The 72,089-nt window shown below is 42.7% G+C and overlaps 1 protein-coding gene and 1 long non-coding RNA gene across 3 annotated transcripts; one reads left to right on the top strand and one right to left on the bottom strand.

Moving 5' to 3' along the window:
* Positions 1 to 31,298: 31,298 nt before the first annotated feature.
* Positions 31,299 to 37,394, bottom strand: FOXF2 (forkhead box F2). The gene is made up of 2 exons (XM_019419918.2): positions 35,824 to 37,394; positions 31,299 to 32,227 (listed from the first exon to the last, which is right to left on the bottom strand). Exons 1-2 carry the CDS (start codon positions 37,007 to 37,009, stop codon positions 32,061 to 32,063), a joined length of 1,353 nt encoding a protein of 450 aa, XP_019275463.2. The 5' UTR covers positions 37,010 to 37,394; the 3' UTR covers positions 31,299 to 32,060.
* Positions 37,395 to 37,469: 75 nt separating this feature from the next.
* Positions 37,470 to 46,123, top strand: LOC109249487 (uncharacterized). Of its 2 annotated transcripts, none has more exons than XR_008423068.1 (2): positions 37,470 to 38,157; positions 42,053 to 46,123. It is a non-coding gene; the product is annotated as an uncharacterized LOC109249487 (long non-coding RNA). The 2 variants fall into 2 exon arrangements; XR_002072603.2 differs by having other exon boundaries at positions 37,470 to 38,152.
* The last annotated feature ends 25,966 nt before the right edge of the window (positions 46,124 to 72,089 follow it).

Genomic DNA, 72,089 nt, shown 5'->3' on the forward strand with positions numbered 1-72,089 from the left:
CTTAAGAGCAAAGTGGAGACAGCATGAGATCCTGATTTTTGCCTCAAATATTTGACTTGGAAAACTGAAATAATCCTTTCTGGACCACCTCTGAAAATACTGGACTTTTAAGGTAGAGAGTTGAACTGTTTGGATCAATGCAAAAATCTCCTGGTAGAGACTTTTAGGAAATGTTTACTTGAGAGAAACTTTGTGTCATATAATCTTTGTCCATGAGATGGCGCTGTTGTGCCACAAAAGGAAACTTCCCTTTTGCCTATAGCTATGAAAACCCTAAAAAAAAAAAAAAAAAAAAAGTGTTCTCACTTAAAGAAGAGAGATCCCAGTAAGATGATTAAGTTCTTGGGATCTAATGTACAGCGCGGTCATTATAGTTAACAATTCTGTGTAATATACTTGGAAGCTATTAAAGGAGTAGATCTTAAATGTTCCCCTCCACAAAAAGAAATGGTAAGTATTTGACGTGATAAAGGTATTAACTAACACTACTACGGCAATAATTTCACAGTATATAAGTGTATCAAATCGACATATTGTACACCTTAAACTTACACAATGTTATATGTTAATTATATCTCATTAAAGCTGGAGAAAAAAGAGAGGTCACCCTCCCCCATCCCACAACACCCTTATTTTTCCATAAAGTCAGAAGACTGCTTCCTTTGTCTTTTAACCTTGTATTTTGAGCAGTTAAAACTCTTCCAATGTTTATACTGTACACATTACCTTGAATCCAGTTGTTTGCAAAGTGTGTGTTCCTACCAGTTTCTCAATGCCTTATCTGGGGCTGTTTTGTTTTTGAGGCTAACCTTGTCTATCTTCCCTTATGAAAATACTTCTGGAATGATGGAGAGGGGACAAAGGTGTTGCCACAGTATCTAGAGCTGCAGACTTCCACTGCACCTGAGTGCCCATTTGGCTGACAGCAGAGAGGGCTGTCCTCATGTCCAAGGCAGAAGCAAAAAATACTGATCCTTTCATGGCTGGGCTCTGAGAAGGAGGTTCATTCCCTTTCCTGCTCCACAGATAAACTCCTTTTCTTTCTTTTTTTCTTATTGTGGTAAAATATATTTGACATAAAACTACCATTTTAACCATTTTTAAGTGTACAGTTCAGTGATATTAACTATAGTCACATTGTTGTGCAACCATCACTTCTAATCACCTCCAGAACTTTTTCATCTTCCCAAACTGAAACTCTACCCATTAAACACTAATTCTTCATACTCCTTTCTCCTAACTCTGTGTAACCATCATTCTACTTCCTGTGTCTATGAATTTGACTACCCTAGATACCTAATTATAAGTGAAATCGTATAATAATGTGGCTTTTTGTGCCTGGCTTATTTCACTTTGACATAATGTCTTCAAGATACATCCATGTTGCAGCATGTGTCCAAATTTCCTTCTTTTTTTAAAAAAAAATTTTTTTAATGTTAACTTATTTTGAGGGAGAGAGAGACAGACTGCAAGCAGGGGATGGGCAGAGAGAGAGGGAGACACAGAATCCAAAGCAGGCTCCAGGCTCTGAGCTGTCAGCACAGAGCCCATGCGGGGCTCGAGCTCACCAACCGCGAGATCACGACCTGAGCTGAAGTTGGACGCCTACTGACTGAGCTACCCAGGCACCCCAAATTTCTTTCTTTTTAAAGGCTGTATGTGTATGCCACATACTTTCTTCTGTCATGGACACTTCATGGTCTTTCCACCTTTTGGCTGTTGTGCCTGATGCTGCTGTGGACTTGGGTGGAATTGGTGGATCATATGGGTAATTCTGTTTTTAACTTTTTGGGTAATCACCATGCAGTTTTTCCACAGCTGCCGCACCATTTTACATTCCCACAAGCAATACATGAGAGTACCAATTTCTCCACATCCTCACCAACACTTAGAACATTCTTTTTTTAAAAAAAATTTTTTAACATTAATTTATTATTGAGAGACAGAGAGAGACAAAGCATGAGCATGGGAGGGGCAGAAAGAGGGGGAGACAGAATCTGAAGGAGGCTCCAGGCTCTGAGCTATCAGCACAGAGCCCAACACTGGGCTTGAACTCTCAAACCGCGAGATCATGACCTGAGCCGAAGTCGAACACTTAACCGACAGAGCCACCCAGGCATCCCTCAGATCATTCTTTTAAGCACTGCTGTTTTTTTTTTTTTCCTAACCTAACATGGAAGAATTAGTTACTTAACAGTTCCTTATTCAGAACAGTGATATGTATTTCTTAATAGAATAACTCCAGACATTTGTATTTTCCAGACACTTTGCAGATTATTTCTTTTAATCAGTTCTCTTTCCATTGCCCTCTTTACAAGATGGTCATTTTAAGTAAAACTACATTAACATTTTTCTTGTTTCTTGAAAATACTATAGAGTTGTTTAGATTTGTTTGTGAAAGCAGATGATATGTATAAAGTAATAACTTCAAAATGTTATCTTACTGATTTTTGTAGGTAATGGTGAGATAGGAATAACAGTTTCAATTTTTTCTGCCAAAGGGAAGGAAGTCCAGAAAGGTTAAGGCATGTGATCTCATAGCTGGAGGCAGCAGAGATGGAGTCTGAACTCATGCTTGGCCAACTCCAAAGTCCCAACCCAGTATGTATGGTTGACATTTAAGATGCAGACATTTATCCCAAACTTCCATTTCTTAAATTTTAGTAAGTACCAAATATGAATCACAGAATATTGACATAGATAGTGTTTCATCTATAGTATCAAAAAAAGCCATGGTCTGAATTTTTACTTTACTTTAGTTCCCCCCCACACCCCCATTGCTAGGATTCTATGGGGGAGAAATAGCATTTCTGAAAGAATGTTTTGTGCAGTGGTCAAGTGTAGAGTCAACCAGCTGTTCACTTTAAGATTCATGAACCCTCCTCACATGGGGGACTTCTAGTCCAGAACAAGTACTCTACCAATGTGCTTGGCTGGGCCCATCTTCCTGTGTATATGCTCAAGGCACAGCCATTTGCTTTCCACATGCGCTATCTGGTTGTTTATATTTGAGTACTTGGAGATGGTATAAGTGACACATTCTTTAAAAATAAGACACATGCTGGCATAAAGTCTTCCTGTTTTGTCCATAAGAATAGAGTGCTAAGTACTGGGTATTATAACACACTTTTTTAAAGCCCCCAAGTCAAAATCTATAATTTTAAAGAATGTCTTCTTTTATCTGTGCATATATATTTATATCATATATATACACATATATGTAGCACATATAAAAGATGTTTCAGTGAATTGTGTGTGACTGTGAACATGTTAGTTAGAATTTTTTACTCAAGTAAATGGTCTTGGCTCTCAGCTTCTCCATAGCTCACTCCTGAAATGCTGTGTGTCCATGGTCAAGACTCTGTGCTCTGGTAAAGACATGCTGAGAAAGGCATGGTCAGTAGGAGTATAAGCACCTTCCTACACTCACTATGATACATGATGGAAAAAGGAATTTTTTTTACATAACAAGCTCTCCCTTTACCTGGAAAGAATGTCTGAGCTAATTTTCCTTAAAGTTTTCTTCAGAGACTTTTCTTAAATGCATAAAGAGCTTGGAATTTTGCCCATTGCATTCACTAACTGTGCAACTTTAGATTTGCCTAAACTTTATGTGTTTTAAGCTAAGAGACATGAGGTGATGATTACATGAAATTGTGTGTGCAAAGTCTTTGATGATAAAGTGTACTTAATATTCTATCTGGTGGACAAGGATATTACTATCCTGAGAGAGTGGGTCATAGCAGTGCAGTGTGATTGTCCATGATCAACAGGCAGAGCCAGATTTGGGAACATATTCTTTAATTCCTGAAGTGTTATTACTTAGGTGAGAAAGAAATGGATAGATTCTCTTGTCTCCCTCCCAATGACAGTTTCCAGAGGGTCCTTGCTGAAGGGTTGTGGGGAATCATCTCCCAGTGGGTTTTGCGAGGAAGAGCTATGTAGTGCAGGTGGGGGCCTGACGCATTCTTCCTACTGTTCACAAATAGCGAATCCATTTTTGGGTCGGTTCCATGCAAAAAACAACAGTCAATCTTATGTACTGAGATTGATGTAAACAAGGGTATTTTGTTCTTGGCCAAGTGGACAGTGAACAACACTTCATTGTAGTACTCTCTAGCAAACGTTTTTAACAATAGGTATGAAGGTTTCAAGACAGTTTTTCTACAGATTTATTACACAGGCATTTAAAGGTAGAATCAAATTAAACAATTAAATCTAAGATAGCTATGTAGTTCAGATTAAAATGCTTTATAGAGTGGAGCTGGCTAATGGAAACACAGTGGAGTTATCTTATTCTTATATTAAAGAACTCTATTTTGCCTTAATTGTGTAGTAGAACTAGTGTTCTGGCCAAAGAGAAAAGCCAATATTATACCTAAAACCATTTGAAGAAACACAATCCCTAAAACAATAACAACAATTACTCATATACAATTAAAACTTTAAGTGTTTTTTTCATGTTTACAAAAAGTAGACATTTGAGCAGGTAAGGAAAATGAGGGAATCAGATGGGCTAATAGATATCAACTCTGTTTAGTTGCAAGGATTCAGGATTACACATTATCTGGTTTCCCCAGGCAGTGCAAGGGACCATGGCCACAGAATCTCTAACAAGGCGATATACTCTCACATCTATTACAATTGACAAAACTTTATCTCACACATAACAATCTTATAAGGAAGGGAAGGCACTCAGGAAAGAACATCTCTTCAACTCAGATCTACCTTCGTCAAAGTCCCTTTTCCCTCTTCTTCACTAATGATGATAATGTACATAAAAGGGTTTTTGAAGACTGCAAACATGAAAATACAGCTTAAATTCTTTCTATGTGATTCCATGGTCTTTGTTTCCTCCTTGCCTCCCCGGATTTGGTGGACCTAACTCCAGCTATTACGCAGTGAAATGCCTTCCTTGTGCACTATACCTTCATTGATGATTTCTGAAATATGACAGTCAAAATTTTGTATTCTAACCCAGAAGCTCTTTCTGGACTTTCAAAACCATTAATGATGATTGCCAATACTTGTATAGCATGTCGTAAGTACTTTAATGTATTAATTTATTAATCTGTACAGCTACCCATGAGGCAGGTAGTCCTACCAACCCACTTTGTAGATGAGGATGCTGAGGCACAGTGAGGTTAAGTTATATTCTCAAGGTCACGTGGCTGGTAAGTACCAGAACCAGGAATCAAACCAGTATTCACACTCTAAGGCCCAGGTTCTCAACCACTATTCTTTACCATCTTTATTTTTTTTATTTTTTTAATTATTTTTTTAAGTTTACTTATTTATTTTGAGAGAGAAAGAAAGAGAGAGTACAAGGGAGGGGCAGAGAGAGAGGGACAGAGAATCTCAAGCCTATAGAGTGGCTCAGTTTCATGAATGGTGAGATCATGACCTGAGCCAAAATCAGTAGTTGGACACTCAACAGACTTAGCCACCCAGGCGCCCCTCTTTACCACCTTTAAATTAAAACTAAATTAAAATTCTAAACTCCATTTCCATATTCTAGTTTGGGTTAGACCAATCTAAATTTAATCCCGCCACCTGTGGGCACAACCACTAGATGGCAGTCAAGACACTAGGTCTGTTTTCCTCCCTCTAGGCTGTGCTAAAGCAGGTCAATCAAGTACCAGTGAGTCTTGTCTGCTAGGAAGCAGCCACCTTTCCAGAAATCACACAGCCCCGATGTCTGTCTTAGCAGTGAGGATGTCTCCAGACTTCCAACTCAAACATTCAGAATTACTTCCGTGTCACAGCTTAGGGCACCAAGCTCAGGGGAAAAATAGCAAAATGCTAGATGTCGAAACCTCAAAAGTAAAGAGTGGATTTAGGAAAATAGCAGTTCTTCAAGGAACCCCAGCCAGAGTGCCTTTTTGATCCATGAAAGGCTGGAAAAAAAGGGCCTGGGTAGAATCTGCAATAAGAAAACACATGGCAATGATTGATCCCTAGGTGAAAAAGATGACATGAATTCAGATCACACTGGTACATTTTATTTTTTTAGTTTTGTTCCATCTTATTATTTTTTTTAAAATTTTTATTTAAATTCTAGTTAGTTAACATAAAGTGAAATATTGGTTTCAGGAGTAGAATTAAGTGATTCATCCACATCTTCTTTATCCATTTATTAGTTGATGACATTTGGGCTCTCTTCACAGTTTGGCTATTGTAGATAATGCTGCTATAAACATCCAGGTGTATGTACCCCTTCAAATCAGTATTTTTGTAACCTTTGAGAAAATACCTAGTAGTGCAATTGCTGGGTTGTAGAGAGTAGCTCTATTTTTAACTTTTTGAGGAACTTCCATACTGTTTTCTAGAGTGCACCAGTTTGCATTCCCACCAACAATGTAAGAGGGTTCCCCTTTCTCTGCATCCTCGCCAACATCTGTTGCTTCCTGAGTTAATTTTAGCCATTCTGACAGGTGTGATCATACTGGTACATTTAATCTACCCCCAAAAGGCTGTTCTTAAAGATCTCTCAAACAGTAGTTCCACCACTTCCAACAAATAACTGTCCAACATCTGACATACCTCCTGTGGTAGATTGCAGCCCCTCTCATTCTCCTACCTCCTGAATTTGGGCTGGCTCTGAGACCTGCTTTGATGATAGATTGTAACACAAGTGATGTTGTGCAAGTTTCAAAACCTAAGTCATTGGGCGCCCTGCACTTCCACCGTTACCCTCTTGGAATGTTCCTGCCACCATAGAGGACAACCTGACTTAGACAAAGCAAGTCATGAGAACCCAGGTGGAGAAGACGTTTAGCATAAGGCCCTAGGCCAAGGAGTGAGGCCAATAGACCTGCCCTGGCCAAGATACCAGGTGAGTGCAGCCTCCTAAGAGCCCAGACAACCTCCAGAATTATGAAACATAATATATTATTGCTATAAACCATTTCATTTGCTGCAGCTTGTTACCTGTCATGATGACTGATGCACTTTCCTAAAAAGAAACTCTGCTTGGTGTATTTAAAAGGTAAAGTAGTTTCCCTGCCCCTCAAAACCAACATGACTTAAGTAAGCCTCCCTCTTTGCCTCACTCCCTCACCCCACCAGTCCCCTGGTCCTACATCCTTTCCTAGAATACATAAACCCTCACCCTTCACCTAAGGCAAGCATGTCCTTGTTCAGGGTTTTGCACTGACTGCTGCTTCCTCTGGAATGTCCTGCTCCTGGGCTGGCTCCCTCATCCTTCCCACTTCCCTGCTCTCAGTCACTTTGCCTAAGAAGCCCAACCTGCTTCCACCTGAAATGTCTGGACTCCTTCCTCGTATGTATCCCCTTGTCTCTTCCTCTTCCTGCACTTTCTTTTTCTGCATAGTATTCATTGCCACGTGACATATTTATTGCTTTATTTCTTTCTCTGTTTCCCCTCCTGCCCACCCCTCTCTGCCATTAAAATGTAAGCTCCATGAGTGCAGGAATTTTATCTTTGTTGACTTTGGTGTCCAGTGTCTGGCCATAATAAAAATAAAGCTAAAACCTACAAAGCACGTTCCAAGAGGGTAACGGTGGAAGTGCAGGGCGCCCAATGACCTAGGTTTTGAAACTTGCACAACATCATTTGTGTTACAATCTGTCATCAAAGCAGGTCTCAGAGCCAGCCCAAATTCAGAAGGTAGGAGAATGAGAGGGGCTGCAATCTACCACAGGAAGTATGTCAGACGTTGGACAGCCAGGCACGATTTAAGGGCTTTACTTAGTCCACACACACACACACACACACACCACATACACATGCGCGCGCACACACACGCAACTTATGAAGCAAGTGCTATTCTACCCATTTTATAGATGAGGGAACTGAATCATGGGCAGGTTCTACAGTACCTTCCCAGTGACAGAGATGGAAATTAAACCCAGGCAGACTGGCTCATAGTAGGTACTGTTTAATAAATAAATGAATGAATGAATTTCCTAATTGTCCTGCTGCATCAGGGGTACCTCAGTTTGGGAGGATTCTTTCCGGTAGCCCTTCTTTCTTCATCTATAAAAATTAAATTGCTTTTAGCCTCCTGATATGGCAACTTTTTTCCTTTGGCCTTTAAAAAAAAAAATAGAATTCAGACAATGTTGTAGAGTACAATATGCAAAAGTCAATTGTATTGCCACAAACTAGCAATTAATCTGAAAATGAGATTAATAAAAGTTTAATTTACAAGAGCATCCCAAGCAATACAATACTTAGAAATAAATTTAACAAATGAAATGCAAGACTTGTATCTGAAAACTATAATATATTGTTGAAAGAAATTGAAAAAGATCTAAATCTGGAAAGACACTCCACGTTCATGGTTGAAAGACTGAATATTGTTAAGGTGGCAATACTCTCCAAGTTGAACTACAGATTAAATGCAATCCTTATCAAAATACCAGCCAGCTTTGTTACAGAAATTGACAAGCTGATCCTAAAATTCATATGGAAATGCAAGGCCTGACTTAGGATGGTTAAATGGTCTTGAAAAACAAGAACAAAGTTGCAGGATTCACATTTCCTGATTTCAAAACTTAGTAGAAAGCTATAATAATCAAGGCAGTGTTGTAATAGTATAAGGACAACCATGTAGATCAATGGAACAGAGCTGAGAATCCAGAAATCAACTCTTACATTTGTGGCAATTGATTTTCAACAAAGGCGCCAAGACAATTTGATGAGGGAAAGAATAGCCTTTTCACTGAATGGTGCAAAAGATTGAGGTTAAACCCCTTACTTCACACCATATACAAAAATAAAGTCAAAATGGATCAAAGAACTAAATATAAGAGCTAAAATGATAAAATCTTTAGAAGACTTTCATCTTTGGGTTAGGCAAACCCATTTTAGACATGACACCAAAAGCACAAGTGAGAAATGGTAAAATATATAAATTAGCCTTAATTAAAATTTAAAACTTTTGTGCTGCAAATGATAACTTCAAGAAAGTGGATAGACAACCCACGATTAGGAGAAACTATTTTCAAACCATGTATTTGATAAGGATCTTATAGCCAAAATATATAAAAAAATAACTTAATAATAAGAGTACCCAATTCGAAATTGACAAAGGACCTGAACTGGCGCTTGCTAAAGAAGATATACCAATATCCAATAAGCACATGAAAAGATGTTCAACATCATCAGCCATTAGGGAAATTCAGGTCAAAAGCACAATGAAAAAAATACTAAATATACTCTTCACACAAAAAAAATTATTCAAAGAACACAACTTTGAAGCTAAACATGGCACATAAATATGTACAGAGGAAAATGTATTAGACTGAGCATTCTTGTTCCTTCATGCATTTTGATCAATTATTTTAAGAAAACATTCTCATCATTAGCTGTTACACTCCTAACCTGAGTTTCTAATAAAATGCTATATTAAAAAAAAAAGCACAATGAGATACTATTTCACACCTCATAGGATGGCTATAACCAATATGCAGATACAAGTGTTAACAAGGATGTGGAAAAATTGGAACCTCATGCACTTCTGGTAAGATTGTAACATGGTGCGGCCTCTTTTGAAAACCTTTTGGCCGTTCCCTAAAATGTTAACCATAGACTAACCACATGACCCAGAAATTCCAGTCCTAAGATATACCCAAGAGAAATAAGATGTGTGCTGACAAAAAATCCTGTATGTGAATAATCATAGCAGCATTATTCATATTAGCAAATAACCCAAATGTCCAACAACTGATGAATGAATAAATAAGTATAGTACATCCACATAATGAAATATTATTCAGCAATAAAGGAATGAATTGACGATACACATTGAAACATAGACAAATCTTGAAAATATTATGCTAAGAGAAGGCAGACACAAAATTCTTTATATCGTATGATTCCACTTACATGAAATGGTCCAGAATAGACAAATACATAGAGACAGAAACTAGACTAGTGACTGCCTAGGGCGGGAGTGGGAGTTTTTGGGTGGAATGAGGAGTCACTGCTAATAGATACAAGGTTTCTATTTGAGGTGATAACAGTGCTCCAAGATTGATTACGGTGATGGTTGCACACCACTGTGATATACTAAAAGCCTTTGAGTTGCATACTTTGTGTGGTAGGTGAATTATATCTTCATAAAGCTCTTAATTTCATTTCAATTAGCTTGTACTTTGCACCAGCCTCCTGGCTCTGTGATGGTCATTTTCACACATTTAAATACTACACTCATAATCTCCCCCAAAAGGGCAATGATCATCCCCATTTTGAAGATAAGGAAGCTGAGGGTTAGTGTGCTGTGCCCAGAGTCATGCAGCTGCTGTATGGTGAAGCAGAGAATCAGACCCTTGTCTTTAATCTTCCATTTTGAAGTAGCCTGAGTGTGGGGTCTGGACTCTATCTGTCTGATATGACCCCTATTACAACACTGGGTTCATCAGTTGTGCTCTTGAGCTTCAGCTTTCTCATCCGTAAAACAGGAGTAATGATAGTAGTGCTTATTTCAGATGATTCTTGTGTGGCCTGAAACAATAAATACTGTCAAGTGCCTTCCCTAGCATATGGCAAATAATCACCAGATATTATCTTTTGATAGCCTAAATATGGTGACTATTGTTGTGATACTATCTGTTATATCCTCCATATACTTCACTATTTATGTTGTGATATGTGGGTATGTATACCTGGAAACTATGTCCGATGGACTGTTAGTTAACATTGAAGTGTCCTAATCAGTAGTCCACACTTGAAGGATCCCAATCAAGAATCTACACTCCAGGGCAGAGGTGGGTGAACTACAACTCATTTTTGTAATTAATGTTTTATTGGAACACAGCCATGTCATTCATTTACATATCATGTAAGGCTGCTTTTCTTTTCCAGTGTCAGAGTTGGGTAGTTGTGACAGAGACCATACGTCTTGCAAAGCTGAAATACTTACTATTGGGCCTTTTACAGAAAAAGTTTGCCAACCCTTACTCTAGAAGCAGGCAAGCCCTTCAAATGATAACATTTGAATCTGTACTCAAGAGCTTATTATTTAGAAAAAATAAGTTAAAATTAATAATCCTGGGTAAATGAGTGGTGATCAAGATATGTGTTAACTGGAAGAACTATAAGACATGAAGCAAAGGACTATGAGTATAAGGTGAACCCAGAGGTTGACACTTCGAGGGAGCACCTTTGTTGTAGCCTCTGGGTGGCTCTGTGTCCCCATGCCCCCACACTTATGGAGGGTTCTGTTTCTTGATCACACCAGAAAGTGGGCTGACCTGCAGTCAGGGTGCTGTCATCTTGGTCTCAAAGTACACCTTCCATATAGAGTGTTTACTCAGTGTCCTAAAGGGAAGACAGTGGGAACCTCACCAAGCTTATAGCAAATTCAAAGAGACTTGCTCATAAGTGTTGTGTGGGGAGAGAATTTGGTAGAAATTGGCTTAAAGCAGTTTGACATAATGGCCTGAGTAGTTACTAGGCACCTAGTGCTGTAGGGGAGCATCTTTAAAATGTAAGATATGTTCTCTGCAATCAACTTGCTAACCAGGCTAGCTGAGACCAAAGTGACATGGGAGAAATAAATAGGGAGCATTCACATGCTAACCTGTGTGATGCACGACACATAGAAAATGAAACTTAACTGCCACATGGACACTTGGGTCTGGTGAAGGAAATATCCAAGAGGAACTATCCATGCAAGGATGGAGGTAGAGATGAACATGAGGAAAGAGAGGTGACTGGTGAGCAAAGAGTGAGAAGTGACAATAATGATGTAGACAGCACAAGGATATGGAGAGTGAAACTGTGGAGGCCCCCAAAGAAGGCAGAGGTGCTGGATCCTTGAACATCAGAGACCATTGTGGGGAATAGACAGGGTAGGTGATATTGGAAGAAGCCCTAGAAGGCTGTCCTTAGGGCTGACAGGGATAAGAAAGAACAATGAACAAGATGACGATCCCTTTTCTGAAAAGCAAACCCTTCAAATGGCCCTGCTGCAACTCCAGTCCCCAAATCCCATCTGGTACTGGATTCTTACTTAGCCTTACAGACATTTCAGAGAAGCACTAGGTCAAGCCTCCAGCATAGCTTTGCTTTTGGATTTTCTTTTTTTTTTCTTAAAAAAAATTTTTTTTTATCATTTAGCTTTTCATGTGTTTGTATCTGTTCTCCCTTGATGACACAGCAGCAGGACATGGCCTGGAAGCCTAATTCTACCACAGACTTGCTCTGTGGCCATGCACAGATCATCAACTTCTCTGAGCCTCACTTAGCTCATCTATAAAAACCAGCAGCTAACATCTGCCCCTGGGTGGAAGCAGTATCAGCTAGACTTGGCGCTCTGTAATGATCATTTAGGTGTTTTTAGAAAAGCCAAATGATGACTCTGGACTGGGAGAATGAGTAATGGTGGTGCAGAGCTGGAAGCTGAGTGTTTGAGAAGGAAAGCTGGATTTTGAGTGAAGACACCATCCTTTGTGCCTTGGATGAGGTTTCCTGAGCGTAGCCGAGGTAAGACCTGGGTAGAATGCCTTCAGACAGCCCTCTCCCTGCTCTAGTGGTTGACTTGGGCTTTGCATAGAGGGGAGGTTTGGAAGGCATTTCACGGTGGTGACTTTCTCATCGCGATGCACCCCGTCCTCCTCAGTGCTGGGAAGCCTGATCCTGATTAGACTTCTCACGGGTGGTCCATCTTCCAAGGCCTCAGGGCTCCTTTCTCTTTGGTGGTGGATGATATTGGCAGGCTTGGTTTTTTCCAACCATGAGAAGCCACATGGGGTAGAAATTTGAGAGTGGCTTTTCTTCACTGTATAGTCAGCATCAACGGCCTTCCTGTTTACGGCAATGAACCCCCAAAACTGCGTGTCCCTGCAGATCCTGGCTGCCTCTCTGACCTGGCCAATGAGAACGTGTAGGCCATGCCATTCCTGAGCATCCCCTCACCCACATGCACTCCCTGAGGCCAACTGATGAAAGTGGCCGGATTATTGTTGTTTCATGCACATTAATGAAATTTCCTCCTGTAAAAACATTCAACAAATATGTGAGGCACTATAACATGGTGAAAAGAGAGTGGGCTTCAAAGTCTCATAGACTTGGGTGCAATTCCAGGCTGCACCACTGAGAATGGAGATAATAGCTCTGTGTCCTGAGGCAAGTTACTTGCCCATTCTGAAGCTTGTTTCCTTACCTATAAAATCTACCTGATGGGACCAATGGAAAGATGAATGAATATGTATATGAAACACCTACTATTGGATCTAGCACATATAAATGTTAGAGAATAGTAGCTACTATGGAGACAAAAATTATTATCTATATAAATGTGACAACTTGTGAATTGTTCATTTTTTTCTTGCCTGGTAGACACTTTTTATCACCGGTATGGGCCAAGGTCTTTTATGACTCCACATAAGCCTGGGATTTTAACAAATCTTGGCATTTGCATGAGGTTGTTTGAGCCATACTCCCCCATTTTATTCTGGAACTTGAGATACTTTCTTGGGATTTAAAGAAATTTCTGTTCTTAAAGCCATTGAAATAGGCTCTTGTTTTCTGATATTGAGTTTTATTTTTTTAAATATAACTTATTGCCAAATTAGTTTCCATACAACACCCAGGGCTCATCCCAACAAGTGCCCTCCTCAATGCCCATCACCCACTTTCCCCTCTCCCCCACCCCCCATCAACCCTCAGTTTGTTCTCAGTATCTGATATTGAGGGTTTTTTTATTTTTTTAATGTTTATTTATTTTTGAAGAAGAGAGAGACAGTGTGAGTGGGGGAAGGGCAGAGAGAAAGGGAGACACAGGATCCGAAGCAGGCTCCAGGCTCTGAGCTGTCAGCACAGAGCCCTACACGGGGCTGGAGCTCACAAACCACGAGATCATGACCTGAGCCGAAGTCGGACGCTTAACCAACTGAGCCACCCAGGTGCCCCTCTGATACTGAGTTTTAAAGCCAGGAAGAAATTTAGATATCACCTTGGGTGGATATCTACCCAAGATATCTATCTTACTTGGCAAGATATCACCTTGCCCAATTTCTGCTTTTGAGGAGGAGAGGCCCAGAAATGTTAAATGAGTGGCCAGTGAAAGGTGAGCAGGAAACCACAATCATTGCTAAACTTATTTAGCATTTACTATGTGCCAGGATATATTTGAAACATTTGACTTGAATGATCTTATTTAATCTTCACAAAGCATGTTTTACAAACATTGTACTGATGAGGGAATAAGGACAGTCGAGTCTTTGGTTTTCCCACTGCAAACACAGCTTCCATGCAGCTTCATGGAAAGAACTTACACACTGTAGATATGTGCATGTGAATCACTGAAGGCAACTGTCAGTGTTTTATACTCAGTCTTCTTATTCCACCAGCTGGGCTGTGGGTCTTGAGAAGGAGCACCAAAAAGTGGTAATTTGCATGTTTTCTGGCCGCCTTGCTAGAACCGTATTGTGATTGGCAATCAAACAGCTGAGGGAGGAAGCATAGCTAGATTCTTATTTAAGTTCACTGTTGCCTGTGAAAACCACACAGCCTGATTCTCACCTCCATTCATAAAATAGATGGAAGGGAATTGTAGAAAGAACTTTGAATTTTAGTCCTTCTCACGCCTGGAGTTAGCCTTAGGGCACTTTGCTGGTCTCACACTCTGTAACACCTCATGGGCAATCCTTACTCAAAGCCTGCACAGCAGGAAACAAAAATAAATCTTTATTTGGTGAAACTCCTGTTTTATAGTCAAGGGTTGGTTGTCTGTATGTCTTCAATAGCAAATCATTTTTGGTGATGGTGGGTCATAAGCTCAAGAGGAAATTGCCTCAGAAGAACAAATACTTAATAAATCGTCTGGGGGGTGGATCAAGGTTTCCTCATCTTAGAGTGAGTCTAGGGGTGGGGGATGGTCTCCTTCAGGGAATAGCAGTAAAATGCCAGTCTACATTTGGGTTTACCAGAGCCAGCAGCAAGAGTGACTCTGCCTCCTCACCCTCAATGTACAAGTTATTGCTATGAATAATAATCATCCCTGATAGCGTCTGATTAGGGTATCCTAGTTCTGTCTCACATGGTAGTGAATTACTTGTTTCAAAGGTATAATGGTATAATTTTAATGACAGCATCTAAGTAATTCAAATAACACTTTTCACCTTCATACTTTCAAGGTTTCCCCCCTAAAGAACTGTTATGCCTTTAATAGCTTCAAGCAAGAATTCTGGGTTGTGGATCAGGTACAAATCACAGCCCCAATAGTTGGTTGTCATTTTTCCCCCATTGATTTTCAGATTGCTTACACAAGGCAGAACACATGGGCATTACTACTTCTTTACAATTCTATGGGCATTTAGATACTTGTATTTGTTATACGTCTCCTCTACCAGGCCATGTGCTTTATGAGGGCAAGGACTACGACAATTTTGTTTATCTTTATATTCCCGGGGTCTAGGATGCTGAAAGAGTAATCAGTAAATAAACATTAGCACTTGAGTGTACTCAACTTATGAATAAATAAACTCATATTTCCAGGTTATGGTGGATACCCTCTATTGTGGGTGCTTGAAGTGGCCAATCTTTTTCCCCTTACTGTAAAGATGGAAATCTCTTTACAGAAGTGCGTGTGCAATACTCCACAGTTACATCCACTTATGATGTGGACTACAAATTAATTCATTTGGATTCAGCATTGAAAACGAACTATTACATATTTTTAATAATTTAATAATCCTTCAGAAATATTCCTTCCACATGTGTTGGCACCAGGAACCCTGGCCCTAGGGTGTTATAGTGACTTCATTGCTTGTCCAAGAATCTGCCCAGTTTCATCCTCAATTGATACACACTTATATTACTGGTAGATTTCTCTCAGTAAAGATGAGTTCTAATTTATATGCGTGCAAATGTGGTGGACCAAGACATGTTTTACTGATAAAAATAAGGACTTTCACCAACATCCTTCTTTTGCTTCATTAATATTTCAATATTTTCTCAAGTTCAGAGGCCTATGTCCCTTAAATATTATGGAGAATATTCTTTCAAATGTGTTCTAATTATTACAATTGCAAAAATATATAAACTCACATGGAGTTTCTTCTGTTCACCTTTTGTTTAGATGCAAAATTATGTACCAAAGGTTTCAAACTGGTAACCTGTTACTTGAATTTTAACCTGCAGATGTGTTTTGCTTAACTGGCACAGTGCTTAAAACATACGAGTCAATATTTAAAATTTGAGATATTTTACATAATAATCTGGGTTTGTGGAAAACCAACATACCTTGTCTCTCCACAAATGGCTCCAGCTGAGTATGGCTTTTCAAAGGTCATGCCTGCTGCAGTTTGTGGATCCATTTCTGCCCTCCTCACTCCCTCTGTGTCTATTGTTTACATTTCTGGAAATGTGGGATTATAGATTATTTGTTTTCTTTTTTCAAATGTTAATAATGTTTCATTTTTTTGTTACAGCAATGAATGAAAAACAATAGCTTTTGAGGAACTTAGGTTATCGGTTTAAGAATTAATCTGTGTACATTCTTCTTAGTCAAATGGTGCTTCCAGAATTGGTAAAAACTTTAAAACGGAAAAGTAGGAAGAGAAACGAAATGATAGCAATTTAGATTGCCAAAGGCTTTCTTGATCATCTCTTTGTTAGCTAGTTGAGTTATTCTGTGTTTGACTTGTGGTTTCTAGTATTGCCAGATGTAGGAATGCCCTGGAGTGAAGAGGCGGGGAAGCAGCCACGTTACAAACATCTCCTTTTTCATCTGGGGGAGGATGAGCCGTCACTATGCTGGACTCCGTTCGAGTCCTCTGTGGGTTTGTTTTGCCAGAGCTGCATCTGTGTCTGAGATAGATGTGAAATCATGTGAAATGACGATAAACTAGCTGCCATCGAAATGATGTTAAAATCCATGATAAACTCAGGGAACTCTGGGAGAATCATTTCATGAAGAGTCCCTAAAAATTGCTATTATTTGAGGTTTTTATATGTTCAAAGTCACTATGCTTCATGCACAAGAAGTGCTCTGACTAAAAAGCTTCTGAACAATGAAGGAAATTATGAAGAAAACAAAAAGGCAACCTACTGAAGGATAGAATATATTTGCAAATAATATATCTGATAAAGGATTAACATTAAAAATCTGTTGAAAACTCATATGACTCATTATTTAAAAACTCAAATGAGAGAGGCCCAAATGAAAACCATAATGAGATATCACCTCACACCTGTCAGAATGGCTATTATCAAAAAGACAAAAATAACAAACGCTGGTAAGGATGTGGTGAAAAGGGAACCCTCAGACACTGTTGGTGGGAATGTAAACTGGTGCAGCCACTATGGAAAATGGTATGGAGTTTCCTTAAAAAATTAAAAATAGAACTACCATATGATCCAGAAATTCCACTACTGGGTATTTATCCAAAGAAAGTGAAAACATTAATTTGAAAAGACATATGCACCTCTATGTTCATTGCAGCATTATTTACAATAGCCAAGATATGGAAGCAACTTAAGTGTTCATCTATAGATTAAGGGATAAAGAAGATGTGCTAAACACATGCACACACATACACACACACACAGAGGAATATTACTTAGCCATAAAAAATAATGAAATTTTGCATAAAGGTGAAATAAGTCTGACAGAGAAAGACAAATACCATATGATTTCACTTATATGTGGAATCTAAAAAGCAAAATGAATGAACAAAAATCCCCAAACAGAAACAGACTCAAATACAAAAAACAAAGTGGTGGTTGCTAGAGTCGGGGGTAGAAGATGGGCAAAATAAGTGAAGGGGATTAAGCTATATAATCTTCCAGCTATAAAATATATGAGGATGTATAAAAGATATGGGGATGTAAAGTATAGCATAGGGAATATAGTCAATAATACTGTAAAACTTTTTTACAGTGACAGATGGTAACTAGACTTATAATGGTGATCATTTCATAAGGTAATGTAAATATAAAATCATTATGTTGTACACTTGAAAGTAATAAAAAATTGCATGTCAATTATACTTTTAAAAAGTGCCCTGTGGTTTTGCTGAAGTATCCCATCCTTTCTCCTGCTATATAGCGTGGATCCTTTCCTGTTGGCATCCATATTCATGTGAAGCCTCACATTCATGTATTGTATAAATTTGTAGCAAAACAAGGAATGTTTCTTTAGGTAATTTTATTGAGAAGACACTTGTTTGGGCAATGAGATCTTCAGTGATAGGAACTAACATCAATAACCCAAACACACAGAACATTTAATTAGGAGGATACAATGTGGCTTCAAAAAAGCATGCTCTCCTTAAAGATCTATAACTCTTCCGGGGTGCCTGGGTCACTCAGTCGGTTGAGCCTCTGACCCTTGATTTCAGCTCAGGTCATGATCTCATGGTTCGTGAGATTAAGCTCCCACAGAGGCTCTGCACTGACAGCGCAGACCCTGTTTGGTATTCTCTCTCTTCCAATCTCTGCACCTCGCTTTCTCTCTCCAAATAAATAAATAAACAACAACAACAACAACAACAACAAAGATCTGTAACACTTCTTAAAAAGTGTTGAATCAGTTTTAAGGTTTGATTGACTTTTTTATACCAATAGACCAGTGTTTCTCAGCTTCTGTCAATCTGTATGATATGTTGAGGCAAACGATTCCTTGTTGTGGTAAAGTCCTGAGTACACAGGATGTTTTGAAGCATCCCTGGCCTCTACTCACTAGACAACATTAGCAAATACCCTCCCCCGCACTGTGACAATGAAAACTATCTTCAAAGATGGTCAACTGTCCCCTGGGTCCCCAAATTGTACCACTGCTGTAGACCTTCTGAAATCTTTGGATTTTGCCAGAAGGGTTCAAAGTTTTGTCTTCAAAGATCTCAGAAGGGACTTCTAAGTTGGGAAAAGTGTGTCCCTTTGCTGGATGCCAAAAGGCAATGGGCAACTTTCAAAACCAAAGCACAGAGCCAGGTTTCCTCTTCTGTCCCTCTAATATCTTGTTGTATGACCTCAGATGGGTCACTTCATCAGTGTTAACCTCATGTCCTTTTATTAAAATAACAGGAGGTCTGTTTCATAAAGCTAACTGGGGACTAAACGAGGTAATAAATATAAACTGACTGCTATATTATAGGTACTTGGGCTCTTTTTTTTAAGTTTATTTATTTTGAGAGGAGAGCAGGAAAGGGTGGGGAAGGGGCAGAGAGCGGGGGACAGGGGATCCAAAGTGGGCTCTGTGCTGACAGCAGAGAGCCCTATGTGGGGCTCAAACTCACGAACCATGAGATCATGACCTGAGCCAAAGTTGGTCACTCAACCAACTGAGCCACCCAGGTTGGCTCTTTTCATACTGCCCCTTACACACACCCCAGTCAGCAACTGCACAGGAACGTCTGTTTTCTCTAAAGCACAACAGTTAGAACAACAGCATCTTGTCTCCACTTGGAGGCAGTCAACTTGCCTGGGACCTTGGCTACTTGGTCCACCCTGGAGAGCTTTTCTCTCCTCAGTCCTGGGTAGATTTGTTTGTTATTTTCTAAGAGGGTAGAGTGAGGAATGTTGTCCCGGCTCACCTGAATGGTAACTGTGATGACTCAGAGCTCCTCCCAGCAGCTGCTGGGCACAGAGAGGGGGCTTGTTGTTACACCCCCCACACCCTCCTGAGATTGCCATTTTATAATGCAGTTTGAGGGTTTCTGCATCTACATATAAACAAAGTGTATTTACTTTTCTGATTCTTGTAAGAAAACCCAAAGCCACAAGATCGTGTTTGAAGTTCCAAAACCGATGACTTGAGGTTTCCCTCCCATAGCGCATTCCCCTTGGACCACATGGACACAAGCGGCTACACAGATTGCTGCACTATTCTGGTCTGGTCCCTGAGGATGGGAGCCAGCATCCCAAGGGGACACAGCAGGCTGCAAATGTCCTTGTACTTCCTCTGTTAGTTCTGGAAACCTCACTAAACTTTTAGAGGTGGAAGCACTTTTGTGATCTGCCTTCACCTGCAGTAGGTTACACCAGCGGTTGGAATTCCTTGGCTTCCTGCTCCTCTCTTCTCTTTCTAGATTTTGAATCTTGCTTGGGTAACAGTTCAGGCAGAAAAACTTTTACTCATTTCTACACACTAAAAAAGTGATTTGTGAGTGCATGTGTGTGTGTTTAAGGAGATTCGCAGCTTTTTTCAGCAAGACCTCTAAGGTCTTATCAGTAAGTGCATAAGAATATAAAGGAAATAACCAACTGGAAGTTGGAAAAATTCTTACTTAGTTTCAGTACATATTGAAATTATTATGAGGACGTTAAGTTCATTCACATATATATGCTTGTATATGTGTAGACTATCTCTGAGACACACAGAGATGGAAGACCTCTGCCATGCAGGGGCAGTGAAAAGAGGGAGGTTTAGTTTTCTGTTTCTAGCTAGTGGCCTATTGAATGTCTATGATGTGCGTTTGGTCATTAAAGAATAAAATAAAATTTAGAACATAAAATAACAAATAAAAACACTAAAAAGTGAAGCAAATGCATTCCAAGATACGGAGGGAGAAAAAGAGAGAAAGGTTTAGGCGGCTTGCAGAGATATATTTAACAGAAGAGAGGAAGTCGGGGGCGAGGGAAGGCACGTAGGGCCAGCATGAAAGAGGCATACCAAGGAGAGTTCTAGAGTCATTGGCGGGAGAGGGGGGGGTGGTGAGAGAGTGGGGGTCGAGTTCAGAAAGTTTTCTGTGACCAGAGCTAAGAATGAGATGTGATCACTTATGTGATTTGAAGTTCATAGATTAGAAGCAAATGGGTGTTTACAGGATGCCCAGAAGGAACAGAAAGTGCCCTTAACAACTTTCCCAGTAAATACATTAGAGAAAATGAAATAGCTGTTTGTTCTAACGTCCCTCATCGTGGGCTTCAGCCTAACACCCAAGTGCCACTCACAAGGGCAACTCTACGTGAGTCAGAAGTTCTTTCCTAAATCCTCAGTTCTCTGCTGGGCTGGTGCACTTAGGATGGAATGTAGAAAAGATGGACTGCATATCTTTGGGTAATCTCTCATGAATGTTATTTCTTAAAAACTAGCTTTTGATAAGACTTGAACAGCAGAGATTAAGGTTTGATTCTCTGACAAGAACCTGCGTGCAGACTCTAAATTGCCCATGAGGGGCAGATCCATATACTTGGACGATCAGCCTCAGGCCATGTTGACTCTGCACAGAGCAACATAAAGTGATTGGATTTTCCCTCATGTGGAGTGGTACAAAGTAAAAAGTGTTCAGTTTTTTAACCTGTCAAAGACAGACCTCAGAAAACTCCTGACAACATGAAAAAAACCATGCTGTGCTTTTTATCCCTGAAAGGCAGGCAATGCGCCTGGTGCAGGAAGCTTCAATGGTGAGCTGTGTGTTTATACAATCAAATCTCCTTTTACCACAAGTCCTTGCCTCCATCAATATTTTGACTGAGCAAAGCCCACTCCATATCAGTTAATCAGTATCATATCCTGCTTTCCCACGTTCTTCTGTCAATCTAGCTGTGTTCCAAAGATGGGCGTTAGTGTAAATCACAGATCGAGCACTATTATGGTCCCAGAATCCTAGTAAGAGGCAGGCATTTTGCTGTTAAGTCCACACTCCCCATAGGCTGTGAAGTAGTGACAATCACTGCTGCCTTTAGAGCACACAGGGTGCCAAGAGCTTTGAAGGTGCTTACGTGCCAAAGGGAAGCTGAAGAATTCAATCAATCTTTGTAGCCATTTACTGCTTCATATATTACAAAGCAGAATAGATTATGTCTTAATTACACGCTTTTCATTCTAAAAGGCTATGTTCGTCTGTGGTGGCCACTAGCAGTTAAATCTATGGAAAACATGTGTCTCATTGCGGAGGTTAATAATGTGTTGGCGATTTTTCCAGGAGCCGAGAACGTTTCTGTAATCATGGACAATTGCTACATTGGCTTTAGAAGAGTGACGGACTGAGTCACTTGACTGTAAACAGGTTGTGGGGAATGTCTGGACTGTCTTGAGTTTCTCATGGTGCTCCGAATGGGAGTGGAGGGAGGGGGCCCCCGGGATTCAGTCCCAGGTCAGGGGCAGAGGAGCTGGGGTCCCTGCAGGGCTGCGGCCAGAGTGCAGGGCTCTCCCACAGGCCCTGACGTTTCCCCTCTCCGAGGAAATGCAGCAGACATTTAAATATTTCCAAACCAAACAAGACACCCTGAAGGATTCTCCTCCTGTGGCCCCATCATCTGCCTCAGGCCGGATTTGAAAATATCAAACAAGGCAGTGACAGAGGCAGCTCTGGGGCTCGGCTAGGAAGAGGACTGGCAGGAAGACAGGACAACAAAGCTTGCCGCCCACCCCGCGCTGGGCTTCTGCCCTGAGATGCAGGGGCTGCTTTTAAAAACTGCAAAGGCAAGAATGCAGGGTGGTCTTCAAGTCAGTTGGATGAAGGTCCCAATCTCCCACCCTTCCTCCAGGGTCCAAAATAACAAGCTGGGGTGGCCTTGAGAATTTGAACATGCCTATCAGTTCTTTTCTCCCTACATTTGCTTTCAGGCTTTCTATACCTTTTTCTTACAATATCCCTGTGCCCTGGTTCCTTCTAAAAAGCGTCTTCAAGCTCTCTCCTGTCCCCAACAGTTAAATCAGGTTTCACATTTTCATCAGGGCCTTGATGTTAAAGGAAATAAAAGTCCTAGAACCAAACCTTCTGTTTCTCTTGTAGTTGACTCTTGTTCCATGAGAATAGAGCCTGCTTTGAAATTCTGGAAAGCCTCATCTAAAGTCAGCACCAAATTTGGAGGGAAAAAAATGAAAGTTGTAACTTTGGTCTTGTTCTGCATATAATTGTTAATAGAATCATGGTTTCTTTCTTTCTTTTGTAATCTTGTTTTCCAAATTAAAATCCCTCAGTGACTCAGCCTCCGCTATGGTCTGAGAAACAAAGAGCCATCAGGAGAGGGGAGGATGGGGAAACTGCAATCCCAGCAAGTGCTGAGCTTCCCTCCTGCTCCCCAGGCTCCCCCTGAGGACAGATCTTGTGTCCCCCAAGCCTGCAGGGGACTTTTAGTTCACTGGAGGACAGGTTGGTGGCAATGATCTCGTGGGAATAGAGTTTGGATCCTTATGTCAGAGTCAGTCTGGATCAGAGTCATCCTAGATGTTGAGAGCTGGCTTTCCTCTTCTCCATGCTTTCCTGAAGTCCCTTTTCAGACTGGCACACACCTTCCAACTCACCTCTTAACAGGACTAAGAGTGCTGCTTTTTCTTGGGCAGAACCAGCTTATACCCAGGGTGGGAAGTTGGTCTGAGGGCAGATCAGGCTGCTCACTGTGGGATCCCAGAGAACCATGCAACCACCAATGGTGTGAGGTATGGGGGCTGTGCAGATGGTTCTCACCTGGGCCCTTAGGAAAAAGGGTAGGAGTCCTGGAAGCCCCACTGCCTTTGCCTGGCCTCATCAGGGGTCTGTTCCTTCATGTGGGATGAGGATGGGGATGTCTGCTATAGTGTGGGCTGTGCCTTGTGCAACTTATGAGCTTCTTGGACAAATACCCTGACATCTCATGCATTGCTATGGTCGGCATTGTGGACACCCTGGAATACTGGACATGCCTTTCCTTAAGCAAAGCCTCCTCAACTGCAGCTGTAATTCCTTCCTTTCCCTAATGCCCAATTCAGATGTGTGCAGGCAGATGGGTTCAGTTGGGGTTTCAGCCCTCCTAGTTACTAGCTCTGTGCTGGTGAATGAGTTTGCTCATCTAGGAAATGGGTTTAGTAATGCAAACCCTGTAAGACTACTTTAAAGATTGATAGATTATACATGCTGGTCAGCAGAGAATCTGAGTATCCAGTAACCCAGCAGAGCTGCTTCTCCTAACACTGAATGATCATAATACTGTGTTCATAATACTACCTCTTCTCCAGTTAAAAAAGGGAAAAAATCTTTTTTCCTGATCTTCTTTCTCTTTTGGGAGGTATGATCTTTGTAGGGCCCATTTCTGAGCACTTTGGAGGCTTTGCCCAAGAAAATGCAGACTAGCCAGGGGCTAAGGCTCTCTTACATGCTGGCTATCGAGTATTTTCTAGCTGAAGGAAACAAAATCTAGCTTCCGGGCCACTCAACACTCAAGGCAGTAGATGGAGAGAAGGCCTGCTTCAGTGGCCCAGCTATCATGAGCATTCTTCAGAGAGCTTGCTTATTCTAAGTTGTCTTGGGCAGTGGAGAAGGCCCTGGTTTTGGAACCTTAATAAGTCAAGTGTATTTGTGTTCAGCTGTGAGCTTGGTTTATATTTATTATGGGCTGAAAATTGTGTTCCCCAAAAAAAGACATGTTAGAGTCCTAACTCCTAGTGACCTTATTTGGAGATAGGGTCTTTACAGAGGTAGTCAAGTTAAAGTGAGGTCATTAGGGTGGGTGCCAATCCAAAATGACTGGTGTACTTATAAAAGGGAGTTTTGGGTACAGAGACAGACACACAAGGAAGATGACATGAAGACACAGGGCAGAGATGGTCATCTACAAGCCAAGGAGAGAGGCTTCAGAAGAACCCAACCCTGCTCACACCTTGATTTTGGACTTTTGGCTTCTGAGACTGAGAGAAAGAAACAACGACCTCCTATTTCTTAATTCACCCAATTTTTGGTATTTTGTTATGGTAGCCTTAGTAAAATTATACTTATAATACTTAAAACTGTCCTGTGCTCAATTCCTCCGTCTGCATACACTGATAACAGCAACATTTCTTCTCCATTTAGGACTTAGTTGGGACACGGTTTATACATAAAGTGACATCAGGCCTTTTGCAGCTTTCCCATGCCCTGCTGACTGAGGAACTATATCTTCACCACCTACATTATGCCAGGAACTAACTGCTTTGTAGCCTTTTAATCATCCCATCAATATTTAAGGTTGGTATCAGTACCCACCTTGCCCAGTTTAGGAAACTGAGCCACCACAAACTGAAGTAATACAGTAAGTGGCAGGGTTAAGATTTTGGAGAACTCAGCTCTGCCTGCCGCTGACATCTCTGCTCTTCATATACCCCTATGCTCAGTGAACAGGGTATGCTGTTTGGAAAGACATTTTCTTTAGTGTATGTACTCTCTGTGGGAGATGTTTTCAGGTCATGATAAAGAACAGGGTTTTGCCCCTACAGCTTGGAGTGGACTGTTCATGGGCATTCATTTGTCTATATCTCTGCTAGTGAAGACCCAAAGCTGGTGTGCCGTCTTTCATGTGTTCCTGGCTCAGACATTCATTGATTGATTCACATCTAGTTGAGGACTTCCTGCTGGTCACCTGTCTGGTTCCTCTGGAGACTTGAGACTTGCCTGTAAAGAAGGTACCATCCAAAAGGAAGAGGGTATCTCTCTTGCTCACCACACCAGTTCTTATCATTGTAAGGATACATCCAGTGTTCAGAGGCTGACAGAATCAGAGCCCACTGGGACCTCACCACTTGGAGGAAAAACTAAAGCACCCTTCAAGCACCATGCCATAAATAACTATATGTTGTTGTGCTGCTGCTCCGGGAAGCTGCTGCTCCTTGGACAACATTGTACTATGCCTGGTTCGAACCTTGTTTATGACTGGGGTGAGGCTCAGTTTGGTCTTTGAAAACAAAAGTCACCATTTAATTTAACATAGCCTGTTCTTTACACTTCTGGAATTAAAGGAGGAGAAAGTCCTGACATTAGCAAAAAGAAACCTCAGAAGGTGAATATTACATAGTTGTAGTCAACTCGGAGACTTGGAAAGATGGCAGGTGTGATAAAATGTCAACCTTTCCTTACTTGGAGTTAAATCACAACTGAATAGAAGATTGTGTGTCTGTGTTCATGTGTCTGTGTGTCTGTGTCCCCTGTGTTTGTGTGCATGTCTGCCCATGTGTGTTTTCTTTAAGCAATGGCTCTGATGCACTTGACCTTGTCCCCAGTCACAGAGAGGGGTATCTCCTATCTGACACTATGGCTGGACTACTAGTCTTAGTGCACAGGGGCTAGGGACTGCACATCATTACCTTCACTATCACCATCCAATTACAATATTGACAACTGCCCTGTAGGAAGCCCTGAGCAGGTGAAACCCTGTTTTATCACCTAGATGTCCTAATTGCAGTGACATGCTGAGTGATGCTGTGATTCTGCACAGCCCCAGTTGGCCAGTTCCAGTATCCCTGAGAGAGGGGTGAGGGCTCTAACATTCCTTGCTTGTCCTTTCACGTGTCTCCTTCCCAACTCATTGCCTTCCCCCAACTCAACTTTTCTTCTGGAAAAGAACCTTAGTAAGTGATTACTGTGAAGTTACACCTCATGGCTGTGCTGGCCTGTGCTTTCCTTCCCTGTAGGTCTTCCCTGAACACAAAGGAAGAGTCTGAGGCCAGACCTGCCATTCAGCCCAGTGTGCAGGAAGATAGAGTAGGGCTTCACCTGGGGAGTTTTCAAGGCTCCTGACACTTCAGTCCCACCCAGAGATTCTATGTGACTGTGTGGGACAAGTTGGGGCATCTGATTTGCCAAAGCTGTAGGACACACGCTTTATAGACAGAGGAGCCAGTGTAGACACCAGCTAAATGGCTGGGCTGGCCTTTTCTCATCTGCAAACCAACAAGATTGTGTTGATAACACCTTCCGCAAAGGATTTCTGTAATATGTAAACAAGGTAATCTTCAATTGTGGTTGTCAATCTTGGCCAGAAGAGTAAAAGCACCATGGGGAAATTTTAAGAACACTGCGGCTCAGGTCCCCCTCCCTAGGAGCCAACTCAGCTGGCTGGGTGGGTGATGGAATGGCCATGAGTGGTTTTCAAAGCTCTCTGTGTCCCTCTACCAGGCACTTGGGCTGTGACCCACTGTGGAGTGTACAAATGCTTCCTCAAGTAATTGCTGAACTCCCAACATGGGAGCATGTCAGCTGATTTGATATCTTGGGAATCCCTATTCAGACACTAAGTACTGGCCTAGTTACCTAGTAACTAGTGTTTCAATCCATTAAAGTGATTCTTTCCTAATAGCAGCTTCTCTCCTTCATCTTGAAGACTAGCCATTGGCGTACATCATCCTGTGGCTCATCCACTCATGATTTACTGATGCCTCAGTCTGCTTAGTGCTGAGGTGAACAGATTAAGGGGAGCCTGGATGACATGAGTTCATGTAGATAGAGCAGAGCATGAGGCTCTGCACACTGAATTGCCCCCCAGAGAAGGGGATGCACACCAGCTGCCTCATTACCCACTGCCAGATGCTGTTCCTGGGCCTTGCCTCCATCTCCTCAATAATAAAAAACAAAGCAAAGATGACAAAGACAGCCTCATGGGCCATGAGAGGGGCACCGTGGAGAAGTGCTTAGGAAATGGGAATGAAATGTCCTAGATAAAGTCCAAATGACAACAGCCAGAGCATCCAGTGATGGGGGATTAATTATTTTCCCTGTAGATGAGGGATTGCGTTCAGGTAGTGACACATGAAAAGCAACCCCAGTGATCACCAGGAGAGGGAGGGGGAGGAGGTTTTCCTCTACCCACACTCTGGGGCCAAACCTTATCTAATTCAAAGCAGTTTGTGATGCTGGAGGTGCTCTGCCAGTTCTTGGAGGTGGCATGGTACAGTCTGGGGGCCCAAGCCACCGACTGGCTCTGGCCGAGGCTCCCTGGGTCTCTTTCTATCTGTAAGACAGCAACTCGCAAGCTGGGAAAATAAGATGTGTTCTATTTGGGGGATGGGGGGGATGTTGTTGAGGACATAGCCTCCACACTGCTCTCAGACCTTCTCTCTCTCTTTCCTGCACACACTATGCCAAGTGGACTGGTGAATCGACACTGGGCTGGACAAGTCCCCCAGGAACTGGAGAACTGAATATTTATCAGTTGGATTTCTGTGGACTCAGGGCACCCTGAACTCCAAAAGCACTTCCAGGACTTTCATTTTTTCCCAAATGATCTTGACACCCATGTGCCGTGGCCCTTTCTGGCCCAATGTCTACATCTGTGGTGTTTTTCCTTGCTCAGATAGTGTTTCATAGAGGCAGGTTTGGTAAAATATATTTCCGTTCTGATAAAATATATTAAAATATATTTCCATTCTAAATAAGTTGGTGCCTGTTTTGAATTAATCCCCATTATGAACAGTAATTAGGTATATATGAATCCAGAAGACAGTTTTTCCTTTAGGAAGGAGGTGCTGATTCCATTTAATTCCATACAGTGGCATATATATACTATGCACCTGAAAAATTTTCCCTGAAATCAGATTTCTACTTTCTAAAATGTAAATCAAGATTATTACCCTAAATTCTCTAGAAGTTGCTGCAGCAGTTCAGAAAACTTGAGCGTGCACAACTAGAGAATTCACTTACTTCCTCAGAATCCAGGCAGAAGCCAAGCAAAACAAGTACATGGGCCTTTCAGTCAATGTCTTGGCATTGCACACTTGGAGAGATAATAGTTGCCTCTGAGGATGGCAGTCTAGCTTCAAAGCTGCTTTGCTAGCTTTGGGACAGGGATTCATGAAATATTTTTCAGAGACTCCTCCTTTCCAGATCTCTCTCTCTCTCTTTTCTGTCTATCTCCTTCCCTTCCTCTATCCCTCCCTCTCGTTCTTTCCCCCTTCTCTGTCCTTCTTCCCCCACCCCATTTCTTACCCCCCTATTTTCTCCCTCCCTCTCCCTCCATCTGTCTGTCTCTCTCCTTCTGTCTCTCTCTTCTCTCTGCCCACCTATGGTTCTGCCTGACCCATCTGTATCTAGGAATCACTACTTCTATATATGGAAATCACAGCTTCCTTTCTTTGCCTTTTCTGTGTTCCTTAAAAGATTTTATAACTAATAAAGGATTTCCTTTCCTACTTGCTCCAATCACCACCTCCTTCCATTTGGAGAATTTCAACATCCTGGTGTGTGTAAGTACCTAAACTTACTGCTCTACTGAAGCAGGTAGACTTTAGTGTTTCCACCTGACTTTTCTCTGCAAAGTTTACTAGAATATAATAAGAGGCCTCAGTGCTTTGGATAAAAATGGGCAGGTTTCTATTTTCAAAATTAGGCTTTGCACTTCCCCAGTAATCAATCACAGAGGTATTTGGGTGTACAAACTATTTTTAAAAAATCCTTTTAGATCTTTGCTTAACAATTAATGGACTAGCTTCAATACCTACCCATCTGAACCTATAAAATATCTGTAAGTGAGACTACCTTCCTAGACCTGTGGTTTTCTAAGTGTGGTCTCTAGACCAACATCATCAGTATCACCTGGGAACTTATTAGGAGTATAAACTTTTGAGCCCCTCCCCAGACAGACTGAGTCAGAACCTGGGGGGTGGGCCCAGCAGTCTGTGTCTATCAACCCCTCCAAGTGAAGATTGCCATTGTGCCTGTGTTTGCAACATTGATTCCAGGTTTTTACATGTGATGTCGGGTTTAAAAGAAGTGAAATGAGGGCAGGCTGGCTAGCTCAGTGGATACAGCATGCAACTCTTGATCTCAGGGTCATGAGTTCAAGCCCCACATTAGGTGTAGAGCTTACTTAAAAAAAAAAAAAAAAAGCGAAATGAACCGAAATCAGAAAACGGAAGTGTAACCCTGCTAGCCATGACCTAGTACACATCTGTAAATAGGAGCAACATCTCCACACTATAGGGATGTGGAAAAGCACAAAATGGGTCAAGTTCTTCCACAGCTTGAAACAACCATGAATAATTGCGTGCCTGGGTCTCCTTGTGCCACTAGGGGGCGCGCTAGCCTTTCCAAAGCAGTCACCCCGGAGAGACTCAGCGTTTTTGTCTTTGAGGTCTTGTCATTCTCTGTATAAACAAGTTACGTTCAAGTGTTTAGGATATAAATTACGACCATGCCGGCTGCCTTGGAAGGAATGTAAACACAGCACTGTGGTCGGAGCAAACTCTGAAACTGACTTCATAATTTATAGCAGGCCCTTGTGTAGTTCAGTATAAAAAGGGAAAAAAAGCCCTATTTAACTGCAAATATGATAATGGAGACACAAAAGACATGTTTAAATCACTGATTAATTTTGGAAAATATAGAAAGGAAACCTAAGGATTAGGAAGACGGTTAAGACTTTTGAAAACAAGATGTTTTACTAATGAGACTGTCTTTGGACTTAAATTTGCTTGGAATACAAAAACCTTCTGTGTGAGATATCTACTGAGTAGTATTAAGTGCCTGGTGACTGGGAGAAAGACCTTTTAGGGCATGAGAAACAAAGGTGAGTTTTCGAAAGCAAAAGCAAAAACAAAACTAAGAGCAAAACACCAGACCCAAGTTGGGAAGGAAAATCCGCAGCTTGATCATGGGTTGAGAACCTCTCTGATACGGCTCAGATTGACTGTTACTGAAACTGCCCATGACTTTGAAGGACTGGTCAGAGGAGGATGGGCTGACAAGAAGCAAGTCCTGCTGCCTAGTTGGCCTATTTTCTCTCTTTTTAATCCAGAGATTTACCAGCCCTGCCTTTAGCATTCATGGTTGGGGAACCTTGGGACATGGAGCAAGGGAAAGGGGCTCTGAAGGAATCCCTGAAGGAGATCCCTTGTTAAAAGAAAGGGGGGAGCATAGGGGACAAGGGAGGAAGGGGAGAGATGTGTGGGGGTTGAGAGTGCTTCTGGTAAGCAGGGTTGGCCAGGCTCTGAATTGGGAGTGGGGACAGACAGCAGTCACAGAACACCTTTTTTTGAGGATGAGTACCTGCTTCTGTTACTCTCCAAAGAAATTAAAAGATCGAATACTCACAGAACGCCCATTACCTCTCCACAGCCATCTGCCTCTGGATACTTTAGGATCTGACCACCACCCACAATAAAATGTAATCAACAAAACTGTGACTTGAAAAGGGGAAGCTGGTCCTATTCTTTGGATACCACTCCTTTCTTGCCTCCACTGAGCTCACAGGAGCCCAGGCTCAGCCCAGCCCTAGATGGTGACTTTCCACTCTGCCCCATCACTGCCTGCTGGTGGGGAAGAGCAAAGAGCAAAAGGCAAAACTCTCCTTGGCCACAGGAAAGAGAACAAAAGGGGCATGAAACTTGGTTTCCTCAAATCAGACTCTTGCTTTTCATTATCTTGCCTGGTTTTCTCTTAAGTTCCTTTTACCTTCTGGTTTTTGTTTAGCCAGAAAGAGCTAGGGTGAAGGAAAGAAAGAACAGAAGAAGTTCCTTCTTCTCTTTCTCTCCTGAGAAGACCCACAATCAGAACCTGGCCTGTGTTACTCAAGGCACAGACCCCACACCACGTCAATTATACAACTTGGAAAAAAAAAAAAAACCCACAGTGTAGAGTTGCATTGCTGGCTGGCAGAGGAGAGAACCTGGTGATCCCAGGACACCAGTGGAGGAAATAGATCCCTAAAACAGCTATTTGTTATATATATTTTATTGAAAAAAATTTTACATCAAAATAGTTTGGCAAACTGTAAAAGTATACATAAGTGCAAATATATCCTTCTTTTAAAATACAAGCAAAGTGTGAGTATACACGAAAATCATAAAAATATCTTTAAAATATGGTGGTAGAAAACAACCTTGTAAAAAAACGTTGTATTGTCACAATACTGAAAACCACTTTCTTAAACTAGACACATTGTTTCTAAATACTTTCTTAATAATGTTCTTTGGCACCTGTATCCAAACAGTGTTTGGCGAAACAGAACTCTCTTACTTGGCTAGGCAACAAGATGAGGCTTTCTTGAAGTCTTGTGCTTAGCACTGCCTTTTTGAAAAGCACAAAAATTTTCATAGACAAAGAAAAACACACACACACAACTTGCGTTTTTCAGACCCTGATTACAGAAGGTAATGAAGATCCCAGAGTTACATGTTTATGTTTTTCATGTGGTAACTTTTTACCATCTCTGCTAAGAAGTTGAGTTCTCAGTTGGCTCTCCCCCTCACTGGGAGCCTGCACATATTCATATGAGGGGCATTACTTTACCAGGGGCTGTCCTTCTACCAATGGTAGACAAGTATCCGTGAACAGCGCTGGCCTGGGGATTCTGGCTAAGTGACTGGTGTGCTACTTACAGCTAGCGCCGTGCATATTGTGGGAGTCCACCTCAGTTACTTCTGCCCTGTGGAGGAAGAGAGCCGAGAGCGGCCTTGGCATGGCCTCCTTCCCTCCATTCACATGACACAGGGCTTAATATCCTGGCAGACGCTCTGGTGGTGGTGATGGTGATAATATGGCCCGCTTGCAGAGGGATGGAAAGAAGAAATGCCATTAAAGTTGAGGACAAAATCTTTTCTGTCGCACACTGGGGTAGAGTGATGCTGGTATCGAGGCAGTCCCACTGAAAGACGAAAGAAAAGAAAAACTCTTCACAAACAGTCTGAGGATGGGACATATCACTTTTTAAATTTTAACTTAACTCATGCCTTATTTTGATTCAGGGTGAGAAAGGGGTTGATGTGTCCTTTTGTCTATTGTAACAAAACTGGTAGAGCAAACCCAATCTCCAGAAGTTTCTCAAAGTTTCAAACTGAGTCCGAGGAGGACTCTGCCATCACTATGTTTTGTTTTGATGTTACCCGCAAAGAGCACGGTCTTCCTCTCAACCGAGTTGTAGAGTGTCTGAATTCCCCTATTATTCCTGGAGTCTCACCACAGCTTTAATCGCAGGGGGGGGGGGGGCACCAACACGGGAACCATTTGGCCCAGGCTCTCTGATGGGGTCCTTAAACGCAGGGCTCCTGGACATTGCTGCCAAAGCCCCAGCTGCAGAGGCCAAGTCCCCTGCCCCAGAAACGCCACTGTCGCTCCCACTTCTAGTTTCAAGCCTCCTGTCTTATTTCCCAACTAAGTGGCCCAGTCAGAGTAGCAGGTCACAGCAGGGATTATTCTTTGTCCCAAAAGGAGGTGACAGAAAACAACCCCTTTGCAAGACAAAGGGCCTGGAAGGAAAGTGCAGGTCATCGTAGGTCCTGAAAGTCGCAGGCTTCCTCTAGAGAAGCCCGACTCCAGGGAGCAGATAATGTCCTTCCATAAGCGCTCAGCTGCAGACCCAGACGTCCGGCAGCGCGGGCAGCCCCTGACAGAGTTCCGGGATGGCAGAGGACCGAGACGGCTCTCAGTCCTCTCCACTGGGGCCGCTCCTCTGCCGAGGCCCTGAGCCCGGCCGTTGGGCGCCAACCCACTGCCGACTTTTGCTTTTGTTTTCTCGGCGCCTCCTGGCCCCGGGGCGCACTGGCCCGCGGTGTCGCAGCGCGCCGGGGCCCAGACTTCTCCCGGATCGGGTCTGTTTCCGCACCGGGCTGGATTAGACCACTTAACCCGCGTCTTTCCTAGATACCCGTGCCTTATGGCACCATAAAGCACACGTTGGTGCCGGGCCGGATTCGATTTTCAAGTGCGTTAAAACCGTTTTCGCCCGCCCGCAGCGTTCGCGCCCTGCTCTCACCGCCTTGGCCTGGCAGCATCCCAGGGTTTACGGAGCCACCAGGCTAAGTGGTCCCTGACTTGGGCTACGTTTGTTGCCCGGTAACATCTATTGTCGCCAACGGCGCGCCGCACTGCTCTCGTAAAGCAGCAATAGGTCCTTGCGCTCCGGTGTGTGCTTGTTGTTCTCTACACACAGGTGCCTTCACCCATCACGTTACAGCACTTCTCGGTGCCACTTCTATGATCTCAAAATAGCGGGACCCAGAGCTAAAGTCATACCTTAAGACCGAAGGCCGTCGTCAGCTCTTTGATGTGATCAGTGAGGGATAAAAGCCCTAGCTCCATCTTGAAAGGCTCACAGTACTTAACGAGGACTGCGGGGCCTCCCTGAGCACGCGGACCTTGGCCTCCCTGTCTGGAGTGGGACCGCGGTCCCCGGTGGGTGTGCCGTGTGTGTGTGTGTGTGTGTGTGTGTGTGTGTGCGTGTGCGCGCGCGCGCGCGTGTGCGTCTGCTGGGGGAGATCTTCTTGGCCCACAGTCTCGGCCCTGCTGGGCCTCCCGGCTCCTCGCTAGGCCCTAGTCTCTCGGTGGCCCGCGGCCCCGCGGGCGGCGCACTCCTAACCAGGCGTCCTCGAACCCAGCCTGCTCCTGCTGAGCCCCTATCTCCTGTCGACTAGAGGTTGCCAACTAGGGCGGGGGGGGGGGGGGCGACAGAAGAAAGGGACCGGACCCAGAAGACAAGGGAAGGAGCAAAGCGTCCCGGTAGGCTTTGGCCCAATCCATGGCCTCCCCAGCATCCCTAAGCTCTCCCCCAAAGGTCGTGCAAGACTCTCCGGGAAGGTCGCTGCGGGAGGCCGGCGTGCTTTGGTTCGCCGTTTTCGTTCTCCAAGTGTCCTGTTTCCGGATCCCCGAATTTCTGGGACTTGTGCGTGTGCCCCGATGTACTAGGTGGGGCGAAGGTGGTCTCAAAGAAGAATCCTAAGTCTCTTTCTTTTGAGTTCTTTTGTTTTTAATTTTTAGTGTAGTCTCACTGCAGCTGCGAAACCTCAGAATCTGGGTTTAAAGTGAGTAGAGCCTGTGTGGAGAGGGAGAACAGGGAAAGCAAGGAGGGCAGCGGGCAGGGCGGGAGAGAAGTGGGCAGGAGAGTGGGGGAGTGGGCGCCGTCCTGGGGTGAGCAGTGATTGACAGCCAGTCCCAGGGGATTAAAAAAAGAGAGAGAGGGAAAGGTCGTCTGTATTGGTTACTTGTTGAAATTCCCATAAAAATTGAACAAGACTCTGCTCTCAGTGGGTTAAGTCAGGCTAAAATCCTCTCCCGTGTGGTCCTGCCGAGACTGTCTTTGTTTAGTTAACCTCTGAGACCCGCATTTAAAAGGCCTATTTGGGAAATTTCACTGTCCAGGGAACCATCTTTTTGCCCATTTCTGGGCTTTCCGTGTCCCTTGAAGCTCTTGTGGTACACTGATTCACAAACATGTATATGTATGCATCATCCTGTGACATATTTTTAAATGGGGCGAAAGGTAAGTGTGAGCTAGAGCACCATTTGATGGGCAAATTAGCCTGATTTTAATCCGCAGGCTGTGGATGCTTCAGAGGGGTTAGTTAATGTGAGAGTTTATCTCCACTGTCCCCGTAAATATGGCTAAATATTCAAATTACCTCCTCCACCCCATCTCTCCCCCTCCTACCTTTCATCGCCTTTGGCAAGTCAATAAATTTTCATAATCTTCAACCAACATAATTTACACCAGCAACACAAGTGAAGTCCAAGAGGCAAATATTTCTTGGGGAGGGGGGCACAATGTGGCCTCAGATCCTTCTGACCTAGGAAAGACTGGCCTCACCAAGGTTGGTGCTCTGTGTTGGGAGGTAAGGGGCTCCTCAACAGGCTGTTGCCCCTCCCCACTAGAAACACCTCCCTTCTGTGAAAGATCCTGCCCTCCCCCCCCTCCCCCCCCCCCCCCCCCCCCCGCTTTCTTCTCTGCCCTTCCCTCATTTCCCCTCCTCTCGACTCCTGCCCAGTTGCAACCCCTCCCCACCCACACCCTCAAGATACAGAACATCTCCCTTTCTGACGTTTACTTTGGGAGGAAAGCACAGCAAAACAAACTAAACACAGTCACACACAAAGGGAAGCAGATACAGCTCTTTGGCCAGGCTCCCCCAAGAACATTCTTTCTCTCTAAGCTAAGTCGGTCCTGAGACTTGAGACCTGCAGTCCATAGGGTCACCCAGAGACGCTAGGGAGGCAGGCGACTTTGCACCATCCTCTTGGCAGTGCAAATTCTGGAGTCCCAGCTCTTGGCCAAAGCTATGAGAGAAGGCAGTATGACCTCAATCTCTCCCCCTGATGGATAAGGTTCCCGTTCCCCTCAGCACCCGCTCCTCCCAGTGCCTTCAGACCCCTAGGTTTCGGCGACTCCCTGGAAGTTGCAGTAGCCTGGGAGCCCGAAAGCTTAGATAGAGGCGACGCCTCCAGCGGGCCGCTACCGGCTCACTGCGTTACCTGAGAGGTCCTCGCGGGCGTTCTGGTGCAGGTAGCTCTGCTCCAGCGAGTAGGAGGACATGCTCGAATGCAGGCCTGCAGAGGCCGCGGGGTTGCTGCTGGGAGTCAGGGAGGGCGGCTGCTTGAGGTAAGGCGAGGCGCCGGGCGAGCTCCAGTGCGCCGCAGGGCTCGTGTAGGGAGAGTGGCACTCGATGGCGCTTGCCATTGCTGGGGACGAGGGCACTGGGCTGCTGCTGCTGTCCGGGCCGTAGTCCCCTCCGCCGCCACCCCCAGCCGCGCCGACGCCCCCAGGCCCGGCGGGCACAGGGCAACTGGCCATGTAGGTGGAGCCCGGGTTGGGCGACATATGCGGGACGTGGTGGTGATGGTGGTGGTGCGGGTGCGCGTGGCTCGGGGCGCCTGTGCTTGCGTCATAGCCCGCGGGCATCATGTCGAGGCCGCCGTAGCCACCCTGCCCGTGGCAACCGAGCGGCGCCGATGGGGGCGCCTGGAAGTCGAAGCCCTGCGGCAACAGTGAGGCCCCAAAGCCCAAGCCGCTCACTACGCGGTGGTACATGGGCTTGAGCGCCTGGCATTTCCGCCTGAAGCCGCGCGGCCGGCGGCGGAACGAGCCTTCCTCGAACATGAACTCACTGGCTGGGTCGATGGTCCAGTAGTGACCCTTGCCGGGTCGCCCGAGGCCCTTGGGCAGCTTGATGAAACACTCGTTGAGAGAGAGATTGTGGCGCACGGAGTTCTTCCAGCCCTGGTAGGCGCCGCGAAAGAAGGGAAAGCGCGCCTGCAGGAACTGGTAGATCTCGCTGAGTGTCAGGCGCTTGCTGGGCGAGCTCTGTATGGCCATGACGATGAGCGCGATGTACGAGTAGGGAGGCTTCTCTGGCCGCCGCAGCCCCGAGCTCGCCTTCTTGGCGCCCCCGCTCCCCGCGCTCGCGCCGCCGCCGCCGCCGCCGCCCGCGCTCTTGCAGGCTGCCGAGGAGGCGCTGGCCGAGTTGGAGGCGGAGGAGGAGGAGGCACAGGAGGCGGAGGACGACGACGAAGACGACGAGGTGGTCTCCAGGGCGGCGGTGGCGGGCGGCGGGCTCATCAAGGCGGCCTGGAGCGCGCCGGGGGCCGGGCTGCACGCGCGGCGGAGCGGGGCCGGCGGCGGGCGCGGCGGGGGCGGCGGCGGCCCGCCCTCGGTGGTCATCTGGGACCCGTGAGCCAGGCCGGGCCGCGGGGGCGGGCCCGGGGCCGGGAGTGGAGGCGCCGGAACGGGGTCGGCCCAGAAGCCCGGCGAGCGCCCTAGACCGCCGCTCGGGCTGCAGCGGTGGCCACTGCGAGCCAGAGCTTCGGCGTTGCCTCCCTCAGCTCCGCTGGGGCTTCTGGCGGCGGCGGCGGCGGCGGGCCGGAGGCAACGCCCGGCGCATCCCTCCCCGGAGCCTCGGGCCCTTGTCTTGCGCAACGGCCTCCGGTCCCGAGGAACCAAAGCGGCCCGGCGCAGGGCAGCTGCGCCCGCGAGCTGGGACCGCGGCAGGGACCCCGGGGACGAGCCCGACGTCTCCCTTCAGGAGCGCTCCTCGCTCTGTCTCTCAGACTTCCTCCCTCCCGCGCCCTCCCCCCGGCCACCCTCCCTCCCTCTCTCCGTCCCTCCACCCCCACCCCGCCCTGCCCCCTCCACTCTCCGCGCCGCCTCGGGGAGGGAGCGCTCGGCCTCAACGCTCACTCCTCCCCCCTCCCAACCTGGCTGCAGTCTCCAGCTCTTATCTTGCTCCCCTCTCTCCAGGGTTCTCCTCGGCCTTTTAATTCTTCTCTCGGCCACTTTCCCTCTCACCTACCCACCCTCTTTCAAAAAGAGGGACTACAGACTCATTCACATTTTGCTAGGACGACCCCCATCCCCAGCAAAACTCGACCACCTATAACTTTATGAAATCTTCTTTCTCGTTGCCCCTTACAGCACCCCTGCCTCTCATCCCCAAAACCAGCCAACCCCTCAGAGCGGACCCACCCATTCTTCTCCTCTCCGTTCTCCTCCTCCTTTCCCTCTGCTCTCTCCTCCGCCCTCCTCTCCCTCCATTCACCCCCACCCGGTCTTCATCCCCCTCCTCATATCCCTCCCGCCTCCCCCTTTTCTCCTCCCCCTCCTCCTTCCTCCTTCTCCTCCTCCTCCTCATCCTCCTCCTGTCTCATCCTGGGCCGAATGGTGCGGCCGCTGGTGCTGGTGCTGCCCTCGCCGCCCGCCGGGAGCCTCCTTAGCTGCCTTCCCCCTGTGCCCGCACTGACACCATCTGTCAACTTCATTTAGACATTGCAGCCCTCAGCCACACGCCAGGGTGTCACACGCCCAAAGGTAAAGTTCTATCCTCTCTCTTTCTGACAGGGTCTGTAAGCTCCGCCAACAGTTGCTTAGCAGAGGGCGACAAGCTGGGGCGCCGCAGAGACTCCCTCCCCGCCCCCCGTGCCTCCCCGCCGCTCCCCGTTGCTGCGAAGGAGCAATCCTGGAACAGTTTCGGAACTTTAAGCAGAGGGGTATAGATAGAGAAAAAACCAAAGTTTAGAGACTCTGGAAATCCAGTCGAATAGGATTCATGTTTGCGTTTGTTTCCACTTCCTTTCCTTTTTCCATCTGATGTTTCGAAAGAAAAGAAAAGAAAAAAAAGGAAAGAAAGAAAAAATGCAGAAAGAAGGCTGACACTGAGTGAGATAAGTGAGATAGCTGTATTTATATTCAGTCCTGAAGGGGTAACTGTCACTAGATTTACAATCCTTAGTCTCAATGCTGTCCACCAAAAAACTGTGCCATCTTGAAACTACCTTATATAGGAGAACACTCCACCCCAGTGTGGCCAATTCTTCTCTAAGTAAGAGTCAGGCTGGGAGAGAGGATGTGCCCTCGGGAGGAATCACTTCCAATGAGACCCGACAGTTAGTTATTGGATTACACGTGCAAGGAAATGTAGTCTGACCAGGGACAGGGGCTGGAAGTGGGAGGAGGAGAGCCGGAGGCCTGGGAGCTGGCCTGGCCACACAAGGACTGATGGGGGAGGCCCAGAAGGGAGGTGGTGCAGACCAGAGGACAAAATGGGAGGCTGGGCTGGGCACCTCTCTGTGTCTACTCCAAAGGGACTAAGGTGCAAGTATGTGTGCTGGGGAGCCTGAGGGGGGGGGGGGGGGGTAGGAAAAGAGAATCTGAGATTGGTCCGGGATCTAGAGAAAGGCCAGCTGCCAAAAGCCTTGGAACAGAACCGAGGCAGTGGGGTGGCACTAGCTATCTGTGCCCCTGGAGATACTGAATAGAGAATCTGCTCCTGACTGAGTGTGCTGGTGGGGCTGTAGAAGCTGAGGAGAGGGAGGAGTGGGAGGGGGGAAGCTGGGGGCTGGGCTGGGGCTGGCCCCAGACAGTGACCTGAAGTTGAGTGGAAGCAGGCTTTTTCCATCAAACCCTGCCTGGATACCACACACAGAGACCGAGTGTCAGTTTACTGCCCTGAGCCGGGCTCCTTTTCCCTAAGCTCCACAGTAATTAGACAAAGAAAACCTAAATTAGCTGAACAGGCGTCGACAGCTTCCTCCAGAGCACCCCTGGTACCTACATGGGAATGTGTCCGAAAATGGCTTGATTGTAGCTGAGAGTCAGCTAAGAAAACACGGCTAAAATGAACTCAGTTTACCGCTCATTTCCAATAGAAAAAAGAAACAAGTCAGTCTTTTCCGGATGGGATGTTTTGATTGAGTTGGGGTAGGGGTTTTGCAGTTGTTTCTACTTCTAAGAATTTCTTTCTGAATGACTTGGGAGCATATTTTGGGAATGGATACCCATTTATTCATGGTATTTTTTCTCGTACCCCCTTTTGTCATTTTACATGGAATAATTTAAATGTAAGTAAGTATACATGGTAGGCTCACTACATCAATGCTTTAAATGTCTGAAAAATAATCAAATACAACAGAAACTGGAGTGAGGAGGACACATAGTATCTAAAAAGAATCCCACTGACATAGCCTTCAGTGTGTGTGTGTGTGTGTGTGTGTGTGTGTGTGTGTGTGTGTGTTTAGTGGGAAGAGAACTGGCCCAGATGGAAACATAAGGAAAAGGAAGGCAATCATCTTATTTGTAGGTGGGGATGGTGGACAATAGATTTTGGGAAAATTCAGCAAGCAAGTCAATATCACTGTTGCTGAACCCTCTCTGACTGTCCACACCTAGGAATTCTATGTACATTGGATCTCAGACCCTAAAAGGTTTTAGGGCGCAGAGACTGAAGAATAAAAACCACCTACCCTAAAATCCAAGCAGGCTAAAATAGCAGGGATTTTTAAAGGCTCCCTTTCCTATCCAATCCAAGTGACAATGGTATCCATTTTACCTAAACTCTTCAAACTTGCAAGAAACACCTCTTATACTTTGCTGAGTGTTACAGGAAGCTAGACAGGTCTTAGAAAGTCTGTAGGCATTGTAGTTACAGTTCCAGCCAGGAGCAGCTCAGCTGTCTTGAAGCCTTTTTCTCTCTCCGGGGATCTAAATACTGCTCTGCACTCCACAAAAAATATGGAGGTTGGTGACCTTAGTTATCTGAGCAGGAAGAGGCTTTTCTCTGAAATTCTTTCTTGGAGACCCCACTTTTGCCTATGGAAACTTCCCCTGACAGGGACCGCCAAATCAAGAAATACTAACCCTCGAATTTGTTCCTTATAGACTTCACAGGTAGAAGCTTTTCCACTCACATCATGTCACCACCACCTGACCTAAGTACAGTTATCTCCCCTTAGCCATAAGGAGGCTGGGGTTCAGAAAGATCAGATGACTCACTCCAAGTCACACCTGGGGAAATAACAAAGCTGGCCTATAGTGGTGGGGGGGGGGGGTCTGGGATCCCAATCCAGTGCTGCTTCCACACATTGCAGTGAAACCTCTCAACTTTGTTTTAATTACTGATTTATACAGATCTCCTGGGTAAGAATGCATGCAGTAACAAGTCATGTCAAATTCTTTATCCCTGGCAAGAATATCTGAATTTCTGTTTAGCAGACAGTTTAAGAGGAAAGTTGTCTCTGCAACATAGCCTTGCTTAGGACAGTTCCCTCTCTCCGAAGTCCTTTCTTATGGTGGTGAGCTCTTCCTTACTTTCATTGCCTTATAAACAATAAAAATCTAGATTTATTTTTTCTTACTGGAAGGAAAGTTATTATGGTTCGTTAAAATGAATATAGATGAGGGGCGCCTGGGTGGCGCAGTCGGTTAAGCGTCCGACTTCAGCCAGGTCACGATCTCGCGGCCCGTGAGTTCGAGCCCCGCGTCAGGCTCTGGGCTGATGGCTCGGAGCCTGGAGCCTGTTTCCGATTCTGTGTCTCCCTCTCTCTCTGCCCCTCCCCCGTTCATGCTCTGTCTCTCTCTGTCCCAAAAATAAATAAAAAACGTTGAAAAAAAAATTAAAAAAAAAATGAATATAGATGAGCCCAGGCTGCTCCTTGCTTAACCAGAAATACAGGGCGTCGAGTGCAACCGCCCTCTGTCCATCCTCGGTGCTCTGACCCTCTTTGGTTGACTGTGTCTGCCTGGGCTGCGGGTTCCTTTCCCGCTCCAAACCCCAAGGCCCCGCCCCTGCTCCTGCGCTGGGGAATGTAAACTTCGGGAAGCTTGGGTTTCTCCGATTTTGTTTTGTAATCGGCGTTTCATTCTAGGAAATCTCTTCATTATTGCGGTTTAAATTTTATGTTCTTAGCATACTTCCTCTGCTTCGTGGGTTTTACATGAAATGGCTTAGACTAAACCAGTTACCCACCGGAGAGACGCATCCGCACCGACACTGTTTACCGCCTTCCAAGACCTCTCCTCCTCGGGACACTCTAGCTCTGCTTGCCTCTCCCTTCCTTCCGTCAGCCCGGCCTGAGCAAAGCCTCTTCCCAAATCGGTCTGTAACTGACCACTGTATTCACCCTGTGTTTTGGTACAAAGTTAATATGTGTAGAGGATTCTCTAGCTCCTGCGAGGCCTTTCTAGATGGGGACGGTGGGAACTCAATGCTGAGGCGCAGGGAGTGTCAGCTTGTTTGAGGAAACCAAGGAAGACCACGAGCCTGCACGACGCAGAGGCCCCCCTAGAAATTTTAATTTATAATAGAAAATCTGGCCAGGAGGCCAGGAGGCCAGGAGGCCAGGAGAAGGCGCCCAGGAGAGGGAACTTGGTGAGGAGGGTTAATGGTGGGAATTTTACACCCTTCTCAGTGTCTGCTCTTCTTCCTCGGTCCAGAAACCCCCAGACCTCCGGGCTTGAATGAACACCAGCCACCCAATTCCAAATGTTTATTTGGATAGATTCTTCCGCTCTCCAAACGCCTGTCCCGGGCAGGGCTTTTAATAGCCACCTTCCTGAGAGATCCGCGGAAAGCCCCCATCTCCTGGGCCTGGAGGTAGACCTGATTTGATACCTGGCTTGGCCTAGTCTGAGGTGCTTGAGGAGGAAGTAAAAAGGGGTCCAATCTTCCAGAGGCCCATATGGCGACTGCGCCTCTTCCTGTCTCCACGCTTCTCAGATTTCAAGGCCCTAGAGCCCTTCAGTTGGGAGACACAACTTTGGTATACTTCCAGGAACAGGACCCATCTGCCCTCAGGCCCTGACCCAGGTGCCAGCGCATTGGTACCAGGCAGGGCACCTTGAGAGCTCAAGCGGACCAGTGGACCACCCTTAGGCTTCTTCCACCGCCTACTGCGTTTATGGGTGGGGCTTGAGAAGAAGGTTTCCATCGTAGGCATTGCCATTCCTCCTAAAAGGCAGCTCTGATGCCTGCAGCAACAAGAGAAAAGGGGCAGTGCTGGGAAAGACACAGTCGGTGCGCCCCTCCGACGGGCAGGAATGAGAGGACTCCCAGCAGCCAAGGAAAATTAGAGAAGCCTGTCCCACACATTCCCAGTCTTGGGAGGAAAAAAGGCAGAAGCAAGTGTGGGTGCTGGTGCCCCTCAGCACGGAAATTTTGCATCCACTTGTGCTGCTGTGAGGGAAGTCCCCGTTGATGAAACAAACCAGTGAGGCCAGGGCCTCTCAGGATATTTTGAGCTCGGCATTACTTCTGCGCCCACCTTGCTGTGCCTCCAGCCGCGGGGCCCGCGCGCCCCCTACTCTGTGGCACCACGCTTTTGAGGCGCCCCTCGCCCACTGCTTCTGCCTGTCTAACCAGGCTCAGGAAGAAGGTGGCTGGGCCCCACGCGCTCAGCGCACAACCAGCCGGAGGGACAGGACCACCTGGGAGGCGCCCTTGGGTCCGGAGAGGTTAGCCTCAGGCAGTGAACGAGGGAGGACGCTCGCGGTGGGCTGCGGAATTCATCAGCCAAACGCGTCCGGAGGTTGCAAGGATTTGTCTCCAACGCCCCCCGACGTAGGAGCTTCGCCGGCCCGCTGTGGGGCGGCAGGTCGGGAGGCGCCCTGGAGGTCCCAACTCAGCCGTGGTCAGTTTTTCTTCACGTGTTTGACTTGTCTCGTCTCCCTTTGCCCTCCCCTCCCCCCAAATAAATAAATATCTCCAAGGGCAGCGAACTCCGCGGGCGCCGGGCCCTGCGCGCCGCGCCGCGATGGATGAACTTCCTGGAGCATCAAAACTCCCCTCCTGTCCTCCCTGCTGAGCTCAGGATATGGGGCGCGCTTGCTTCTCTTCAGAAAAGGAAACGTAGCTCTTCCAAAAATATAAATCAGCGCTGACGTCCAAATATTTCTTTTGTCCTCCAGCATCCTCTGTGGGAATAAATAAAACGTGCTCGGCGCCCAGAGCCTGACTCGGGACCTCAGGCGCCCAGACGCCGCCTTGGAGGAGCTGCCTTTCGGGAGCCCTTCTTGTCATCCATCCCCCATTACTCTCCTCCCTGCCCCCAGACCCCGGTCTGTCAGTGGATCCCTGTTTTGGGATGCGGCCTGACCCTTGGTCGTGGAAGGAGGACAGCTCGTTGGTGGACCCTGGGGCGCAGAGGACGAAAGGCCCCGCGAGGCCAGCACCGGGGGGAAGCGAGCGCGGGCCAGTGCTAGGACAGAAGAAGAGACCGGGAAAACACCGGAGACCGTGGCTCTCTGAGAAAGCTGAGGCCTCCTATCCTAGATGAAGCCCCAAAGCTGCCTCTCTAAGCTGGCCTTGCTTTTGAGATTTCCAGTCTTCCCAGGGAGCTAGCAGTCTCCCGTTTCCCTATCGGCATTCAGTAGTCCATGTCTGCGGCCTACACGACCCTGCGTGGGGCATCTCTGAAGGCTGTTGCCCATGAGAAGGAAGGGGGCTTTTCAGCGTCAGAGGCTACCTCATTTCCTTGGCTTGGTTCTAGGTGTTGATCCCATGAAAGCCAAGGGATGGCTTGAGCCGGATCATCCTTACCCCCCACCCTAAATTTCCCTCCTCCAATTTGTGAGAGATGGACAGATTTTGTTTGGGGCTTCGAAAAGAAATCTATAGAAACAGAAGGCTCCTAGTGCAAGACGGACTGATGTTGGCTCTGGAACCTCCACTTCCTGCTCTCTTGACACCATGGTGTTGAGAGCCCACCAGCCTTTCGGCTGTCACCCCTTCCTACCCCCAATGAGTCACCCTGCGGCATCCTTGCGGTGAAGCCCAAAAGGGTTCCGTGGCTGAAGGATCCTGGCAAGGAGTCTCCACCTGCCCGGGGCCCATTTGCCCTCTCTCATTCCCTCATACCCTTCCCCTTGGCCGCAAATATTCTTTTCCAGGCCTGGTTCCTCCAGGCCGGGAGGTGGGGGCTGTTTTCCAGCTGCCCCCTCCCCTCTCCAGGGGGGTCTTTATTGATGAGCTGCCTGGAAAAACCCCCGCCCAAAACGTCCCAGAAGGGTTTAGACAATCCATCACCCACCACTTCAAGAATGCTTCCTCCCTTTCAAACACAATCCTCGCACACCAGGCGGGCTGCGGTGGGGAGGGGCGCGCACTTGAAAAGAAAGCAGCTATATAATCAACGTCAAACCATCCCGCAACCTTTCGGAAACAGGGACTCAGGCCAAAAATCTCTCCAAATGATTTACGCGGCCCTCGTCGCCCTCCCCTCCATCCTCTGCTTTGACTCTCCCCTGTGCTTGCCGTCGCGCGGCCGGCACGGCAAACGCATATCCCTACTCTGCATTGAACATCAACACTAAAAGCTTTTCCGTGGCCGTAGTTTGCATTTTAGGAGAAAGCGTTTTTCGTCTTGGGGATCAAGGGGACATGCTTTGGGGCCTGGTCAGAGTGCCCTTGCTGGTGGGGAGGAGTGAACTGGGAAGGCTGGGCATGGATTTGTGGAGTCGTCAAATGAGTGTCACCTCCCCTCCCTCCAAAAATCCTTGGATTTTGCGGTGTTGCGGGCTGCGCCTCCCCTTTTCTTGGGTGCAATTGGAGGAAAAGCGGGAGTTCTTTTCATTTCCGCTGGGTGGCGCCAGGCTCTCGGGAATCGTGGTCGGAGAGGCTGCCCTGCGCTCCTCCAAAGGCGCAGCTCCCTCTCCCTCACCTGCCCAAGGTTTCTGACGCAGCCACTGAGGTCCGGGCTCCCCGCAGCCGCTTGTCCCAGACCCTAGGTTCCTTCAAAAATTATCGTCTGCCTAGTACTGGGTTGACCATCTTAGGGCACCTTTCCTACCCCCGCATGCCGTTAACATTTAAAGAAGAAAATAAGTTACGTACTTGGCACTGCTCTGTCGAAGTGCGCTCTCTCCGTGGCAATCATGCTTACGCCATGCTGAAGAAATTCAGGATTCAGTGCAGCTGTTTTGGTTTCTTGAAGCAAGGGGCAGAAGGCTGGGTCTTCATTTGTAAGTTACATACCCGGAGCTCCTGGCATTTTCCTGACATCTGGTAGAAAAGAGACAGACCACCGAACGTTTGGTGAAGCCAGTTCCAGTCGGCTGTTCAGCAAGGTATCCTGGAGAAGGCACTTTCTTCTGCCTTAGCGTTCTCATCCGTGAAGAGGTTCCAAGAACTCTTTCTCCTCTTCTGGGTCTACACTGACAGTAATACGACTTTTTGCTTTTATTATTTCTCATTCCTTTTGGCTGAAGAAAGCCAGGCAGCTTCCTAAATTTATGCTGGTGAAAGTCTACGAGATAAGGGGAACTTTGGAGGTCCTGTTGGGGAAGGCTGAATACAAAAGACAGGCGATCAACAGGTAGGAGTGAACTGGGATTCCAGAAAGCCAAGGGAACTAGATAGATTTCGGACCTGAGCCGAAGATGTCAACCACCGGTCTTCCTCTGCAACATGATCATAAGGAACTGTTTTTTTCTACTGCAACTGACTTTTATTTTTAAAATTCTAAAAATTAGATTTATATACAATAAAGCACACTTATTTACATGAAAAAATTGAGATTTTATTTTTCTTTTTACACTTTTATTTAAAATGAAAAGGCTCATAGTACACAGAAGTAGAGAGGGTATACAATGAGCTCTCTCTTCAATACCCATCACCTAGATATAACAATTATGAAGATTTTGCCACACTTGCTCCATTTTTCTTTTCTATTTTCATTTTGCTGAAATATTTTAGGGCAAATCCAGACATCATGTTTTAAAAGTGCACCTTATTACTCCTTAACACACCCACCAGTTCTAGCTCTTTCATACCTAAAATTATATTTTGGTGCAGACAAGCACACTTCCTTGGGGAAATTGGAAATAGGCTGGAACATTGTTCTGGATGTGTATCTTACAAACAGAACTTTCCATCTTTCTCCCCCCTCCTCCCAAGTGACTTCCAGCCCCAAATATCTAGAGTTTCTCCTGGCTGCTAAAACTGCTAAGAAGTATACAAACTTTCCCTCCCCCACCTTCACTGGGGTTGGGTGAGTACTTTAGCAGTAAGCTGTGAAAAGGGGAGTTAACCCCACATTGCTTCCATATATGCATACCAGATCACACATACAGAATTTATCACAAGATCACATGTGGCCTTTGAATATATCTATCCCTATGTATGTGTGTATATGTTTATCCGTATAGTATACTATCCATATAGTAGTTTCCAAATCATTTACCCAGACCAGGAAATAATTTTTCATACTATTTGGAAGTGCTTGTGAGAAGATTTTGGGCTAGGGTGGAGGGGGAAAGGGATCCTGGGGGATGGCCCAGGAGGCACTGGTTGGTCTGTATCCCCAACCCTCAGTCCACACCAGGACTCTGTACAAATATTTCAGAAATATTTGTTATTGACTTGTCTGATTTTTTCTGCTCCCTCAAATAATATATGTTACCTTTGTTCTTAGCATTTCCCTCATCCTCAGAGCAGATGAATAGTGACATGATGCTCATAGGTGTCTTTAGATTTTGTTTGACAATTGCACCTGCTCCTGATGACCTTGAATAAGTCTGAGCTTCAATTCCTACTCTTTTTTTGTAAAATGGAAATAATAAAAATTTAAAAACAATACGTCCTTCTGTGATGATTACAAAGATGAAATAAAAATTGTAAAAGTACTAACATTTTGACATATACACATTTACACTGATATTTTTGGCCCAATCCAACAAAAGCGCCGTTTAGTCTTAAGGTACTTCTTTAAATTTTAGGCGTACTTGAGAAATTTCCTTCCCTGAGCAATCGCTTATATGCTCCTTGGTTTTGTCCCTAATAAGGAAATGATGGTGGGTCCATTGTCTACAAGTTTAAGTAAGTCCGCCTCTGAGGGCTGGGGTCTCTGCTCTCCGAGTGTGTTCAGGCTGAGGGTGGCGCTGCATGGCTCCACAGTGAACGGCTAATACTCCCTGGGAGTGGGGGAACGTTTCTCTTAGACGGGATCACGCGGCCCCTGGAGGAATCCGACTCTTTCGCAGCACCCGGGCTCAGACGCGCGCCCTCTCAGTGCGGTGGGTCCATGCCCGGTGGCCCGAACAGGGTACTGTGGCCAGGGTGCGGTGTGTGTGTGTGTGTGTGTGTGTGTGTGTGTGTGTGTGTGTGTGTAGCTGAGCTCTGTCAGAGGAGCTCACTGGAGTGACTACCTCGCGGAAGCTCCCGCTTAATAATGTTAGGTTTTTGAGCGGCCCAAGTCTGTGTGACTTGTTTTGGCTCCTTGGGGGACGAGCCATCTACAGCTGATTTGCACTCGAGGACTCTTTGGTTTTCGAGATCCCGTGAGAAAAGCGTGAAAACGCGGAACAAAAACTTGCCGGCTCGTTGCAGCTTGAGCTGCCAAGGGCGCCTTGCAGTTTCCTCGCGGACGTGGGCCGCCAGTACAGCGCCCACGGAGTTTGCTTGTTTTAAGCGGAATTTTCCTCCTTTCCCCTCCATTTCCCGTTTGCAAGAGGCGCAGACTCTGGACGGGCTTGTGTGGTGTGGTGGCAGGCGAAGAACCCTCGCCGTTCACCGTAACCACAGAGCCCGGGCAGCAGGGTGGGTCCCTACCCTCCTGTATGCCGGCGTACAAAAGGGCCACTGCTCAACACCCCTACTCCACCTCACTGGGCTCTCAAAGCTCTGAGTCTGAAAACGTTACCTGCAATTTGAAATACTAAGGTAGTAAATGCTTTTAGTCCACTTAATTATTTTCTGTGTACGCCTCGCCCCACCCTCACCGCCCCAATACACCTTGCACATACCAGTTACCTGACCTTGAGCAAGTTAACTTTATTTTTCCGGACTTCACTTTTGTCATTTCTGTAGTTGGGATGATAATAATAGCTTCCCCCATGGAGTTGCTAGGAGGATTAAACGAAATAATACAAACCGAGCTGTACAACAGCGTGCGGCACGTCGGGAGCGCTCAACACGCACTGGCCTCAAAACTGGCTGTGCGGATTCCTCTGACCTTGGACGGATTTCGGCTAGCGCCGCGGCAGAGCTTTCTCCCGGTGACTTCCGGTTGTGGTCCTAGGGGCAAAGGCAGAATTGGGCCCCTGCGCATGTTCCAGCCCCAACCAAACTCTTGGGCTTTGTTTTAGTTTTGAGATTCGATTAACAATTAAGCGTTAGAAAAGAAGCTGGAAGTAAGTACAAAAAGGCCCCGGTAGGACCCTTGGGCCGAAGGCTCACGCCCGGAGCAGCGGCGCGCGGCAGCCGAGAGGCTTCTAAGAGCGACGGCTAAAGCGCGCTGGGGCGGGTCCATCTCTTCGGGAAGGGGACTTGCGGCTGAAGTCCGACTTGGTATAGGGCTACTTCTCCGTGCCTCGGCCCCATCACTCGGTTCGCTCAGTGCGGTCAGATTGCTTGGGGTGCTGGGTGCCTTGGGCAGCGGTGCGCTACTGCGACCCCAAAGTGGGAGTGCAACGGAAACGCAGGGCACAGACAGAGGGCGACAGCCTCAGAAGCTGGGGGTGGAAAGCGGAGAGAGCATTTTCATTTTAGTGCCTTCGACGTTTCCCCTGTATGATCCTTGGCTAGGTTCGTCTCCGTCCAGGACCGGGCTCCAAATACTGCTTGGAAAAGGCAGACAATAAATGGCCATTCCTCGGCTGTCGGCCTTTGCTTGAGATCGGCGTGGTCCTCTCCAGGAGAGAGGGCGTGAGTACAAAGGGCAGACTGGCTCCTCCAAGGTCGAAAACGTCCCCCGCAGCGGGACACCAGGGGCAAAACCTCAGGCAGAGCCGCCTCTCTCAGGCACTTTGGCTAGGACGGCGTTCGTTTTCTGGACGCGGCTACTTCGCCGGACCAGGAGGGGGAGGGTAAGAGGGGAAGTGACCTCTTGAACCTCATCAAATGCAAATCCTATAAGAAAATTTTTAAGGAAAGAAAAGCGGAAGGACAGGGAAATGGAGAAACGCGGAGTCCACCTGAGGCTTGAATGGCCTTTTTAGAATTCCAAGCCCCTGGGGCTTGCAGACTTCTCTGCGGTAGACCGAAGATTGGTAATGAACTTTGGATTTTCCCTCAGGAGAGTGAAGCTACCAGCTGACTTCCTCCAATATGCATATTTTACATATATAAACACCTTAGCACTTTAATAGCCATTTAAACAAATCATTCACATAAAATCTTACTCTTAAAACGATCAGGAACAAAATAGTTTTTCTTTATCCTAGTTCTTCTTCCTTCTTTTCATTACCGTTTTTAGTACCTAAGTTTTCATGTCCCAGTTGGTGGCCAAAGTGTTTTTATATGTAATTTTGCTGTCCGTTTAATTGTAAGGATCCACATGACTTTCCCTATCAGCATGGATCTAGGATAGATTCAGAATTTTATTTTCCCAATTGGAAGGATAATATATTTTTTGGAAAAAACAAATGACCCTTTTGTTTGGCTCTTGTGGGTTGTTAGCTAGGCCATGGGGATGCTAGTGGAGTGTTCCATCACACAATCCTAATGAGAGACTCTGCTGTGACCAGTTCTTGGCTTTAAAAAAGACTGACCTACTTGATGACTCAGATATTCACCTAATTTACTCTCCAAGTCTCTGGAGTTAAAATGTTAAGAATTTGAAAAGCTGTGAGTTTTCATTTGTCAACTTTTCATTAAGCAAAAGAGGAGGCTCATGAAGTTGTTTTTTTTTTTTTCTTCCCCCATGGAATGGAAATGATGTTTGAAGACATCAAAATATAAACGAAATTTCCCGGACCCATGTCTTGGAAGAAAATGGGTGTGGAAAGTTAAATAGGCCAACAGGGCAGATAGGATTTGGAGATGGAGCCTGGGAGAGGCAGGGACTATGCAGGTCTTTTGGACAGGTCTTTTGCTTTTCTGAATAAGGGGGCAGAATGCCTTTGAAGATCTGCTCTGGTGACAGAATGGGGTAAAATAAAGAAGGTAGAGAGTGACAGATTCTCTTAGGGAGTACTTTCCATTTGAAAAGGCAGGTTTAAATATCACACATCTGGGGTTGGTTGCTTTGTGTAGATAGAGGGTGTATGTTGGCATCAGGCTGAGGGAATCAGCCTGGCTGAGCTCAGCAAAAATATAGAATATAATAAATGTCTTTTGTTTTTTGGATTCTACCTATGAACACTTCTGCAGTTGGAGCATTCTCAGAAAAGATAAGAGCTTGAAGTCCTTTCCATTTGTAAATCAGTTACAAAAAATGCAGATGAATTGGTGTGCATTTTATGAGCATGGAGATTTAACAGAAAGGAAAATAATGTAGATGCATATAGCAGGTAAATATGAGAATTTGTGTGTGTGTGTGTGTGTGTGTTGCTTTTTTTTGGCTTTTCATTTTCTAATATCATGGATTATGTGTAAATCCATAGTAATGTGAGAACAATATGTAATTTTGAGTGTCTTGAATTCATTTTAATGTATTCCTGATCCCTTTCTGACTAGGGAATTGTTTCAAGGTCAAGATTTGATTGATGTCTGGACTTCAGACGTCTCAAGTTGGGCAGTACAGTTAACACCCCTTAAAAATTTTTTCCTGGCCTATATTACATATACTTGTCCTTAATTTTTTTCATTCCCTTTTCTTATATAATGACTTAGTGTAATTTAACAGCCACCTGACTTTCCTCATTTTTCCATGAGGCACTCCTGGTTTAGTGATATATGTTTCTAGATATGCTGATTGTTTTCATGTTAGTCATAGAGTCACATGAATCCTAAACTCTGTAGGCACTGAAGCCTGACTTCTGGACTAGTGTAGGTAAATGACAGATTAGAGGAAATTCTTACTGAACTCAGCACTATTCAAATGATCGTAAGTCATGCATGCCTCTGATTAAGGAATGAAGTGTGACTTTCGTGGTGGAAAGATGACAGTGTTGGGAGCATTTGGTGTAAAAATAAAAAAAGCCGAAGAAGGATTTATTTGTGGTCTTTCGGCAAAAGGTCCATTGAAAATCAAAGGTGGTTGGTTGAGTTTTTAATCTACAGTGAAAGGGAACCAAGAGTGTTATCAGTGAGGATGGTTCAGGCTGCAAGGAACAGAAATCCTTACCAATACACTAATTAAATTATCTCATGTAACTGGAAATCTTGGTGTAGGGCAGGTTTTGGAGCTGGTTGGGTTAAGAGTCAGTGAACTGTTTTTCTACTCTGCTGGCCACAGAATCCACTTCATCCTAGAACTTGTTTATGTTCTAGTTGTAAGATAACATCAGCTGGTGCTGTGGGCTTCACTGTTGGCATTCAAAAGGATATGTATGGGAAAAAATCTTCTCCTCCAACAGTAAGATGAAGTGCTCCCCTCTTCATTTTTTAGGGCTAGTTTACAGCCCATGCTTTCTGGATCTCTGATCTCTGGATCACTTATAGTCTCCAGCAGAGTGTCATTCACACACAAATCATGTAAAGCAATCATAAACAAGTATCATGGGGTGAATTTGGACTACTTAGGCTATCTCCCTGGAACTGTGTTTCCCCTAAGTTACATGATTTCATGGGTCTCACCTATGTCATGGATTAAGAAGTGAAATCTGGTTCTTTAGGAAGGAAAGAGGGGGAAATGCAGACAGAATAGAAGGCATGCATGAGATACTTAGGCTAAGTATAAGGAAGAATAATCTAAAATAGATGATTTTGAGTGCGGGGAAAATGTAGCATGAAAGGATATGGAATCTCTTTAAAATTATAGGATTCTATTTGTCTGAAATTTTATCTCTGATCCTGTCTGAATGTGGGGGCATTGTGGGTAGGAACAAAAGAAAGTGCTTCCTAAAGTTACCATTTTAGAGTTACCTGAGATGCTGCTTGACACACAGATTCAAGGGTCTTATCTTAGAGATTTGTTGTATTTTAGACTGAGGTCTATGGCACTCTATTTTTAAACAGTGATTCATATGAGTCTAGTGTGGCCTGTCAGCTGAGCTCTATTTGGAAACCACTGGTAATGAATACAAAGTAGAAAATTTTTTTTGAGCACAGAAGGAACATTCACAAAAATTGACCACGTTCTAGGCCACAAAGAAAGTCTTCATAAATTACAAAGAACTAGCATCTTATGAACCATATTTGCTCACTCTGAAGCAATAAATTTAGGTGTTTATAAGAAGGACATAAAAAAGACAGGTAAAAAAAAACAAGCTTGGGAATATATTTTTAAGAGTATAAAATAACGATTGAGCTAAAAGGCTTATGAAAAATCATGAAGTACTGAGAGCTGATAACAGAGAAAGCGCTCTATGTGCAGCTAAAGCATTACCTAAAGGGACATTTATAGCTTTGAAACCAATGATCAGAAATTAATAAAGATCTAGAGGTGCATGGGTGGCTCAGTCAGTTAAGCATTGCACTCTTGATTTTGGCCCAGGCCATGATCACAGTGTTCAAGGGCCCCATCCCCACCCTGCCCTGTGTCTGACACTGTGAAACCTGCTTGGGAATTTCTCTTTTTGTCTCTATCTGCCTGTCTCCTTCTTGTGCAGGTGCATGTTTCTCACATACTCTTTCTCAAAATAAATAAACTTTTAAAAGTTAACACAAAAGGTGAAGACTCAGTAATATGTTTCTCATATATAGCATTAAAAAAAGAAATTAAGAAAGATTGAGAGCAAAGAAGCTAATGATTCAACTCAAGAAGCTAGAGTAAGAGTTGTAGGACAATCCAAAGAAAAAATGCATAGTCTGAATTGTTATATAGAAACACCAGAGTCCACACTGGCTAGATTCAGCAGAAAATATACTTACTGAGGGTATTTAGAGTCTGATTTGGAAGGGCTGAAGAGTCAGTTTTGGATGCTGCATTACCAGAACAAAATTGGACCCCACCATAAAACAGACATGGAAAGACCCTTGTGTACTTACTACCACCACTGGGCACCAATAATACCTACCATGGGACTGTAAGGTCTTCTTGACTAATTAATGCCCCCGAGGTCACTCTGGCTAGAAAGGAGTTTCTTCATTCCGTGTGTGGCACCTGGTTTCTCATGTTGCTCTTTCTTAAATGCAAGTCTCACATGAGTGAGTCTGATTGGTAGGGTCTAATTCTCAAGTATGAAGCCTAGCTAAGGGAGTTTGGGAAGGTGAGTTTCTGGGTTGCACCTTGGGACACAGGACACATCATATAGGAAACTCACAAGACGTGAATTTGGCCAGGTGCATGGAAAATATCTTCTGCATTCAAGAAGGAAGAAGATCATAAAGATAACAGCAGAAACCAATGAAATGGATAACTACCCTCTACAATATTGAGATATTTTACAGAACCAAAAGATGCTTCTCTGAAAACAATAAGATATACACATTTCTGATGAGATTTACAAAAACATTGATGTTATACCCACATACTCTCTCTTTCCCTGCCCTTCTCCCTCTTTCCACTCCATTTGCATGCACACATGCACACACAGACACAGACACACACCCCATACCAGGAAATAGCTAAAGTGTTTGTAATTTATAAACTAATAATTCTTCACTAACTCAGGATGCAGAGTCCTGAGAGACAGACAATGATTGGAGGAGTCTGACTCAGATGACTGTCCCTGGGTTGCTGGGGATAAGAGAGGTTCTAGCTCCTCCCCTGATGATGGATTGTCACGCAACCTCCCAATAAGACTATACACAATAGGGACTATCCCAAAGGGGCAGCCAGCAAATAACAAGTGTCTAGTACCTGCAATGTGACTTATTTTGTTATTACCCTCTTTTTAAAATAAAGTTTATTTATTTATTTATTTATTTATTTATTTATTTATTTATTTTGAGAGAAAGAGAGAGAGAGAGAGAGAGCGCCTGAGCAGGGGAGGGACACTGAGAGAGGTAGAAAAAGAATCCCAAGCAGGCTCCACACTGACAGTGCACAGCCTGATGCTGGGCTCAAACTCATGAACGATGAGATCATGACCTGAGTCAAGATCGAGAGTTGGATGCTTAAACGACTCAGCCATCCAGGTGCCCCCCATATTGAGGATTTTAGTATCCTTTTACATAAATGGATCCAGACAGAAAATTAATATGGAAATATCAGACTTAAATGACACATTAGATGAGATGGACTTAACAGGTATTTATAGAATATTCCATCCAAAAGCAGCAGAATTCACATTCTTTTTGAGTGCACATAGAATATTTTCCAAGATAAGTCATATGTTAGACCATGAAACAGGTCTTAATAAATTTAAGAGGATTGAAATATTAAGTATCTTTTCAAACTGCAATGGTATAAACTAGAAATTAGTTACATAAATAAAACTAAAAAATTCACAAATATGTGGAGATTAAATAACATGCTACTGAACAGTCAATGGGTCAAAGAAGAAATCAAATGAGAAATAAAAAAATAACTTGAAACAAATGTAACATAACAAAACTTATGGGATGCAGCAAAAGCAGTTCTGAGAGGGAAGTTCATAGTGATAAATGCCTACCTCAAGAAACAAAAAAGTCTCAAAAACAACCTAACTTTATACCTCAAGGATATAGAAAAATAATGAACAAAACCCAAAGTTAGAAGGAAAGAAATAAAGATGAGAGCAGAAATAAGTGAATAGAGATTAAAACACAGTAGAAAAGATGAAAGTAAGAGCTGGTTCTTTGAAATGATAAACTAAGAGAAACCTTTGTTTAGGCTCACAAAGAAGAAAAGAGAGAGGACTCAAATAAGTAAAATTGGAAATGAAAGAGGAGATGTTACAATTAATACTACAGAAATAAAAGGATCACAAGAGACTACAATGAGCAATTATATGCCAACAGATTGGACAACCTGGGAGAAATGGATAAATTACCAGAAATGTACAACCTACCAAGACTGATTAAAGATGTAATAGAATATCCAAATAGACTATTACAAGTAAGGAGACTGAATTGGCAATCAAAAACCTCTCCCCAGACAAAAGTCTAGGGCCAGACAACTTCACTGAAGAATTTTACCCAACAGTCAAAGAAGAATTAACACCAATCTTTCAGAAACTCTTCCAAAAAATAGAAAAGGAGGGAACTTTTCCAAATTCATTTTATGAGACCAGCATTGCCCTGATACCAAAACCAGACAAGGATGCCACAAAAAAATATTACAGGCCAATATTCCTGATAGACTTGGATGCAAAAATTCTCAACAAAATATTAGCAAACTACATTCAACAATTCATCAACAGGATCATATATCATGAGAAAGAAAAGGTCATACATTATGATCAAGTGGGATTTATTCCAGGGATGTAAGGATGGTTCAACTTTTGCCAATCAGTCAGTGTGATACACCACACTAACAAATGAAGAATACAAATAACAAGATCATCTCAACAGATGCAGAAAAAGCACTTGACAAATTCAACACCCATTTAGAATAAAAACTCTCAACAAAGCAGGTATAGAAGGAATGTTACCTCAACATAGTAAAAGTCATACATGACAAACTCACAGCTAACATCATACTCAATGACTAAAAGCTGAAAGCTTTTCCTCTAAGATCAGGAAAAAGAAGATAATACCCATTCTTGCCACTTTTGTTCAATGTAATATTGGAAGTCCTAGCCACAATAATCAGAGAAGTAAAAGAAATAAAAGTCACCCAAATTGCAAAGGAAGAAGTCAAACTATCACTATTTCCAGATAATATGATATTATATATACATATATCATATATATACAGAAAACCATGAAGACCCCATCAAAAACTATTAGAGCTAATAAACATATTCAGTACAGTTGCAGGATGCAAAATCAATATGCAAATGTCTGCTGCATTTATTTAGTAATGAATTTTTAGAAATAGAAATTAAGAAATCAATCCCATTTACAATTACATCAAAAAGAATAAAATACCTATAATAAATTTAACCAAGGAGATGAAAGACCTGTATATTAAAAACTATAAGGCATTAAAGATAAAGACTGAAGAAGCCAGAAATAAATGGATAGATATTCTATGTTCATGGATTGGAAGAGTTAATATTGTTAAAATGTCCATCTACACAAAGCAATCTATAGAATCAATGCAATATCTATCAAAATACCAATGGCATTTTTACAGAAATACAACAAAAAATTTGTATAGAATTTTGAAGACCCCAGATAGTCAAAGCAGTCTTGAGAAAGAAGAACAAAGCTGGAGGGGCACCTGGGTGGTTCAGTCAGTTAAGCATCCGATTTCAGCTCAGGTCATGATCTCATGCTTTGTGTGTTTGAAACCCACACCAGATTCTGTGCTGACAGCTCAGAGCCTGGAGCCTGCTTCGAATTCTGTTTCTGGCTCTCTCTCTCTGCCTCTCTCCCCCTCACACTCTCTCTCTCTCTCTCTCTCTCTCTAAAATAAATAAACATTAAAAAAATTTAAAAAAGGAAGAACAAAGCTGGATGCAGGCTCCATGATTTCAAAGTATATTACAAAGCTGTGGTAATTAGAATAGTATGGTATTGGCATAAAAGCAGACACATAGATCAGTGGAGCAGAATAGAAAGCCCAGACTTAAACCCAATCACATGGGGTCATTAATTTATGACAAGGAGCTAAGAATATACCATGTGGAAAGGACAGTGTCCTCAATAAATGGTGCTAGGAAAATTGGATAGCCACAGGAAAAGAATGAAACTGTGCTACTAAGATATAGCATACACAAAAATTAACTCAAAAATGTATTAAAGACTTGAACATAAGATTTGAAACCATGAAACTCCAATAAGAAAACATAGGCAGTAAACTCCTTGACATAGGTCTTGGCAATGGATTTTTGAATCTGACACCAAAAGCAAATGTCCATCAATGGATGAATGGATAAAGATGTGGTATATATATATATATATATATATATATATATATATATATATATATATATATATATACAATGGAGTATTACTCAGCAATCAAAAAGAATGAAATCTTGCCATTTGCAACTATGTGGATGGAACTAGAGGGTATTACACTAAGCAAAATTAGTTAGAGAAACACAAATATCATATGACTTCACTCATATGAGGACTTTAAGACACAGAACAGATGAACACAAGGGAAGGGAAGCAAAAATTATATAAAAACAAGGAGGGGGACAAAACATAAGAGACTTATAAATATGGAAAACAAACAGAGGGTTACTAGAGAGGTTGTGGGAAGGGGGATGGGCTAAATGGGTAAGGGGCATTAAGGAATCTACTCCTGAAATCACTGCTGCACTGTATGCTAACTAACTTGGTTGTAAGTTAAAAAAAAATAAATAAAATAATAAAATAAAATAAAATAAAATAAAATAAAATAAAATAAAAGCAAGAGAAGCAAAAGTAAGTAAGTAGGAGTAAATCAAACTAAAAATCTTCTTCATAGCAAAGGAAATCATTGACAAAATGAAAAGACAACCTACTGAAGGTAGGAAACATTAGCAAATCATGTCTGATATGGGGCTAATATCCAAAATATATAAATGACTCATACAACTCAACACCAAAACAAAACAAGGCAAAACCCCAAAACCCCAACCAAAACCTAAAACCCTAAACCCAAACAATATGAAATAAAAAATGGGCAGATAGTACAGCATAGGGCCTATCGTCAATAGTCAATGGTGTTGTAATAGCACAGTATGGTGACAGATGGTAGCTACACTTGTGGTGAACATAGCATAATGTATCAATTTGTCAAACCACTATGTTGTGTACCAGAAACTAATGTAACATTGTGTGTCAACTATACTTCAATAAAAAGTTTTTAAATGGGCAGACCTGAATAGATATTTTTCTAAATAAAGCATACAGATGGCCAAGAGTTACATGAAAATATGCTTTACATCACTAATCATTGGGGAAATGCAAATTAACACCACAATGAGACATCACCTCACAATGTTAGAATGGCTATTATCAAAATGATTAGAAATAACAAGTGTTAGTGAGGATGTAGAGAAAAGGGAACCTCTGTGCACTATTGGTAAGAATTTAAATCGGTGCAGCCACTATGGGAAACAGTATAGAGGTTCCTGAAAAAATTAAAAATAGAATTACAATATGATCTAGCAATTCTACTTCTGGGTATCTATCTGAAGAAAATGAAAGCACTAATTCAAAAAGATATATGCACACCCTTGTTCATTGCAGCATTGTTTGCAATAGCCAAGATATTGAAACAACATAAATATCCATCATAAATGAATGGATAAAGAAATTGCAGTATAGATATACACTGGACTATTATTCAAACATACATAATGAGAAAAATCCTACCATTTGTGACAACATGGATGGACCTAGAGGGTATATGCTAAGTGAAGTAAGCTACACAAAGAAAGACAAATATCATATCATCTCTCATGTGTGAAATCTAAAAAAAAAACAAATAAACAAAAAATACTAAGCTCATAGATACAGAGAAAAGATTGGTGGTTGCCAGGAGTGGGAGGTGGGTAGGGAGTGGGAAAAATGGATGAACTATTTTTGTTTTTAATAAATAAATTGAATGATAATAGTAAACTAGAAATGGATGCTGAATATGAAGTAATCAGCTTCTCAAACAAAGGGGGAAAATATTCAGTGGTAAGATACTCATTTAGCAAATGGAAATATTTTTGATGGACTAGGGAAAATGTTTCAGTGCTCCTGCACATTGTTTCTGCACTGGGCTGAGGAAAGCATACAAAATTTCTTCTGGAAGAGTGGTGTTGAGATTTATTACCATAGACTGGAGAAAAGGGAAGGTATCTATCTTGCTTATCATTCATTCAGGAAATAGTTTTTGAGTGCCTACTATGTGCCAGGCAGAGTTTTGGGTTCTGTAACTTGTATTGTCAGTCTAAGCCAAGTTTTTTTTTAATATGATATTTATTGTCAAATTGGTTTCCATACAACACCCAGTGCTCATCCCAACAGGTGCCCTCCTCAATACCATCACCCACCCCCCCACCCTCCACCCCCCATCAACCCTCAGTTTGTTCTCAGTTAGGGTTAGGGTTAGGGTTAGGGTTAGGGTTAGGGTTAGAGTTCGCTTTGATGTGGGGCTATCTGCATTCCCCATGCCAGTAGGACCTAAGATATGAGGGTTCTGTCTCTGGTCCCCTTCCACTCTTCCCTTCATCTTTCCTCCCTCCCCCATTTCTCACTTTAGCCATGTTGTGTGTCTGCTGGCTGTAGACACTGGGACATGGATGGGCATCTTTCCCCTAGAGACACACATCCTGACCCAACTGTTGGTCAGATGTTGCATAAATATTCAAAATGAAACCAGAGCAGGAAGGCTTTTACTACTCCGGACACAAGATTTTACTTTAAGCAGGAGACGTCTTTGGAGATAGATTTGGTGGTCCTCAGGGAGCTGATGAATGAATGACTACACTTTAGCTTTGGAAACCATTTTTTCACCAACAATTTCCTTGTCTACAAGTTTATGAGGCTGTAAATAGTCCTTGTGTGCATAATGAATTCTGACATCATAGGTCTATGGAACTTAAGAACAGCAGCTTAGCCAACACTTTTATTAGCAGTACACCCTGAGGCTGCACAAATAGCCCTTCACCACTCAAACGTTCTGTTATAAACCTTACTATAAAATGTTCCCTGGCCTTTCCTCTGTCTTCAGTGAGGCCACTTTTTTCATGGTGCAAGTAATTTCCTCCGCTATGCCCTAAGGATTATTAGGATATTTCACACAAAATCTGGTGCATATGCATGTCTTCCAATTTGGCTGTGGGGCAAAGCAGTTTTTAGAAGAGGCTGTGTATTCCTAATCTAAGACAGTGACAGAACAAGAGCTAGTTTCTTAGGTCTCTGACAAAGCCTGATGACCTCTATTTCTCACTTGCTATTTGTCCCCAACCTAGAACCTCTCACATTTTGGAAATTTTAGTTGAATGAGTGAAGAAAATATAAGTTGAAAGATAAGTGGAGGATATGAGGTTGAAAAAGTTTCAAAGAAACTAGGACTGAAAACTAATAACTTACCCATGAGTGGAGAAACTCTCTTAGAACCAACAATAATGAAAACACACAGGGAGCTGAAGTCATCAGATTTTCTACCATCAAGCTTGGCTTTCCAACTGTAGATGCCCGCTGGCAAATGGATGGAGAGAGTTGGAATGATGAGTTGGAGTTTATAAAAGTGAGTCTTATTGATATCTACAGGGTATTGATCACGAAACTCCCTGTAATTACATGTAAACCACTTAGAATATACACACTGGTTTATTGTGAAGTGAGCATAAATTCCCCTTTCTTCTCCTATACAACTTGATAGTGTTTGTCATTTAAAATATATTTAAAGTCTCTGTTTTGCAGTTCCAAGATTATAAAGTGGTCTTTAATCCTCATTTTAAAGTAAAAAATTTGTGCCCAAGGGTCCATCCTTTAAGACAATATCTTTGTGAGGTGTGGATGGGGCAGACTAGTTTAGAACTAGAAGTGGGGGCATGGAAGCCATGGACACCTGAGTCCTTGGGGTCCCCACTCAACACTGGTCCCAGTGTGTTGTGCTGTTCTTGGGTTGGCTGCCTAACTAGGTCAGGTTTCCCATACTTGTTTCTCCAGAGATGACCACCTGGTGAGGTAAGGGATCACTGGCAATGGGTTTCCACCACACAGTGAAAGGCCTGGAGGCAGCTCCTCTATCTTTGGTCCTATATTTGACTTCTGATGACACAACCAATGATTGTCATCTAGTGTCTTCTCTGTTCTCTTGACATCGTCATCTTTGTGCTTCGATCTCTCTCCTGTAAAAAGACTTTGTTTAAAAATTTTTATGTTTTCCAGAATGCCTGGGTGGCTCAGTTGGTTAAGCATTTGACTTTGGCTCAGGTCATGATCTCATGGTTCTCATGAGTTGGAGCCCCACATGGGGCTTTCTGCTGTCAATGCCGAACCAGCTTTGGATCCTCTGTCCTCATCTGTATGTCTGCCCCTCCCTCATGCTCTCTCTCTTTCTCAAAAAATAAATAAACATTAAAAAATATCCTTATGTTTTCCCATTTTGATTTGGAGAAAACACTGGCTTTTCAAGGTTGTTATTCTAAGACCCAGGGCTGCTTTCTTCATTTTGCTTTTAATACCTTGATGAAAGTTTGCTAAATTCCTTATTTTTAAAAGAATTTCCTCTGTTTCAGAGACAAAGAGAAAAGAACAAAAACCAACCAACCAACCAACCGACAAAAGATCAAAGCTTTCCTCCTTTTCTAGATTATCACAATTTGAATGTGAAAATAAGATTTTCAAATACTTTTTGTGTGGAATAAAATTCAGATGAATAGTCATTTGGCCATCGACCTTCCTCTAAAGCAGAGGGAAGATTCTAGGGGAACTCCACAAGGTATCTGAATTTCCTTCCTTCCTTTTGCCTGGATCTGTGTCTCTGTGATCTGTACCTATAAGGTACTGCTGTCCTCTTTCTCTAAGAATATGTTTTGGCTTGGAAAGTCCTGCAAGCTTCGTAGTAGTAGCTTTCTTGGCATCATTAACTCGAGGGCTAAGCTTTTAGCAATAGATCTTGCAGATGAGCCTCTGTGTATTTGAGGTGGCATTTTAACTCCCTGCTCATTCAGTACGGGATCCCCTCTGCTCTGAGCCTGGGATGCGCTGGCTGCACTGAGGGTGTTCCCTGCACTTCAGAACCACAGTGTGAACTCTGACTTCATAGCTACTTATATACTGCTGCACAGTCACAACAAGGCTGCAAAACCAGAGCAGACCCAGTAAACTGGGGATCTAAAATATCTGAGATTTCATAGACTTAGTTCCTGAAATAGGGAAGCATTTTTAAAAAAACAAATTTCTTTTCCCTTTTCCCTTTTTTTTTTTTTTTTAGTAAAATCTTTTTTCAACTTTCATTGTTGCTGAATAGGTTATCTGTAGGTCAGTGGGTTTCCAGGTTGTTTGCATTTCCTAAAATTGTGCTTTTCCCTGAATGTGGCACAAGAGATTGCAGGCTGTTCAGGACAGCCCACTGAGGCCGGCACAATGCTGCTATTCCTGTTCTCCCTGCTGCTCTCAATGGAGGTATTTTAGGGCTCCGTAAGTGTTTAAGAAGAATAAAATCAGCAGACAAGAATCCTGGACATCTTAAGCTTCTGGCCAATTTTGTGGAATATGGAAGAACTTTTTTTTTAAGATCTTTTTTTTTCATGACCTTTAAGAAGCCGGCTACATTTTGTCGTACTTTTCCTTTTGATGAATCGTTTTCCAGATACAATGTGCGGATGACTTTCAGTTTACAGGCCATGTAACTCCAGATGCAGATGCAGATGTTATGAGTTCATGGAATAGAAGATATAAATGTCCTGACTTTGCTGTATGCCCTGAGAAGCATCCGTTTTTTTTTTTTCTATTTAGAGAGAGGGAAAGGAAAAAAAAAACCCACACCAGATTTGCTTCATTTCCTGCTTTAAGCACTTATGCTTTAAAGGAGTTCATTTACATATGAAATTTAATCATGTGATAGCATATGTGGGGGAATTTTGACCAAAAAACATTTTCCTTTAATCTGCACAATCTGCTGTGGATTGTGAAAGTGTGAGCTCACACACAAATTACGTATCAGCATGGAAGTCTGTAGTCCATGCATGGCACATTTTAAACTAAACTTTATTGGGTTAGCTACATCATAAATCGGTCCTAAACCACATTCTGAAAATGATACTTTAAAAGTTTATTTAGTTCTCTTGTCTTTAAAATAAGGGCAAAGACAGTAAGTAAGTTCACAGAATTATTTTGTTAACACCAGGAAGGTAATTTATGGCTTAATAATTCCATCATGTAATAATCGTTGGGGTCTAATGCTTTGGGGTACTTTGTATGACAATACAAATTTGTTATTTGTTATTATTTGGTTGTTATTATTTGTTATTATGAAATTATAGAATGGATTCAATTCAAAAGAGAATGTTTTGGTTTTACTGTTTTCATATTTGTAATGCTGGTGGAGGTACAAGTGAACACTTGGAAAACTTTCATATTTTCAACAAATATATGTTGAATCATTTCTACATGCCAGGAATCTTTGCTAAGTGCTATAGATTTAGAGGTGAATAAGGTAGATGTGTTTGTTCCTTGGCCTACATTGAAAAATTTAAGGAAGCCTAAAGGGATAACAGGAGAGACAGTGTTCTGCAACTCCCTCCCCCGCCCCCACCCCCACCCACCCCCCCCCCCCCCCGCCAATCATATGTTTAAGCCTTAACTTTCAGTACCTTAGAAAGTGACTGTATTTGGGGACAGTGTATTTAAAGAGGTAATTAAGTTAAAACAGGTCATATGGGTAGGCCCTAATCTGATCAGACTGGTGTCCTTATAAGAAGAAGAGATTAGAACATAAACATACGAAGAGGGAAAATCATGTGAATCCATAAGGAGAAGACAGTTAGCTATCTATGAGCCAAGGAAAGAAGCCTCAGAAAAATACAACCCTGCTGACACCTTGATCTTGGAATTTCAGTCTCCAGAACTGCGTGGAAATACATTTCTGTTGTTTAAGCAACTTAGTCTGTGGTATTTTGTTATGGCTGTCCTAGAAAACTAATACAGATAGAAAGCTTCCTCACAAAATAGAAAGGCGAATCGTACTTAAGGATAATGGGCCAAAGATGTCAGCTCACTGTCATCTTGTCATGGGGCCAAATACAATACTGTGCACAAAGCATGTACTAAATAAATGCTAATGCTTGCCTACAGAGACTGCAATAAACAAGGTGATGCTTTACTACTGCTTTCACTACCATTTCTTCTAATGCTACTATCTGCAAAGCTCCTAAAGAGGGGCCATAATGCCATGTGCGAGACCTTATCCTCAAAACTCTGTTTAAGGGCAAAGGAGTAGAGGTGATATTTGATATCAATTCTAAAGAAAACTCATTCTCAGTACTGAAAGATTCTGTTTTGAGAGATGGGAAATTATTTTCAAGTAAGGCAGAAAGGCAGGTTTTATATTGTGAACACTATTCACATCATTTATTTTTTCAAGGGAATTTGAGTTCCTGCTTTTTAGTCACATTTTTGTCTATGGTAAGTGGATAAATGTGGTTTGCATCATTCAGTGCCTTGGGAATGTCTTACAGGATATTTCTGGAATGGGCAAAGTTCAGCACAGTCTGGAGCCAAACAAAATGTCCCCATTATTGAGCCAATATAGTTCAAATGTTTATGACCCATCTCCAGAATGGTGTGCATATGTGTGAGGTTGACAGTGCAGTTGAACATATCCTCAGGAACTGAGGGAAAGCTGCAGAAAGGCAAAGATGACGTGTGGGCTGCCCTTGAGTGTCTTTTCTGTTTTGGAAGCCTACAGCTACAGAAGGTCCAACAGCACATAAGTGTTTATGAGACTTTTCCTATTCAAAGAATCAAGACTCCTAAGCCTGGTTAGAAGCCCCTACAACTGTAGGAAAGCCCAGGTTCCCTATGCTTGGGTTTTCCTTCTTCTTTTACCTGGATTCCACCTTCAGGACAAGTTCAATCCAGCATCCCTGAAAAGGGAATCATCCACAACAATGGTTTTCAAAATGTGGTCTGTGGAACCCTGGGGTTCTTGGGACCCTTTCAGGGAGTCTTCAAGGTCAAAACTATTTTCATAATTATAATAAGATAATATTTACTCTTTTTAATATCATCTTAACACAAGTTATTGTGTTTTCAGGAGGCAACATGGCATGTGAAGATGTCATTACTCAGATAGTTAATAAAATGTATGCTAATATACTCTTTCATTCATTGGAATGTACTAAATTAGTGAGATAAATGTGTACATATGTGCATTTTCAGATATTAACTCACTTCTTATACTTCTGTGTTCTTACTGGTTATTTCCTGTTATACCTACTATGATCTTCATACACTGTTATTTCAAAACCTGAAGTGTCCTTTACCAGAAACTATTCTTCAAATTATTTACATTGCAAAATATTAAGAATATCTCTCCTAAAATATGAAATTAGATAGAGATGTCAATGTAATTTCTCATATTCAGCATTAATAAAAAAGAAAGCAGAACTAATTGAAAATAAAATGTTTATATACGTAGAAAATCCAAGAGACTTGACACCAAAGTTAGCACTGAACAGGACATTTAGTATAAAAATAAGGAGGAAAAATATTATTCACTGCAACAAAAGTTATACACAAGGATAAGCAAAATCAAAATAAGCTGTATTTTTGAAAACCATAACATTTTATCAAAGAACAGAATATAAAACCGGATGAATATGGTAATAGTACATGAATGAATGAATGAATGAATGAAGCAATAATTCTTCCTAAATTAACAAAATCCCATTGGTTTTTAAATTTTTATTTTATTTTTTTATTTCATTTTTTAATTTAAATTTTAGTTAGCATACATTGCAATATTGGTTTCAGGAGTAGAATTTAGTGATAAGTCTAACATCTGTATAAAAAAATAAAGGCCTGAGGCCTGAGATGAAATTTCTGATAATGAAGATTAGTGAGCAGGGTTATACCCTGCATATTATTAAAATTTACTATGGAGGTATGGTGTGATATGAGCACAGGAATAGGCAAATATATTAGTGGAACAAATTCAAAACTAAAGAGACAGATCCAAGTGTATGAAGGAACTTCTATTTGTTTGTTAGTTTGTTTATGGGAGTGAGTATATGCACATGCTCAGACGAGGGTAAGAGGGAGAGACAGAATCCTAAGCAGGCTCCATGCTCAGTGCAGGAGCCTGGTGGGGGCTTGCTTCCATAATCCTGGGATCATGACCTGAGCCAAAATCAAGAGTCAGACGCTCTACTAACTGAGCCACCCAGGCACCCCTGAAGGAATTTTAGTTAATTTTTGCCATATAGTTAATTACAATCTCATATTAATTTTAGGTGTACAATACAGTGACTCAACATTTACATAAATTACAAAATGATCACCACAATAAGTGTAGTTACTATCTGTCACAATACAAAGTTATTACGATATATTGACTATATTCCTTGTGCTATACTTTATATTCCTGTGACTTTTTTAAATGTTTATTTATTTTTGAGACAGAGGGAGACAGGGTGCGAGTGGGGGAGGGGCAGAGAGAGAGGGAGACACAGAATCCAAAACAGGCTCCAGGCCCTAAGCTGTCAGCACACAGCCTGATGCAGGGCTCGAAACCAAGAACCGTGACATCGTGACCCAAGCCGAAGTCGGACACTTAACCTACTGAGCCACCCAGGCACCCCCCCGCCCCATGACTTTTTTATTGTATAACAGTAAATTTGTACCTCTTAATCTCTTTCACTTATTTTGCCCATCCCCCACTACTTCCTCTCTGGACACCACTTATTTTTTCTTTGTAGTTTTTAGTCCCTTTCTGTTTTGTTTTGTTTGTTCATTTGTTTTGATTTTTTTAGATTGCACATCTGTGAAATCATATGGTATTTGTCTTTCTCTGTCTGACTTATTTCATTTAGCATAGGACCCTTCTAGGTCCATCCATGTTTTCACAAAAGGCAAGATTTCATTTTATTTTTATGGTTGAGTAACATCCCAGTGTGTGTGTGTGTGTGTGTGTGTGTAACATTTTCTGTATCCATTCATCCAAGGTAGACACTTATAGTCTTCTATAGTTTAGCTATTGCAAACAATACTTCATCAAACATGGGCATGCATATAACTATTTGAGTTTGTTTTCATTTTTTTCAGATAAACACCCAAAAGTGGAAATGCTATACCATATGGTAGTTCTATTTTTAATTTTTTGAGGAACCTCCTTAGTGTTTCTTGTTAGTGGCCATACCAATTTATATTCTTACTAACAGCACACAAGGATTCCCTTTCTCCACATCTTCACCAACCCTTGTTATTTCTAGTCGTTTTCACAATAGCCATTCTAGCAGATATAAGGTGATATCTCATTGTGGTTTTGATTTGCATTTCCTTGATGATTAATGATGTAGACCCTCTTTTCATGTACCTGTTGGCCATCTGTATGTCTTCTTTGGAAAACATCCATTTATGTCCTCTGCCCATTTTTTAATTGGATTCCTAGTGTTTTGGTGTTGAGTTGTATAAGTTCTTTACACACACACACACACACACACACACACACACACACACATATATATGTATATATATATGATGTTAATCCTTTATTGGATATATTATTTGCAAATGTCTTCTCCCATTCAGTAGGTTAACTTTTCATTTTGTTTACGATGTCCTTCACTGTGCAAGAACTGTTTAGTTTGAAGTAGTACTATTTGACTACTTTTGCTGTTGTTTCTTTTGCTTTTGGTGTTAAACAGAAAAAAATCATCACCAAGATCTATGTCAGGGAGCTTACTGCCTATTTTTTTTCTAGGAAATTTGTCGTTTCAGGGGTTACATTTTAATCTTTGATCCATTTTTTAAATGTTTATTTATTTTTGAGGGAGAGAGAGGGTGAGTGGGGGAGGGACAGAGGTAGAGGGGAAAAAAGGATCTGAAGCCAGCTCCATGCTGACAACAGAGAGCCTGATGAGGGGCTTGAGCTCACCAGCTGTGAGATCACAACCTGAGCTGAAGTCAAACACTTAACTGACCGAGCCACCCAGGGGCCCCAGTCTTTGATCCATTTGGAGTTTATTTTTGTACATGGTGTAAGAAAATGGTCCAGTTTTATTCTTTTGCAGGTTTCCAAATATGGTTATTGAAGAGACTGTCTTCTCCTCATTGTATATACTTGCTCCTTTGTTACAGATCATTTGACTATATGAACATGGATTTTATTTCTGGACTCTCTATCCTAGTCCACTGATCTGTGTATCTGTTTTTATGCCAATACCATACTGTTTTGATTACTATAGTTTTGTAGTGTAGTTTGAAATCAGGTCGCATACTACCTCCAGCTTTGTTCTTTTCTCAAGATTGCTTTGGCTATTTGGGGTCTTTTGTGGTTCCATTTTATGGTTATTTATTCTATTTCTGTGAATAATACCATTGGAATTTTGATAGGGATTACAATGAATGTATAGATTAATCTTGGTACTATTGACATTTTAATAATAGTAATACTTCTAATCCATGAACACAGTGTATCTTTTTATTTATTTGTGTTGTCTTCAATTTCTTTCATCCATGTCTTACAGGTTTCAGAGTAGAGCTTTCACCTCCTTGGTTAAATTTATTCCTAGGTATTTTATTGTTGCATTTATAAGATGCAATTATAAATGGGATTGTTTTCTTAATTTCTCTTTTGATAGTTTATTATTAGTATATAGAAACACAACAGATTTCTGTATATTCATTTTGTATCTTACAACTTTACTGAATTAATTTGTTATTTCTAATAGGTTTTTTGGTGGAATATTTAGGACTTTCCAATATAATATTATGTCATCTGCAAATAATGACAGTTTTACTACTTCCTTATCAATTCAAATGCTTTTTATTTCTTTTTCTTGTCTGATTGCTCTGGACAGGGCTTCCAGGGCTAGGTTGAATGAAAGTGACAAAAGTGGGTATTGTTGTCTTATTCCTGGTCTTAGAGGAAAAGTTTTTAGCTTTTTACCATTGAGTGTGATAGCTGTGTGCTTGTCATTTCTGACCTTTATTATGTTGAGCTGTATTCCTTATATATAGCCACTTTGTTGAGACTTTTTATCAATTATTAATTTTTAATTTTGCCAAATGCTTTTTGCAGCATCTATTGACATGGTCATATCATTTTTATCCTTCATTTTATTAATATGACTTATTATGTTGATTTATTGGTGACAGTAGAACCATCCTTGCATCTCTGGAAAAGATTTTACTTGATCATGGTGTATGATTCTTTTGATGTTTTATTGAGTTTTGTTTGCTAATATTTTGTTGAAGATTTTTACATCTATGTTTATCATGGATATTGGCCTGTAACTAACTTTCTTCCTTCCTTTCTTCCTTCTTTCCTTCCTTCCTTCCTTTCTTCCTTCCTTCCATCCTTCATTCCTCCCTCCTTGTTTCTTTTCTTTTCTTTTCTTTTCTTTTCTTTTCTTTTCTTTTCTTTCTTTTCTTTTCTTTTCTTTCTTTTCTTTTCTTTTCTTTTCTTTTCTTTTCTTTTCTTTTCTTTTCTTTTCTTTCCTTTTGTATTTTTATCTGGTTTTTGTATCAGCATAATGGTAACCTTGTAGAAATAGTTTGGAAGCATTTCTTTCTCTTCACATTTTTTAGAATATTTTGAGAGGAATAGACATTAATGCTTTTCTGAATGTTTGGTAGAATGCACCTGTGAAGCCATCTGGTCCTGAGCTTTTGTTTGTTGGGAGTTTTTTTTTTATTACTGAATCAAATTCATTATTAATAATCAATCTGTTCAGATTTTCTATTTCTTCTTGATTTAGTCTTGGAAAATTGTGGTATCTAGGAATTTATCCATTTCTTCTAAGTTTTCCAATTTGTTGGAGTATAATTGTAGCAGTCTCTTTTTTTTGTTTGTTTTAGTTTTAATTCCAGCAAAGTTAACGTACAGTGTTATATGTAGTAGTCTCTTATAATCTGTTGTATTTCTGTGGTGCTGGTTGTAACTTCTCTTTATTTCTCATTTTATTTATTTGAGCTCTCTGTTTTCCTTTATGGGTTTGATTAATGGTTTACCAATTTTGTTTATTTTTTTTAATGTTTATTTATTTTGACAGAGTCAGAGAGAGCAGAAGCAAGGGAGGGGCAAAGAAAGACAGGGAGAGAGAGAGAGAGAGAGAGAATCCCAAGCAAGCTCTTCCCTGCCAGCACAGAGCCCAATGCCGGGCTCAATCTCACAGACCGTGAGATCATGACCTGAGTGGAATTCAAGAGTTGGTCACTTAACTGACTTAGCCACTCAGGCACCCCAATTTTGTTTATTTTTCCAAAGAACCAGCTGTTAATTTCATTGATCTTTTCCACTTTTTTGTCTCTATTTCATTTATTTCCACTCCAATCTTTATTATTTTTTCCCATCTATTAACTTTAGGTTTGATATGTCCTTTTATTTTTCTAGTTCCTTTAGATGTAAAGTTATTTTGTTTGTTTGAGATTTTTCTTGTTTTTTTTTTTTTTAAGGTAGATTTGTATTGATATAAATTCCCTCTCAGAGCTGCATTCCTTTTGCTGCACTCCATAGATTTTGGAATATTGTATTTCCATTTTAATTTGTCTCAAGATATATTTTGATATTCTCTTTGATATCTTCCTTGACACATTCATTGTTTAGTAGCATGTTGTTTAGGCTTCATGTGTTTTTGTTTTTGTTTTTGTTTTTTCCAATTCCTTTTCTTGTATTTTATTTCTAGTTTCATACTGTGTTGATTGGAAAATATTTTTGATATGATTTTAATCTTCTTAAATTTATTGAGATTTGTTTTGTGACCTTACTTGTGATCTATCCTAGAGAATGTTTCATGTGCCTTGGCAAAAATGTGTATTCTGCTGTTTTCAAATGGAATGTTTTCTTTATATCTGTTAAGTCCATCTGGTCTAATGTGTTTTTCAAAGAAACCATTTTCCTACCGTTTTTCTCTCTGATTGATCTATTCATTGATGTAAGTGGGGTATTAAAGTCCTGTAATGTTATTGTATTACTTTCAATTTCTACTTTTATGTCTGTTAATATTTGATTTATATATTTAAGTGTTCCTATGTTGGGTGAGTAGATATTTATTTGTTGATATAATTATTATATTCTCTTATAGGATTGATCCCTTTATCATTATGTAATGCCCTTCTTTGTATCTTGTTACAGTCTTTATTTTAAAAGTCTATTTTTTCTGATAAATATTCTACCCCAGCTTTATTTTCATTTCCATTTGTGTGGAATCTTTCCCATTCATTTCCTATCAGTCTGTGTGTCTTTAGGTCTGAAATGTCTCTTATAGGCAGCATATAGATGGGTCTTGTTTTGTTTTTAATCCATTCATCCACCCTGTCTTTTGGTTGGAGCATTTAGTCCATTTACATTTAATTATTGATGGCTTCATACTTATTGCAATTTTGTTAACTGTTTTTTAGTTGTTTTTGTAGTTCTATGTTCTGAAGGAACTTCATTAATGTTAAAGTTAGCATGTCATCTTACTGACAGAGAACAAAATTATTTAATAAATAGTGCTGATAAAAGTGGCTATCCATGTGGAAGAAAACAATCATTCATAACACCATAAATAATCATCAACTTCAGACAGTTTAAATATATAAAAGTAAAATAAAATACTAAAGGTATTAAAATAGTTTTATAATATCATTATAAAGATGACATCCAAAGCAATATAAGAAATGCATAAATATAAAGGAAAAATTGACAGGTTTAATTATATAATTATATAAGTACTAAAAAGCTTCAGTAGTGAAAGGAAGAAACCTAACGCGATCAAAAGATAACAGTATTAATTACAATAGGGTAAATACAATTTTATGTTATTAAGAAAAAAACAATCTAAATTTGTAAACAAATTACTAAATAATTTAGTGAAAAAAAATATGAAAAAGTGTATATAAAAATGTTCAATGACACTAAAAGTCAGAGAACAATAACACAACATTGTCTGCCATCATTTGTCAAAAGAAAAGAAAAGAAAAGAAAAAGAAAACAAAGAAAAGAAACATCAAGTTTCCTATACAGAAATACAACAAAAA

The sequence above is a fragment of the Panthera pardus genome, unplaced genomic scaffold (genome assembly GCF_024362965.1).
Source record: "Panthera pardus isolate Hobbes unplaced genomic scaffold, ASM2436296v1 HiC_scaffold_17, whole genome shotgun sequence".
NCBI classification, from domain to species: domain Eukaryota; kingdom Metazoa; phylum Chordata; class Mammalia; order Carnivora; family Felidae; genus Panthera; species Panthera pardus.

Coding starts and splice junctions, on each gene's coding strand:
- FOXF2 (XM_019419918.2), bottom strand. CDS start 37,009: ATGACCACCGAGGGCGGGCCGCCGCCGCCCCCGCCGCGCCCGCCGCCG. Junction 32,228..35,823: donor CGCCCGCGAGGACCTCTCAG/GTAACGCAGTGA, acceptor TTCGTCTTTCAG/TGGGACTGCCTCGATACCAG.